Source organism: Adiantum capillus-veneris, chromosome 12, assembly GCF_014529385.1.
Source record: "Adiantum capillus-veneris isolate H3 chromosome 12, ASM1452938v2, whole genome shotgun sequence".
NCBI classification, from domain to species: domain Eukaryota; kingdom Viridiplantae; phylum Streptophyta; class Polypodiopsida; order Polypodiales; family Pteridaceae; genus Adiantum; species Adiantum capillus-veneris.
The window spans coordinates 21,469,672-21,541,760 of NC_140942.1; the positions used below are offsets into that span (position 1 = coordinate 21,469,672).

At 42.3% G+C, this 72,089-nt stretch overlaps 1 protein-coding gene across 3 annotated transcripts; it reads left to right on the forward strand.

Moving 5' to 3' along the window:
* The first annotated feature begins 10,378 nt into the window (after window positions 1–10,378).
* Window positions 10,379–44,181, forward strand: LOC147445439 (single myb histone 1-like). Of its 3 annotated transcripts, none has more exons than XR_015189774.1 (7): window positions 10,379–10,948; window positions 11,996–12,219; window positions 12,443–12,527; window positions 12,746–12,829; window positions 14,254–14,683; window positions 42,177–42,305; window positions 43,622–44,181. XR_015189774.1 is itself a non-coding variant. In XM_086524954.1 (6 exons), exons 1-6 carry the CDS (start codon window positions 10,799–10,801, stop codon window positions 42,221–42,223), a joined length of 1,020 nt encoding a protein of 339 aa, XP_086381080.1. In that variant the 5' UTR covers window positions 10,380–10,798; the 3' UTR covers window positions 42,224–42,461. The 3 variants fall into 3 exon arrangements, 1 of the variants encoding a protein (XP_086381080.1); XR_015189775.1 differs by lacking the exon at window positions 43,622–44,181 and adding an exon at window positions 42,609–42,947; XM_086524954.1 differs by lacking the exon at window positions 43,622–44,181 and having other exon boundaries at window positions 10,380–10,948; window positions 42,177–42,461.
* Window positions 44,182–72,089: the final 27,908 nt, after the last annotated feature.

Below are 72,089 nucleotides of genomic sequence, written 5' to 3' on the forward strand. Positions count from 1 at the left end.
TTGTCTCATATGAAGGCATGCCATGAAATTATCATGTGGCATGCACTTGTGTGTAGAGCTAGTGAAAGCATGATTTCATTAAAATTGGAATATATGAGAGCAACAACCACTATCATCCATTATTACCAAGGCTCTTTGTAGCAAGTAGATTGTTTACAGATATAGTGTACCTTTGAAAGGTCAATAAAATTAAAAAAGTCAATGATGAGAGGACCAAAACCCCCCCCCCCCCCCCAAAACCAAAAAAAAAATCACAATGTTGAGTAGATTATATTAGCAAAATCATAAAATTACAAACTCTTGCCATGCTTGTCACGAGCCACGGCATCTTCAAATGATCATAGATACATCGGTTGAGAGGGGATCCACCCCACAAAAATGGATGGGTCGTCAACGATACCCGTTCAAGTTAATCATTACGACACCCATGGTCATGTTCCACTCATCAAAGTCCAGATGTTTCGCGATGGCGATGATAGTCTCTTTAATTTCTTGGATTATATCCATAAACATAGCACCTTCCATGGTGTTCTCAAAGATCCGGCAATTCCTTGCCTTCCAAACATGTTTAAAGTAGCAAAATCTTACAATTTGAGTTGCGATGAGCAAAGCATGGCTCTTGAACACCTTCCCTCCCAAGAAGAGATTGTTCTTGAAAAATCCTATTTTCTAGGTCTTTTGGACCCATTTGCAAATCTTTCGTGCAAGGCCAGATATTGTCGGGCATTCCTTGAAAAGGTGGGGGAGGTCTTCACAAGCCGTTCTGCATTGCGAGCATCTATCCAAACCAATCCCCTTGATGCAAATCTTCACCCTAGTTGGCAAGGCTTCCCATAACACCTTCCATAAGAAAACCTTCATTCCATGCAACCATTTTGGGCGCCAGATGTTCCACACGACTGTCTCCCACCTTGACTTCGACCAATGCTTGCCCCACTGCTTTTTCAGTGGGGAGAGTTAATCCTTTGAAGAAATAAGGGAGCCATACACTTCCTTAGTTTGCGATTTCAGGAAGTGTCTGTTCTTGGGCTACATTTGTTCAAAGCCTTTGTCGAGTAGTAATCTTTTAGTCTCACTGAGGTTAAAATGGAGGGCCAACTGGTTCATTCCTTTCTACTAGCCATTACTATTGTAATCCCAAAGGTGGCCTAAATGTCTAAAGCCTTGTTATTAATCTTTATATCCATTTCCCTCCAAAAAGGAGTCAGAATGATGCTTCCTGCCTTAGAGAGCCAAGGGGACCACTCCGTTATGGAAATACAAAAATACCTTGACAACTCTCTCCATTCCAAGGATTCAATTGCTCTGTTGCATTTGCGAGCGAGCGAGCCTGTCACACCCCCAAGTTTCAGGATGGCCCATCGAGGAGCAAGCAGCTTGGCATGTACCTCAAGCCCTTTCCACTGGCCACCTTGCGAGCACAGTTTGGACTTGTCCATCGTAGCCTTAGCCATAATAGCCCAAGCCTAATCTTGCTTTGCTAGTGCCACCACAAACTTGGCATATCGTACCTTCGCATGGGTGCTAGGGTTAAGATTGATCCTCTCTGGAATGAGAGGACCAATCTTAACATTGGACTTTGACACTTTTGTTCATTTTTATATTTTTGTGAGGCATGTCAAAAGGTAGGATATGAGATGATCGAGGGAAAAAAATATGCCTCAGTGCGAACAAAAAGAGTGTCCATTACATCGAAAAATTGGAGCCCCATAGTGGGCCCCATATGGGTGGTTTATACACGTTGACTTCAATCCGTGAGAAGCCTTAGGAAAAACAAGTTAGTCAAAATAAATTTCAAGATACTATCAAACATTTCATTGACAATGTGGTGCCCCTTAGTCACGATCGAGTACTTCCAAAAGTTGATAGCGAGGATCCAATGGAGATGGAGAAATCTTTTCTTGAACCACCTCTTGTTTATTGTATGGAGAATTGGATACATTTACTGGGTGTTATAGGCTCGATATATGATTTATTAATAGAAGAGTCCAACTTGCACATCCACCCCCTTACTTGAGTTCCACAAGTATGATTTCTATTTGAATTAGTTGGGAACATCACCTACACATCCCCAATAAAGAGGAGTATGGTTTAGCGTGTGAGGAACTTACCACATCTATATCTATACTTCTATATAAATTGAAATATAATGCAGCTTAAAACTTTCAAGAAAGGAGAGGACATCCATGTGTCATGCATTGGTTGATCTAAAAGAAAACCTTTCATCTAAAATGAAGAAGTGAAGGCTAAGAAAATCTAAAATGCAAAAGTGAGTGGAAACATGGGAGGAAATGAAAAGACTTCTCAATGGAAAAATATTTTCTACTTTACACTTCACATAAAGTGAACGTACCACCTTAAGTGCACATAACAAAAAACGGTCAAATTTTGATGGATATTTTATCTTTTAATGAAAATATGATGTTTGAAGATATATTTGCCTTTGTCTTTTCAAGCAGCTTTTTTAAAGACCAATATTGTTTTTTTTTTAAATTGTGCAAGTTAATATTTTAAAATTTGAAGAAAAACTCTGAAGAGACGCTTCTATACCCTTTCTTAAAGTGCTTGAAAATTTGTTGAACATTAAGCACCTATGTTGCTATCCCCCCCTCTCCCATATTCGTCGATTACTTCATTGAGTGTGTGTATGTACGTACATGCACATGACATACACTAAAGAAAATTCAAACATTGAGTATGTTTTTATGAAGAGATAGGCCTTGCCTGCTTGCGACAAAGTTGGGTCATCTATGGGCTAGCTCTAGATGTAGCTCAAGTATGTCATGAGGGGAGAGAGAGAGAGAGAGAGAGAGAGCAAAGAGAGGAGATTCATGGATAGTCCATCGTCAGATTTGGAAAGAGCACATCCACTCGGATGGATTATCTTTTGGGATGGTAGATAGGCCACTATCACCATAAGAGTGTGTGTGTGTGTGTGTGTGTGTGTGTGAGAGAGAGAGAGAGAGAGAGAGAGAGAGATTAGAGGGGCACCGATCAAGAAGAAGGAGAGAGTAGAAAGAGATTGTGTGTGTGTGTGAGAGAGAGAGAGCTGATCAAAGAGGTACTGATCAATGAAAGGAAGAAAGGGGGAGAGACAAAATGAGACACAAAGATCAGAGAGACATTGATTTTCAACAATTGCTCGTGTCAAAGTATCCTCAGTTTTTGGAAAAAGTGATAAACAAGATTTTCCTTGCGATGAAAAAGTGGGTCGATTGCACGCACATGTGGATATATAGATAGATAGAGGGAAAGAGAGAACAAAAAAGCAAGTTCTACCTTCATAAATCTTAGTCGTTGGACCTTTCCCTTAGAAGGGAATTTTAATCACCATTCTACTACATTTGGACAATAAAGGGATTTTAAATTGCGTGTGTGTGTCCGTTATACCCACACACACACACACACACACACACCCAAAAGGAGAAATTTTGGGGTATATGTGTGTGTGTGTGTATACACACAAATACACATAAACATGCTTGTGTGTGTATTTATATATATTTATATACATACATGTTTATATATGTGTGTGTGTACATATGCATACACACACATATGTGTGTGCATATATAAATTTTCCTCATGGATGTGTGTATGTATGTGTATATGTGTGAGAGAGAGAGATACAGAGAGGCATATACACACACATCCATAAGGAGAACTTTTGATGTTGTAGAAACCCCCCCCCCCCCCCCCCCCCCTTGATCTTAGAGGTCTATTTGACAAAGGGAACTCAACATTTGTCACTCAAAAAGGGGGGGGGGCATGCTCCTATATAGCCAACCAAAGCAAATTATATATCAAAGTATAAGGTTCCCCCCCCCCCCCCCCCCCCCCCCCAACACACACACACACATAATGACGGGTGGTGAGGGGATCCACGATTGTGTGTGTGTGTGTGTGTGTGTGTTACATATACATACATATTTGTAAGTGGGTTTACACTAAAGCTAGGTTTTCTTCGAGCACTAGAGGAGACTTCACAGAGTTAAGCCTCGCAACAACACACGGGTCACACGCTAGTATGGTACAAAAGAAATAACTTTTTTCACAAGTGCGGATGAAGGGACTTGATCAAAAGCCTTGCCTGGAAGTGCTACTTGAGACTAAAAACATAGGAAACATGTGCAATATAGAAAGAATAGAGTTGTAAAAAAGGAGAGAATATTGTCTCATTAAATGAAATATATTGGGGTTAAGGATGCTCTATAATATTTCCATGAGAATTGGGGAGAAGAGTTGTCATAGGTACTGACTCCAATGAAATCGATCATTATCTACAAATACCCAAAACTCCAAAACCCATTGAGGCCTTGAACCCAAGAAGCATAGATCAATTTGTAGGAAAGAAAATTGATTGAAATCCCAAAAAGAGAGACAAACCCTCAAACATTTACATGAGGAGGGGCGGTTTGAAATTGAGAGAAAAAACCAAACTTAGTTCTTTGTACATTATGGTTCATATTTTGTAAGAAATCACTACATTGTTAATCCAAGTGCCGAAAGAATGGCTAAAGACAAATGATTATCTTATGATGGACCGACTTTAACCAACAAAAAAGTAAATCTAGCTGGACTTGATAAAAAAACCTTGACTTATTGTCATAGTCGAAGATTTAACTAGAACATAGGAGGAAGCATTGTTGACCCTTATTCGGGAGCATCAAAATTGTTTTGCATGGATTTACAAAGACGTGAAGGGAGTGACCAATGAAGTAATCAAGCATATGATCCCTATGTTAGATGGAGCAAAAGTTGTTGTACAAAAACCATATCTTATGAACTCCAACTATGTAGCAACACTGAAGGAGGAGATCCAAAAACTTATCGAGATTGATTTCATTTATAAAATTGAAAATACTGATTGAGTCTCCCCCATAGTCATTGTGAAGAAAAACAATGGAAAGTTCAGGGTATGTGTGGATTTGAAAAAGGTCAATGCAGTCACAAAGCACGATCATTATCCCCTAGCATTGATGGAGCATTTCCTTGAAAAATTTCCAGGGAAGGAAGTTTATAGTTTTTTTGATGGATTTTCAGGATATAACCAAGTGGCCATAGACCCTGTAAATCAACATAAAACTGCTTTTGCTACCCCTTGGGACTATTTTTGCCTTCAAGGTGATGCCACCATGATTTACACTCGTCAAACAAAGGTTTTGTCGAAAGAACAACTCTCAAGAAGGTGCCTTCGTGACCATATTTTCTCGAAACCCGCATATGAGTTTTAGCACGATAGACCCCCTATGTATCATCACGATATAGCCATCAATATAGCCTAAATTCAACTTGATAATGCCACCTTGTATCGGCTTAATTACTATGATAGCAACAAAGTGATAGCCTCATCACGATATGACCTATTAACACGATATTTTTCTTATTATCTACTAACAAAGACGATAGAAACTAAGATGATAGAAGTTAAGACGATAGAAACTAAAACGATATTGTCTCTTGCATACTGGCTTAATTAGCAGGACTTTGGTCAAATCAACAAAGCTCTTCATATTCGCTTAATTAACACAATATCCTAATATGACTTTTGCTAATCGATATTGTTATTTAAAAGAAAACCCACAAAGTTTCAAACACTTAAGCCGATGTAGCCTCCTGCACATAACTTAATATTGCGTGAACCACAGACTTTATCAACATGCACTCCAAAATCTAACAATCAAACACTGAAGACCATACTCACACACAATTTCAACTTAACAATAGAGCCAACATTGAAACAAAACCTCATCCACAATCAAACACCACTGAAACAGGACTTCATCCACAATCAAACACCTAAGCCAATACAGACCACCCATATCACCTTACATAACATGATACATACTGTGCAGCCTAACCCATATTGCCTTAACTCCAAAAGATGCAATTTTGTGGCAAGAATGGAATTTGACCAAGGGCTAACATGATATTCATGTCTGAAAAGCCTGGTATTGCCTTAATAACAGAGCTGCATGGCACTCGATTGCATTGAACCAGTCATTGTTACATTTCAACTGTCCACACTAACTGATGCATTAGACAATGGAGTTAGTGGTGGCAGAGTGCGATCCAACACCAATTTAACAGTGTGACATTAAAACATTTAGGCAATTTAACAGTGATACATTAAAATATGGGGTTTTTATATCCAATTTTGGAAAAACTCTTAAAATAAAGGGTCATTTTATTCATTCAAACATGTTAAAAGAGGGTTTTTTTTAATCCTCCGCGAACGCACATTATATAGGGGGTACTAAACGGTGAACCCCCCAAGAACCTCGATATGCGTGAATTGCCAAACATGTAACAAAAACCATGTGGACACATGAGTATCATAAAAACTAGCCCAATTGGACTCTAAGAATTAAAAGCATGTAAATTTGACAGAGATCTAGCAACAATGCTCTCCCCTTGGGATGAACCAACCCAAGACCTATAGTGCCACTCAAGAAAGGTAAGATCCAATTGATAGCCTGCCAATGATTAAATCATGGGCTCTACAAAAATTGGCTCACTTGTTAAACTAAACACGAAACATTTAGCTCACTTGTTAAACTAAACACTAAACATTTGGCCTTGTATTGCATAATTAGAAAACCTACAACCGCTTGATAGAGAGAGACACTAAAGTAATCTCCAACAACATGATGACTAAGCTTCAAACTTCTCTCTACATCGGATCTATGCAACAATATCTCTATATACTTTGTTTTACACAAAGCAATATCTCCATCACATTGTTTTAATTGTGCACTCAAGTAATGATGCAAATGACCCAAGTCAGGGCCTCTTTAAAACACATTCAAATCAGTATTTATGATTCTATTGAGGTCTAGTGAATACCATGTCCTCCACATATAGAGAACACTTATCAAAAGTACGTCACCTAAGCACTCGATATAGTCTGTTGGACTATTTTGAAAACCGTGTGTAGCTAAATATTTCATCATGAATTTTTTCATACTAAGCATGAGGAACTTGTTTTAAACCATGCAAACCTTCTTTAGCTTGCGCGTTTGTGTTTTCCTACCTTTTTTAATAGAGCCACAAAGCTGCATTACAGACACTTCCTCGACAATCAACACTCAAGAATGTAGTCTTTATTTCCATCAAATGAGCATTCCAATTGATGTACCTTCTAACCATTTATAGATAACAATGGACAAATGATATGAATGGTAGCCATATAATAAGTGGGAGAAACTCTCTTTTGAGCATAACCTTCTACAACAAGTCTAGCATTTTAACACTCAATGCTACCATTCTAGCGTTTGTTTTAGCTTGTCTCAGCTTGTACACTCACTTAGTACTAAGGGGCTTTTTTCTAGGAGGCAAACCACGTAAGGATCAAGTGCCATTCTATCTAGTTTATGTAGCAAGCAATCAATTTTTTTGAAGTTTTGCCTCATTAAATTAGACAAGTTCCTCCTCATCATACAAAGTAAAAAAACCAATGCAAAGCAATTTGATGCATAAGTGTGCATGTTCATTGCGGTATAGTATGAAATCGTTGACGCATGCGTACTTCTAGCCTTCTCATTTAATAAAGTATATCATGTACCTCTACATCAACAATAGGCTAATTTTCAATGTCGTTTGAAAATGGCATAGGCTGAATTATTGCCTCGATAATGTTCTACAAGTGATAGAATTCACCGTCCTACAAAAAAGGAAATATATCATATAACACTCTTTTATACATGACAACAATGGCTCCATATCATCCTTTACAAAAAATTAAATCTCGATGAATCAAGTGATGCTTAGATTGTGGATGATACAACTGTAACAATTGCTCTCTAAATGATAACCAACAAATATACATTTCATAGATTATCATGTAATTATCTGCATACTAGTTAGCCACTAAAGCATAGGCTAAACAATGAAAGACATGCAAGTGAGTAATATATGGCTTCTTGGCTGATGAGATCGTTGAGTAGATACCAACAACGCTGAGTGCCATCATGAAATACTCTATGACAAAGAGGGGACAAAGATGCATCGTGGAGACTAGGTATGTTTTCTAGTTCGGAGATAGAGAAATTCAAACAAAGGATCAAACTCATTTTGGGTGTGAGGTGTCTCCCAGACTAGTTTATATGTAAGGAGAAAAGTGCAAAAGAGAAACAATCAAATTGTACTGGAATGTTGCATGGATAATAAGTTAACTTTGAGCCAACATAAATTTATTGAGTGAATACGTCAACACAATCATTAACAATCAACTCGATATTCAATGACACCAACGCACTACAATTACTTGAATGTGTTTATAATAGAAGCCAATTATTTGGAATATAACGATTGGGCTTTAACAAGCCTCCGTGCATCTTGGCTCAATTGTCCACCTAAAGAAACACGTGAACCCTCATTCAAGAGATCATCCACGTTACTCTCCTTTGTAGTGGCAGTCACAACTACATCCATCATGTTATGGACATGTTCCACTTTTACCACCATATTCTAGTCATCATCCACAATGATTTTCAATCTCAAGGAAGTACCACCATCATAGCCTTGATGGCTATGGATAGAAAAATATTGACAAATATAGCTTTTATTAGTTTCCAACATTAATTCCAGTCAATTAGATGTACCTGAAGTAGGAATCATACTTGTTTGCAATGCTTAAGAACGAAAAAATTCTCTCAAACATTGTTTAATTTATTTTCCAAACCTACTTTAAGAGAGCCTCACTCTCCATCTACACACTTCTACGCAACAACCCTCTATGTTTACAAAAAGAGAAAGACTTGGACATAAAACCGCCATGCATGCATGCAACTAGAGAGAGAGAGAGAGAGAGAGAGAGAGAGAGAGAGAGAGAGAGAGAGAGAGAGAGAGAGAGAGAGAGAGAGAGAGACGCCATGCATGCAGCCAGACAGATGTCAAGATGTTTTACTGAAAGAGATCTTGACTTTTACATTTAAGAGAAATAAGAATCTGTGGAGATACTCATTGATTACTCATTTTCTGAAATCGTAGGTACATACTAGTGCAATCACATATTGTTGTGTCTAACCCTTTGTAATCCACTTTGATTACTTCTTGTTGTGTTGCAAGCTACACAATTCAACTATGACTAGCTTCCCATTTGATGAGCGTTGTTGACTAGCCTATTGGAATGTAGCCATGACTCCACAATCAAATGTGCAACCATTTGTGTTGAACCTATCACTCAAATGTCTTTGTATTGGGCTCTCACTAGAGCATCATGCCACCATCTCATGAATGAGGGCAGGATGTCTCACTCCCTAGGGTGCTGCACCAGTGGTCATTTGTCCCCTCTAAATGTAAGTTGCACAAATTCTATCTATTGCTTTGCATCCCTGTATTAAACAAGCTATTTCTCCAAGTCTTTCTGTTGTGAAGTATACTACGAGCTCCTTACTCTTTTTTTTCCCCCCATGCCAAGGCCCACCATTACCTCTTCAATGAAGCCTTCATCTTCTATTGTTGATTAGTCACTCTGTAATGTACTCAAGCGACTCTGAAACCAGCTAGCCCTATGTTATGCCTATCCTTTAGACATGCCCTTGCACAAAGCCCTTAATGTCTCTATAAAGCACTCTAGGAAGAACATCCATGTGGAATGCACCAACTATGTGCACCAGATGATGCCCTTGAATGGTAAGCATGGTGGAGGGGAAATGCTTTTCAAACATTACAACCCACTTCTACAACATTCTGCTTGGTGACCATTATGGAGATTGTTTCAATATCCTTTTGCAAAATCAATTTGACCAACCTCACAAGCTTGTAAATGGTGGAGCAAATGCTCACAAACAAAGATCCCTCGATAGCCATGCACAAAGCTGATTGTGACAAAGAAAGTCCAAATTCAGGCAAGTAATGAAGTCAAAAAACAAAAACCTTTAATTACTTGAACCAGGTTTTGATGAGAAAATCACACACACACCTCACACATCTTAGGTTAACTTTTTGTCCTATGTGAAAGCCATTCTGAGAGAGTGCATTATTATTATTATTTTTTTTTTCATTCACAAGTATCTATAGAGTTTTCATGAATATAACACACCCTTTTTTAGTTCAATATGTGTATGTCGCCTTTGATTCTACACTACGCATAATACAGTGCAACAAGTGCTTGATTTGCTCTTTTAAGCTACAAACTCACGAGTGTATCTACGGTGGAGATTTCTCACATGACTCTAGAGAACACACATACTAGCAAATTATCAAAGCATCCAACTGCAGATATCACCGGCCCTTACCCAGGCTAAAAGAGAACACACATACTAGCAAATTATCAAAGCATCCAACTGCAGATATCACCGGCCCTTACCCAGGCTAAAAGTTCATTGCCTCCTCTTCCGTGTGATCCGCAACTAGCGTTTACACTTCCTAAGAAATTAAATGATTTTGTAATAAGCCACAACAGATTTCCGCAGTGATTCATTCACACCCGCGGGCGATCACTTTCATTGGTGAATTAGGGTTAGGGTTAGGGTTAGGTTTCAAAACAGACGCCCTGTTTTAAGCGTCTCCTAAAATCAGGAGACTGACGAGGTGTCTCTTGTTGACTGCTGACCTGTGGGAAATTCAAGGGCATTCAGGGTTGCAGGGCTCTGCGGACCTCCCTTACAAAAATTCGCGTGTTTGGCAGCCACACAGAGGAGGTTAGAGTGATTTTCTGCAAGGATACACGAGGTTTTCTTGATTATTTTTGGTTGATTCCCAAGAGAGAATCGCTTGTGCGTTGTGTGGATGTGGGTGCTCTTTTCCAAGTTTGCTGTATCGAGTCTCGGGATGCAGCAGAAGTAAGAGGGTGATGGGGGCTCCGAAGCAAAAGTGGACATCAGCGGAAGAGGCTGCATTGAGGGCAGGAGTGAAGAAGCATGGACTTGGTAAATGGCGTGCAATCCAGAAAGACCCGGAGTTTACTTTTCTGCTTGCCACTCGCTCTAATGTGGACCTGAAGGTACTAGGACTCAGTGACATTGACCATCCTGATCACCATCATCATGCTTTATCAACTCAATCCAGTCACCATTTTTAGCATCTAGTTAATATTAGCTTAGCTGCAATTCCTGATCTGGCACCATGGTGTAGAATGGATACCTGCAACATTGTCAAAAGCTACATGAAAATGGGTACCTGCCTTTCATGCGAAATGAAGCTTTGACGTCACCATTAAGATCAGCTTTCCTTCCTGAAATTACTTAGTGAATTTCTTGTCCTAATACATGTCACATTGTCTTCATTGTGAGATGCTGAGAAGGGGCTTCCACATTGTATACGATGGGAGCTGTGACTCATTATAAGATGAGCTTCAGTGGATTTTTGAGGAGTCATGCAGATGGTACTAGCTTAACCTTAAGTATTGTGTTACATTGAAGCAGTCGGCCTGGTGATGGTGGTAAGTATGTATGTTGTATTCCACACCACTGATACCATTGTTCAGTGAAGACCAATACTAGTGTCAATGGTGGCTGCCTGCCACCTTCACATGACATATCACTGAGCCATTTTTGCATCACGGGTTTTAATGATTATCACCGCTCGTTATTACTTTTTGGTATTCTACTCTGTTGCGTATTGCACCTACATGCAAGCCTCAGTCACTTCCACAGTCAATGTGAAACCTTGTATGCAAGCTCATTTTGGCAAGCAACATTTTAACAAATCTACTGCTGTTTGTGGATTCTTGCTTGCCATAGTCGCTTTCTTTATGATCTTTGTCATTATCAATAGGAGCTTTGTATGTTCGGAAGAGGGATCTTGAAAAGTGCACTGCTCTCTCTCCTAGTGGTGCATTAAGTGCTATAGCCAAGCTGCCTTAGCTTATTGCATACAGCGAGGCAGAATATTCAATTAGTACTTTTCTGCTATCATGAGAACCCATTCTTTGTTTTTATTGTTTCTCTTTTTGTTTTGGGGGAGGGGATTGAGTAGATTAAGTTCATCGGTTTCTTTCAGAGATGTGAATTTTAGCTGGACGCTTACCTCAACTTGTGCCCATGGGCAGGACAAATGGAGGAACATGAACATTGGAGTTGGGGGATATATATCCAGGGAAAAGCCGTCCAAGTCATCCAAACTTAAAGCCTTGAAAAGTTCTGATGAACCCATCTCACCTCGTCCATTAGCTATTCTTCCAGGTGAATATGTCTCTGCGGATGATAGTTATGGCGCAGCTGATGCATTGGTGTCCTCTGATAGCCCTAAGGAGTCGAAGTCGTTGGGTCCAAGGTAATGTTTTTCCCATGCTCTATTCTTCTTGCACTCTTTGTTGAGTGCGTACATTTTTCATGTTTTGCTTTATTATGGCAACAAGTTTATGCCTGTCATGTGCCTTTGATATCAAGTCTGTTTTTTCTCAAGGGAAGAGGATTGCTTCATTGTTTGTGACTAAAGTTTAAAGAGCTTCACTTGCAGTCCTCCGAAGTTATGTTTTCAATCCTCTATTTTGCAGATACACGGACATGGTGATCGATGCAATCTTGGATCTAAATAGTCCTAATGGTGCAAGCAGTAGTGATATTGCTGCCAGTATTGAAGTAACATTCTAACCATACTTGGAAGTGTGCACATAGATTGAGCTGCATGGAGTTTTTTTGTATGCTTTGTGTTTGTGTGCATGGGTGGCATATTTCGTTTAGATCATCACCTGAAAAGTGGATAGAAAGAGAGAATTTGTTTTAGCTCAGGCAGGTACTAATAAGCAGCTTTCTTGTTGGGCCTCACTTGATTTGACCTGTTTTGTGTGGGATTGTAGGCAAATAATTTGGTACCAGCCAATTTTAGAAGGCTTTTAAGATTGAAACTGAAGGATATGGTAAAAGATGGCAGCTTATTGAAGGTTGGTTTCTAGTTTAGGTTTTCCTTTGTGTGTAGATTTATTTGCATTTTTTTGTAGAGCAGTATCAAAAGCTAAGAAAGTTTTCAAGATTTTGATTGAAGAAGCAGTTCAAGGTTACAAAACATGCTATTTATAATACTTGAAAGTTATGTATTTTATAGTAAAGTACACAAAAGTCTTTTACAGCTTTATTCTCCTATCAGTCTTTGTGTATGATACACAGAAGATTAATATTGCGACTTGCCCTAGCTGGTTGCGCTTTCTCAGTAGTCATGATTGTTGTTTGCATCATTATAAGGTTGAGTGGAATTTGAAACTTTTGTTCATTCTAAGGTTGAGTGGAATTTGAAACTTTTGTTCATTCTTATTTGATCCACAAGGGGGTGAATCAAGCAGTATTTATACATTGTACTAGAAAAGGTTATGAAAGATGACTTACTCAATCACATCATAGCGATCTTTCGCTTTTCCCTGAATAAATTTTGTTTGCAATGTCCTGTTCAGTTATTAAGTTCATGAGAAGCAGTTCTCAAAAGAAAGGATATTACCGTTTTGTTAGCACCACAAAAAAGAGTCATGTTGAACACTGGGTTTGCCCCACTGATCTGGCATATACTGGATTCTGGATCCGCAGAACATAGTTGTGCTTTTGCAGAAGCCTTTATACATGTCTGTGCTTCTTTTGTGGTGAGCTCTTTGATGTAATCTCAAGACAATCGCCAGGCACCATAAGTATTCATTAAGGTTCTTTTGACTCACCTGTTAGTCTTCAACTGGGGCTGAACATTTTATGAAAGCCAATGGCCCTTGTTTGTTAATTACTGTCATGGCCCTTGTTTGTTGGAATTAACATAGTGTCTAGTGCTTCTTTGCCCTACATTTTTGCAAGGCAATAATGTATATATCCTTTCCTAGTGGAGGTGGCCTTTGAGCTGCTTTATTGTAAGCTCAGTGTGGTTGTCTGGGTCAGTGTGTCCATGTTTTGAACAAGTCTACCATACCCTAGATAGCTTGTTTTGTACATGCTATTGCCCTTGCACACAGCACATCTTTCGCATAGAATCTGCTTTGTTGCTTTCCACCGAGTTTACCAGTGCAGATCCATCATATGATACTCGTCTCTGAGTTGAGTGTGCGAAGCCTGTTTATGACCAGTTGAAATGATCCAATGGCAAGTTTTGAAAGTAATTCGTGAAGAATATTACTGAGTTCCAAAAGTGTAATTTGCACAAATTCTGTGCGCTTGGGTAATAGTTTAGTTAACTACTTACTTTCTGCCGTGTTAGTCAAGGACATGCAAATTGGTGTAGAAAAATGCAAAATTTTTTGCACCAGTTTTGTTGAAATTCAGTTTTGTCAGAGTAACTTTTTGTCAACAATGTAGTGATTCTTTAGATTTAACAAGAATCCCACGCTTTCTCTAGGTCAAGGAAAACTATAAAGTAAATACAGGGGATGATTTTGACGATGGAAATCAGAGCAGTGACATTGTTGCAAAGAAAAAAATGAGGGGGATTGTCAAAAGCAGGGGCTTTGATAATCTGGATGACAAACGCTTTCGGGATGATGGTGTTTCAGATCTGACGATAAGGCCTCCTTCCAAGCAGTGTATCAAGGGTTCAAGAGGAGACCGAAGTATGGAGAAAGCCATGTTAGATGTTGATTACGCAAGGTTGAAACTGAAGACAGCAGAGGAGGCAGCACGAGCTGCTGCTCTGGCTATGGCAGAAGCAGAGGCAGCTGCTGCAGCTGCAGAGAAAGCAGCCAAGAAGGCAAGAGCTGCAGAAGCAGAAGCTGAAGCTGCAGAGATTGCTGCAGAAGTAGCAGCGCTTGCTGCACGGCCGCCCAAAAAAGGTTTGGTTGCTGTGATTTGTTTTTGTTCTCTGTAACTACATCAATAGCTATCCTTGCTTGTGTGTGTGTTGAGCCGGAGAAAAAAGGGGCGGGGGGTGGGAAGAAGAGAGAGGGGAGGGATTATCATGTTCTGGATGACCAATAGCATCAAATAATATAGTCATGAAACTACATGGTGAGTGGTGACGGACCAGCTTGATGTGCTATATCTGATGGGTTGATACAATAATGTATGCAAGACTAGATCACCCATTGAAACCGGCGGGTCACTTGACAAGGTGGTAAAAATGCTGCGACAGTAGTGAACCGAATTGAGAACAACATTGAACAAACTGAACTTGAATAACATTTTAGAAAACTTACAAGAGACATAGCGGTAGAGCTTCACCTTAGAAGCACTCGCCCCTCAACTAGGTGGTCCTGGCGGCATTTCCTTATTTCATTGATGAACTCTTGTGGTTACAACTGTTTCAAGTGATCATTGTCACAAATTGTGATGATGTGGCAACTCCAGACACTTAAAAGCATTAGAATCTAACAAGTTGGACAAAAATTGCCCAAAACAGGACTGAAATTGGGAAAACTGATGATGTGGCATCACTTCCCCAACCTCACGCTGCAAATTGCACCACAATTCACAGGTTTTCATGCGGCGGGATGGCAGGTTTTGGAGGTTTCTGGCGAGCTTTTTACGGGGATCTGTTTTTAGCTTTTGGTGGCGCCTAGTTTTAGGGCCCCTCTATAACCTATTTAAGTGTGCCTAGGGGGTGGGCTCCGTAGATCAACTTGGAAGCAGACATAGAGCACACCTCTCCGCAATTGTACTTTGTGACCATCAATCAAGAAAGAAATACCGAAAGGGGCGCTAAGCTTTGGGGCCAGTGCATGTGGAAGCGGAACTCCGCCGCTTCATGTCTACTCTTTTCTGTTCAGTTTGTTGCAATTTGTGTTCTTGTGTTGCTGTTGATTTCTTGCTTGGGTGTCCAAGCCTGTGACAATCACACTAACAAGATCTGTGTCACAAAACGGGAGCGTACACGAGCACTTGAAAATCTGAAAATTAAAATACTTTGCAAATGTGAGAGAAGGGAGAAGATCGACACAGTATTGGGAACCAGAAGATGGGCTGGCCCCCCCCCCGTTAAGAGTATTCTATTCGTATACAAGCACGAGAACCCGAGGAAACCCCTCCGTTCTGTAATCTTAGACCCGAAGGTAGTGCTTTCCTGGAACAGACTTGGACACTCCAAGTCAAGAATCAACCGCGACAGCACCAAATAACCACTTCAAAACAATTCACAGATCACAATAGATTTGCACTGGCCCGTCGGAGTTCCGTGCCTAGAGATATTGGCCCCAAAGACTGGCGCCCCTTTCGGTATTTCTTTTTGTATTAATCAATCATCAAAGTACAAGAGAGCGGTTGGGGTTTCACTCTCACACTCTGCGTCCAGATGCTCTCAGAAGTGAGACCCTCACCACTTATTTAAAGGTTACAAGGGATGCCCAAAAGCAGAGCCCCAAAAGCTTTTAAAATCAGAAGCAGTAGTCCTCTCTCTCTCTTTAGAGAGTCTTTTCTTTTTTTATATAAAAAAAAGAAAAATTCGCCTCACTCATCATTTCCTTTTTTTTTTTTTTGAGACTCCGCGATTTTCGAAAATTAGGGTTTTTGGCAGAAATTAGGGTTTGCAGGAATTTTAGGGTTTATGGCAGAAATTAGGGTTTTTGGTGTCCGCCACGTCATCACTTTGTGACATACCCCCCTCTTGAAAGCATTGTAATCGATCGTGATTACGCCTGCAAAACCGACAAAAGCCATAAACCGTCTTAGCAGACACTGACTGTTAGTACCTACGTACTAGGAACACACATCTAGCACATGTACAAAATCGACAGTCACATCACACGACATCACAGGACATCACCAGACATCACAGGACATCACATGACATTCAACATTCATTTGGATCTTAGACCATGATTTATCGGCAATGTAGCTAGCAATCACATCTAGGTCCAATCGGGACCTCATCGATGTCCGATTGACTAACCCCTATTGCAACCATGTCTATTCGAGATCAATCAGACCAAAATGCTGCAGTCATTTCGGCTATCAGTTCCTGCACTCACAAGAAGTCAAGAACAAATCAGTCATTATCAGGAATTCCATTTCATAAAGTCATCCACCAGAATACTGTCAGCTCTTAGTATCCCTGAAGCTCAAAGAGACATTAGTGACTTTAGTATCAAAATCGAGGCATCTGTTGACAAAGGAGCGGAGTAGCTCCCCTCTTGTGCATCCCACTGCACGAAATCTTCGGCCAAGCTGAGTTTCTGGGTTCTGTTTGGAGTAGACTATGCTAAACCAAAACATCGAGGTAAAGTTTCACAATCCGAGGAGTATCTGCTAGGTCCTCCTCCTCCATCCACTTCGCATCAAATGCAGGAAAGTTCTTGAACTAAACCAAGAACCGCCTTCGGACTTCACCTTTCTTCGTATCGTTATGTGCCAAAATCTGTTCAGGAACAAGGATCTCCTCGTTTTCTTCCACTTTGGGTTGCTCATTAGGCTCCCCATTATCAGGCACATCACCCTGAACAGGATTCAAGAGACTCACATGCAATGCATTATGAATCCTCCAAGTATCTGGCAGGTTCAATCGGAAGGAGACATCATTTATCTTTTCAGTTATCTGGAAAGGTCCGTAGTATCGCATACTAAGCTTTGGAAAAAACCTCTCCTTTCCCTTTTTCTTTCTTAGGCGTGCCTTCTCAAAAGTAAGAGCACCCAATCATCCTCCTTCAATTTTAAGTCGCGACGATGGCGATCCGCTGCCTTTTTCTGTCGTTCTTGAGACTCCTGCAAAGTCTCGCGAACCTTGGCAAAAGCCGTATCCAAATCTCGCGAATATTCATCCGCTTCCAATATCTAATCTTTCGTGCTCAGGAAGGATGGAACCTTCGCAGCACTTTCAACAATCTCACATGGCGTCTTCCCCGTCGAAGAGTGTATCGTGTTATTGTAGGCAAATTCCACCAAAGGTAAGTTCTTTTCCCATTGAGTCTTCTGATCCGAGATACAAGACTTCAATAAATCTAAAATCACTGAATTGGCAATCTCAAATTGCCCGTCAGTCTACAAGTGGAACGATGACGAGAACTCCAACCGCATGCCAATGTCTTCCCAAATTGCCTTTCAAAACAAACTCATAAATCTGGGGTCTCTGTCTGAGACAATCGTCTCAGACGTGCCATGTAATCGGAAAATCATTGTGATCATTCTGTTTTCTTGGGAGATCAAAAATGAAATCCATTGCAATACTTTCCCAGGGGTGGGTGGGTATGGGTAAAGGCTGTAACAATCCCTGTGCCTTATGCCTGTCAAACTTGACCTTCTAGCATACCAAGCAACTGCGCACAAACTCTTCCACATCCTTCTTGAGTCACGGCCAAAAGAAGTATCTCTCTACCCCTTTCATGGTGGTAGCAATGCCGCGGTGACCCGTAAAAGGTGGACAGTGGCATTCAGTCATAACCTTATCCCTCAACGGCTGTGTAACGCACAACATAGTCTTTCTCATCAAGTAGCCTTCTCGAAGGGAGTATCACGCTACTATCTCCCCATCTCGTATCCGTGTGAAAATATCTGCAAAATCTGTATCTGTGGCATACTGATCGACCATATCCTCGAAGCTTCTATGATGTATCGCGGAAATAGCCAGAACCAACGGTTTCCGAGACAAAGCATCTGCCACCACATTCTTCTGTCCCTGCACATGGACAATCTGGAAGTGGAACTATGACAAGATGTTCGCCCACCGCATCTGTTTTTCCAAAAGCTGCTTCTGTGACAAGAAGTAGCGCAAACTCTGATGGTCTGTAAAGACAGTAAAATCCGCTCCGAGTAGGTAATGCCGCCACTGAGTAAGAGCATGGATAACCGCCAAAAGCTCTTTCTCATAGATTTGTGCTGTCATCTCCGGCCTAGAGAACAAACGGCTCTCGTAAGCTATGACATGGCCTTCTTGCATCAAGACCGCACCCAGACTACGACCACAAGCATCACAAAATACTTCAAATGACTTCTGCAAGTCCGGCAAAGTCAAATATGGTCCTGTAGTCAATTTCTCTTTCAATGTCCGAAAGGCAGTCACCTCTGTGGGTCCCCACGAAAAAGGTACTCCTTTCTGTGTCAAGGTATGCAAGGGGAAGCAACCTCTGCAAACTTTCGTATGAACCGCCTGTAATACGAACACAGTCCCAAGAAGCTTCTAACTTCATGGACATTCCTCATATCGGGCCAATCACGGATAGTCTCTATCTTGGCCGGGTCCATTTGCACTCCTGTTGCTGACACAATGTGTCCCAAAAAATGTATCTCTGGTAGGAAAAATTCACTTTTCTGTGCATTAATCACTAACGTGTGATCTCGTAATGCTTGAAAGATTTGAAGCAGATGATCTCTGTGTTCTGCCTCATTCTTGGAGAAAACAATGATGTCGTCAAAGAAAGTGCCAACAAATAGCCTATACTCTCGAAAAATCCTGTCCATCATCCGGTTAAATGTCGCAGGAGCATTGGTTAAGCCAAAAGGCTTACCAAAAACTCAAATAACCCAAAAGTCGTCCGAAAAGCTGTCTTGTAGACGTCTCCGGGCACTATCCTGATCTGATGATATCCACTCTTCAAGTCAATCCTGCTAAAGCACGAGGATCCCTGTAACCTGTCGAGTATATCATCGATCCTAGGAATCGGAAATCTGTTCTTGATGGTGATTTCGTTGAGAGTGCTATAATCGATGCACATTCTCCAAGATCCGTCTTTCTTCAAAACTAACAACACTGGAGAGCAATACAGTGAAGTACTAGGCTGGACAAGACCCTTTTCCAAGAGGTCTTTCACTGGGTTCATAATCTTTTCATTCTGTACTCGGCTCACACAGTAAGGTGGCCGATTCGGTGGCGTGCTTCCAAGTATCAGATCAATGGTTTGATCTTCAGGCCCTCTGAAAAGCAACCGGCATGAGTGTGGAGAAAAATCTTGGCGTTCTTTTGATCAGGTCAAAACATATTCAACCTTTATCCAGCGTTCAGTTCTCTTCCAAAAGAATGAGTAAGAAACTGAAGTTCATCAAGTACAATCTCTAAGCCCTTCATTTATCAAAGTTGCTTTCTCGGCCCGGTAGTCAACCACGGCGTAGTTCTTGTGGTACCAAGGGATCCCGAGTAGAACGTCACTCGCGTGCCCTGAACACCCTTGTCATTGCAAACAAAGTTTGCCAATGCTCGGTGTAATGCAACATCCCATCCGGGTGCCAGTCGAACTACCTCCGCCTGTGGCGTTAGTCTGTTGGGCGTAATTTCCAAATCAAGCCGCCAATTCCAAGTGAAAAGAAGTTGGCCTTGGCTCCTTCAAAAGAGCTTCCTGATCCTTCACTTTGCCCCAAAAGCGGCAAAGTCTGTACTTTCATTCATTAAATTCGGTGCAGGTTCCACGACATGTGGTACCAGTTCTGTTTATCTATCTGCCTTTTCTGCCACGTTCCTCAGCTGCTCTCAAACTCTCAGGCCTGTCATCGTCTTTATCATTCTGTTCTTTCTGTGCCTTTTTAGGGCACTTCGCGGAGATATGTCCATGTTCCCCGCATCCAAAGCACTTCCCCTCTCTGATGAAGCGAGCTCTCTCCTCAGGTGTAAGCTTGGGTCGTGCATCTTTTTTTCTCTGGGTTGCTCTTTTTCTTTCTACTTTCATTCCCAGAAGTCTGTTCGGCTCGTTGTGTCATGGCCTTATCTGTGGGGTAGGTCAAACTGCCAGAGTGAATGGCAAAGCCCTGCTTCGCATGACTCATCAACTCCTAAATAGAAGCTGACTTCTATTCCAAGCAGTGATCTTGGATCTCTGTAGGTAGACCCAAGGTAAACCATTCAACGTGTTCTTTGAACAAGATCTTCTTGAATGAAGAGGCGGGTAGAAAAAAGCTCCAGAATCTTTCACAATAAGCATTGATTGTATCTTTCTTGGTCATCCGAAGATGGTTCCAAGCAGCTCGTATATCTCGCTCAAACTCTTGAGTCAACCAAGAAGAAATAAAAAGCCTCTTAAATTTCAGCCATTTAACTGGCGCAGTCTTGTTTAAAAGAAGCGTGGACCACCAAGTACGAGCATTCCCCTTAAAGTAAGAGGTAGCTCTCCGAATCTTGGAGTGCTCTGAATAGCGTCCTCCCGCGAAAGCGATGTCAAACTGCTGTATAAAAGACAAAGCCTTCGAAGCATCTGAGTATCCTGAAAAAGTATCAAACTTGATCGAGTGGCCACCTTCCTTAAACTCTCGGACTTTCTTGCTTTTATCTTCAAGAAAGTCATACTGGTTGGCTTTGTAAAAATTCTTCTTGTTCGCATAAAACTTTCCGTCATCGGAATCTGAGTTGTCTGTAGACGAGTCCTCAGTAGAACTGTCAGTCTCTGGGCGAGATGTAGCCTTCTTTGCCTTTTTCTTGCCCTTTCCGAAGCTTTGTGTCTTGCTTCGCTTTTCGCTTTTTCTGTCTTCTTCGCTCTAATCCGAGGAGCTAGAAGAACTGTCAGAAGAAGAAGAAGAAGAACTGGGTACTCCTTCAAATCGAACAGGCTTCTTCCGTTTCTTTGCCTTGTCAAATGTCAACCGACGACCCAAATATCCCGGGAAGTCAATGCCTTTCTTCTGCTTTTTGCGGTGCTTTTTGCCTTTCTTTTGCACGTCGAAAAGCTGAGCAATCCGTGCATCAACCACGGTCTCTAGTTCCTTCTCCGTATATTTCTTGGAGGCAGAAGGTTTCTTGAGAGCGGGTTTCGGGAGTGGTGTTGTGGTTCTCTGCCACTCCATCTGTACTATAACCGGCCCGTACAACGTAGAGGGCGGTACTATTTCAATTACCTGTTAACTTTACATAGAGCACTGAGAAGGGAAGAGAACACAGTTGCGTCCAGCGACTAGAATGTCATTGCGCACACGAGACCGACACCCTGTAGGCCCCAAAGACTGGCGCCCCTTTCGGTATTTCTTTATTCTAATTAAGGTAGACGATCCGACCACTTAGCACAAGCTTTCACAAAGCTGTCCAAACCTGGCGAAGGCTGAAAACGCAGGTTTTCGACCGGATTTCGACAGCATAACGGCGCAAAAACCCCTGTAGGTCAAAAACTCCTGTCTAGGACGGATTCCCTCGATATCTGGAAGCTTTCTGGTGAGCTGTCACAGAAATTCAGCGGGCTGTAATTCTCTGTTTTTCACTGCCGGGAGCCCAAAAGCCTATACACGCATCCCAAGGCTCTCACGAGGCTCCCCCGATGTTCCCTTGCAGTTTAGGTGCGAAACCCTAAACCTGCAGAAAAACACAGCAGGCTGTAATTCCTTGTTTCGGATCGTTTTTAGCGGAGCGAACACGCCTACGCGTGTCCCAAGGGCTCCCGCACGCAATGGGACAGTTCCCCTGTGAATTGGACGAGTTTTCACGCGAGAAAACTCTCCGAGCTCGCAATCTTTCGTGATGGAACTGTGCGTACCTGTGGGGGATTAGCAATTAGCTAATCCGGTTCTTGTTCAGAAGGCTCTTGCCTTGGCAAATGCGCATAAACCCCCAGAACTGTACATAGGTCAAATGAGAAGCCCACTAGTGGGGCATAACATACTGTACGTAGGGGAGAAAGAGAGCAGTATGTAGCGTGCGGGGCATCACTCCTGTCACCATACTGTGCATAGAGGGCAAGGTAAGCATTCCATAGCTTCTGTACCTGCTACAATCCACCTGAGGCTGAAAATGGCGCCCCCTTTGTTGATATGCAGCTCGTTTTTGCCTCCCAGAGTGGCAGAATCGCTCACAGGCTGACACGTCGCCCAGTTTCCGAGTTTGGGCTTTCCCTGCTAAAAATATCTCAACTGGTGCGTCAGTTGACTTGGCAGCAGAGCAATAAAATGTTCTCCTTGTCATTCCAGAGCTAATGACGCGAACACATTTTCCGGTCAAAAATAGTAGTTCCCTAAATTTTAGGAGATGCTTCCATGGCGTCCCTATCGGTCTCCTGACCATCATTGAAGACTACCATTTGACCAACATCTACAATGTGGGTTAATTTACTGGCCCCTTTCAACTTATAAAGTTGCAGTGACTTGACGAGTGGCCCAAATTCCAGTTTGGCGCACACGAGCTTCTATACTCATCAGAATTCAGTGCTAACTGGCCTGGGCAGTCCTTGTCTGACCGACCTAGATCCCCGATGTGAGAAACCCATTTGGCTGCAGCCGTTTCACACTGGCCATTCAATGTCCACTTGCACCTTTTCAAGGGTTTTGGGACAAACAAGTAAAAATAAAATAAATATATCTAATACTTATTTACGGAAGGCAACAGGAAAAATACACCTCCTGGTGACATGTACCTCTTCCAAAGAGGTTTGGTTCATATATTTTGCCAACTTCGGATCCTTGGCAAAATTGAGCATCATCTTTGTTGCATCGCCAATCAATTGACTACGCTCCATCTCTCTTTGCTCCGCCTGAGTAGGCCGAGGCGGGCCATACTCTCTATTTGAATCTTCATTGTGATCCCAGCCAGCATCTCCAGATGCAGAGGGAGTCGACTTATCATTGCCTGAAGCCATAGGTGCCGCGGATTTTTTTTTTTTTCGGGGATCCGATTTCTCGTAGAAGAGAAATCAGCCGTGCTCTGATACCATTGTAACAGACTTGGACACTCCAAGTCAAGAATCAACCGCGACAACACCAAATAACCACTTCAAAACAATTCACAGATCACAATAGATTTGCACTGGCCCGTCGGAGTTCCGTGCCTAGAGATATTGGCCCCAAAGACTGGCGCCCCTTTCGGTATTTCTTTTTGTATTAATCAATCATCAAAGTACAAGAGAGCGGTTGGGGTTTCACTCTCACACTCTGCGTCCAGATGCTCTCAGAAGTGAGACCCTCACCACTTATTTAAAGGTTACAAGGGATGCCCAAAAGCAGAGCCCCAAAAGCTTTTAAAATCAGAAGTAGTAGTCCTCTCTCTCTCTTTAGAGAGTCTTTTCTTTTTTTATATAAAAAAAAGCAAAATTCGCGTCGCTCATCATTTCAAAAAAATAAAAAAAAAAATAAAAAAATATTTTGTAGCCTCCACGATTTCCGGAAATTAGGGTTTTTGGCAGAAATTAGGGTTTGCAAGAATTTCAGGGCTTCTGGCAGAAATTAGGGTTTCTGTTGTCCGCCACGTCATCACTTTGTGACATTTCCCGTAAAGGGCTTGGGCACAAGGCCGTTCCTTCCCGTAAGAGACTTAGGCGCGAAACTGTACTTTCCCGTAAGGGACTTAGGCGTGAAGCCTACCTTCCCGTAAAGGGACGTAGGCACGAAGTGGTACTTTCCCGTAAAGGGACTTAGGCGTGAAGCCGTACTTCCTGTGAAGGGCCTTCCTGTAAGACGGGGAGATTCGTGCAAAACAAACCACACAAACACGTGACAACAATTCGTATGGCGAATCCACAATAGATACCTGTCGCTCTTGCGCGGGAAAAGCGACTTCCGTGCTTCGTAATCTCGCGATCTCTTGCGCCAGATTCTTCTCTTGCTGCGTTGGTACCCTTTTGAGTGAGGGCATGTGGTGCTTTTATAGCTCCCTGGCCACGGCACGAATAGCTGCTCGCGTAGAGATCGCGGCCGTTTTTTTTTTTTAATGTGCGTTGTTCTACCCGAAATAGGGAGAGAGAATTCACTGGCTGGTTTTGCTGCTTTATCTACTAAGTGGCTGCCCACTTATTAAGTGGGCGGCCGGCATATTTTAAAATTGGTCTCAACGTGCCCAAAAACTCAATAAAACCTTTTAAGTTAAAACCAATGCATTTCATAACACTTCCCAGGCGTCCCTGGATGCAACCACATGCACGAATGCAATGCAAACATAGATTCCTCGCGGGAAAGCGTCTACCTTCCCGCGATTGTTCCTGCTTTTCGTAAAAAGCTTCATTGAACCCATCTTTGTTCTTGTGCTTGCGTTCTTACGTGTATTTTCTTACTCAATTCGGATTTCCTCCTTGGCCTACGGGATGCCCCCTTACTGATGCACCCGTCATCCATCATGTGACGCATCAGGGGCACTCGTAACCCGGCCCTTTCCACCGAACGTACGGAAACTCCTTCGCGATGTTTACCGTCACCCATCAAATGACACATCATAGTTGTCCGTTCCTGATGGCAGTTCCTGTAGCTACAATCTTTTAACAGTTCTTAGTGCACATAATAAAATATCCTAAAAAAGAAATTAATCATTAAAAATAAGAAAATAGTCCAATTAGCAACATCCCTCTGGCTTCTAAACAGTTGACCTCAACTGTAGTGCTTGGACATATACCCAGTATCTCGGGATAAGCTGCTATTTCCTCTTGCGTCATCCACTGAGCATATAGATTTGAGTAGTTCTTAAACTTAACCAAATACTTCTGTGTTATCTTTCCGGATTTGAGAGGTCTTGATGACTTACTATCTGCTCCGATTGGAGTATTTCTTTTGTTTCCTCAACCTCAGGAGGTTCCTCAGCACTAGGCTTGCTTGGAGGCGGTCCCACATACGGTCGGAGTAAACTGACATGGAAAGCATTATGGATCTTCGAATTAGGCGGTAGCTCTAATCGGAAAGCGACATCATTCACTCGCTCAGTGATCTTAAACGGCCCATAATAACGGGTAGAAAGTTTTACCACTTTCCCCTTATGAGACGCTTGTTTCTTAAGTCTCGTCTTCTCAAACTTGAGTAAGACTAACTGTCCGACTGTTAAGTCTAGATTCCTTCTGTGCTTGTCTGCAGCTTTCTTATGCTTTTCTTGAGAGCGTAGAATAGCTCTTCTAACTTGCCCGTAGGCTGCGTCCAAATCTCGGACAAATTCATCTGCTGCAAAGATCTTATCCTTAATTAAAAGGATGGGTGGAAGCAAAGGCTTACCATAGAGAATCTCAAAAGGTACTGTCCCCGTCGATGAGTGTATGGTATTGTTATACGCATACTCGACAAGAGGCAAATATTTCTCCTAGTCAGATTGCCGGTCTGACACATAAGCTTTTAACATATCCAATACTGTGGAATTGGCTATCTCACTTTGCCCGTCCGTTTGAGGATGGTAGGCAGATGAAAAATTCAGCTTTGTACCAAGATTATCCATCAAGGCACGCCAAAAATTTCCTGTCATGCGAGGATCTCGATCACTCACAATAGACTTAGGCATTCCATGATGCTTAAAGATCTGTGCTAGAAAGACCCTAGCCATATGATCTGCTTTGATCGTTTTCTTGACTGGTATAAAGTGTGCTTGCTTGCTAAACCGGTCCACAATGGTCTAGATCGCATCATTTCCAGTCTGAGTTCTAGGGAGGTCCATGATGAAGTCCATGGCAATACTTTCCCAGGGTTCATTAGGCATAGGCAATGGTTGTAGCAACCCAGGCGTCTTATGCCGATCATACTTCACTTTTTGGCAGACCAAGCATTCCCCGACATACTTATCAATGTCTGCTTTAAGGCTAGGCCAAAAGAAATATCTTTCCATTGCTAAGGTCGTAGGGAGAATACCCCGATGACCCGCATAAGGTGAAGCGTGTGCTTCATCCATGATCTTCTTTCTTAATGGTTCCGCCACACATATGGCCTGATGGTGGTAGAGATAACCGTCCCGAATGGAATAGGGAAACTCATTCTCTCCACGATGTAGCTTTCCCCAAATGGTGGAGAAGTCTGGATCATTCCGATACAGATCCGGTAGTGCTTCTAATTCTTGGTGATACACCGAAGTGATAGCGTTCACCCTTGGCCGCCTAGACAATGCGTCTGCGACTACATTCTTACTCCCAACTGTGTGAAGGATCTGGAAGTGAAACGTAGACAAAAAGTTTGCCCACCTCATCTGCTTCTCAGATAGTTTCCTTTGCGTAAGAAAATACCGCAAACTCTGGTGATCAATCTTGATCACAAAATCCGCTCCTAGAAGATAGTGCTTCCAGTTGGATAAGGCGTGAATCACAGCCGAGAGTTCCTTTTCGTAGATTGATGCATGCAACTCTGCATCCTTAAGCCGTCTGCTTTCGTATGCCACTGCATGGCCTTCTTGGTTTAACACTGCTCCGATGCAATCGCCCGAAGCATCGCAGTGAACCTCAAATGGTTTCCTTAAGTCAGGCACTATCAAAATAGGTCCATGGCTTAGCAAGTACTTGAGCCGATCAAAAGCTCCTTGTTGTCTCGATCCCCATCTGAAAGGAATCTTCTTCTTTGTCAAATCATGAAGTGGTCCCGCTACATGAGCAAATCCTCGGACAAACCTTCGATAATATGAACATAATCCCAGAAAGCTACGTACATCATGTACTGTAGTGGGAATAGGCCAATCTTCTACCACTCGGATCTTGGCAGGATCCATACTCACTTGATTGTGAGAGACTATATGGCCGAGATATTGTATCTCTGAGAGAAAGAACTCGCTCTTCTTTGCATTCACATGCAACTCATGCTTTCGCAATTCTTGAAACACTAAGTCTAAGTGCTTCCGATGTTCCTCTTCTGACTTAAAGAAGATGAGTATGTCGTCAAAGAATACTCCCGTAAAAGCTCGATACGGGCTGAAAATGCGGTCCATCATGCGATTGAATGTCGCAGGAGCATTGGTTAAGCCGAAAGGCATTACCAAAAATTCATATGGTCCAAAGGTTGTGCGGAAAGCAGTCTTGTGGACATCCTCAGGGGCGATCCGTATCTGGTGATACCCACTCTTTAAGTCTATGCGACTAAAGACACTTACACCCTGCAACTTATCAAGTATATCATCAATCCGAGGGATCGGAAAGCGATTCTTGATTGTGATCTTGTTTATAGACCGATAGTCTATGCACATTCGAAACGTGCCATCTTTCTTCTGCACTAGTAGAACTGGAGAGCGTAGGGTGAAGCACTTGGTCGTACTAACCCTTTCTCTAGAAGCTCGTTGACATGCTTCAAAATTTCCTCTTGCTGAGCAAGACTCACCCGATAAGGGGGTTGATTGGGAGGCGAGCTACCCGGTATGAGATCTATGCGGTGATCTTCTGGCCGCACCAGAGGGAGTTCATCAGGAAGTGTTTCCGTGAAACAATCCTTGTACGTTTCAATAAATTGAAGACGCTTAATTTCCAGACTAGAGAGAGAGTCCCTACTAGTTTTATCCTTTGCAAAAATCAAGTAAGCAGAAACACACTTCTTCATTTCTTTCTTAATGGAGATATGGCTTACAATTGGGAACTGCCAATCTCCTGCATCAACTTGAATCTTTATTTTCTTACCCCCATGATCAAAAGTGAGGGTCTTTTCCACATAATCGGGAATAGGTGTCATGTGAAAGTGCCATGGCATACCCAAGATGATATCACATCCCTCGATGGGTGCCATCAAAAATGATTCGCGGTCCTTGTACTCGCCAATCCGAAGATTGAGCTGTCCTTGTACGGGAGTTGCATTGGTTGTCAACCCCTTGAATGCCGATCCGGATGTAACCGGTGTGCCAAGCTGAGACGGTGTGAGGCACAAACGTTCCGCAGTATCGAGGGAGATGAAGTTATCCGTGGATCCTTGATCATAAAGAATCAGTACTCGTTGGTTGTTCAAGACCCCCAGCCCTTCAGAAGTTGACGCTTTCCTTTCTCCATTTCTGTGTTTCCTTGAACATCTGCAATGGAGTTCGAGCTTGGTGGTGTGGGTTCCTTCCTTGCTTTCTCTTGCCTCGTAGAGGCTTGCTCTTGCCGTTGCTGCTTCAACGGGCAGTCCGGTTTCATATGTCCTTTCTTGCCACAGTAGAAGCATCTTCCTTCCTCTCTGAAAGTTTGAAGTTGAGTAGGAGAAAGGTACTTAGTTCGCTTGCCAGTGCCCTCTGGCTTCCTAGAATGATCATCGTCTCTAGATGGAGGACGTTTTCTTCCTTGGCCCCCTTGGTCATCGTAGACCCCTCTTTGTCTTTCACGGTAAGTGCTATGCTCCATCTTTCTGGGCGTCCCAGTTGAGTGCAAATCCTCAGCAATGATTGCTGACTCCATCATCCTTTGAAGAGTATCATGCGGATACACCTTCATACTCTTTTGAAGCTGCGGTTAGAGACCCGCTTCGAACTTTCTTTTCTTTTCCTCGTCAGCAATCTTCATGAAGGGAGTGACCTTCAAAAGAATCGACCAATACTTGTCCACATAGGTTGTTACTTTTTCATGTTCCTTCTGGGCAAGCCAGTCCCATTCCTTCCGTATGTCCTGCTCGAAGTCAGGTGGAAGAAATTGTTCATAAAATTCAGATTTGAAGCTCTCCCAAGTTCTGGCTTGAGAACCTTCCAAAATCTTGGCTAGCCTCCAATTACTCACCGTTTCCTTGAGGTGCATCCCCACATGGCGTAATTTGGATCTTTCTGTGAAGTGCCCATTGGTAAAGGCGACTTCAAACTGTCTGATGAAGGACAGCGCTTCGGAGATGTCTTTGCGTCCGTTGTAGGTTTCGAACTTGATGTCCTTGTCGCCCGATTTGAAGACTCTCATGCGATGTTGAGACTTGCGACCATGCTTCTTGAATCGAGGTTTATCTTTAGGTTGATGTAGGGTAGTGGCAGTAGTAGCGGCTTCCTTCTTCTGACGAGATGATCGAGAAGTAGAAGTATAATTAGGAGAGTAAGATGGAGATGAGATAGAGATGTCCTTGCTCTCGTCTAGCAAAGAGAGCGCTTTTTCCTGGCCTTTCCTTGAAGTAGGCCGTTCATTCCGATCCGTATATCCTTTGTGCACCTCGGCACGTTCTTCTTCTCTTGCCTCCTGTGGTCTCACGCCAACAGTGTTGTCTGGATGCTTGGCTGCATCAGTTCCATTCGTTTTCTTCATTCCGCCCAAAAGCTTTTGGACGTCTGGCAACAGTAAAATTTGTTGCAACTCCGCAAGCTGAGCTTGCACTTGTTGAAGCTGCTCGTCAACGCTTCTCCCTTGGCTCGACATGGTTCTTCCCGTTCTTCCCGGAATCGTCGTTCTTTGCAGAGAAAGAAGGGAGTCCGAGCTCTGATACCACTGTCACAAAACGGGAGCGTACATGAGCACTTGAAAATCTGAAAATTAAAATACTTTGCAAATGTGAGAGAAGGGAGAAGATCGACACAGTATTGGGGACCAGAAGATGGGCTTGTCCCCCCCCCCCCCCCCCGTTAAGAGTATTCTTTTATTCAGGGAGAATTCGTATACAAGCACGAGAACCCGAGGAAACCCCTCCGTTCTGTAATCTTAGACCCGAAGGTCGTGCTTTCCCGTAAAGGGCTTGGGCACAAGGCCGTTCCTTCCCGTAAGGGACTTAGGCGCGAAGCCGTACTTTCCCGTAAGGGACTTAGGCGTGAAGCCGTACTTTCCTGTAAAGGGACTTAGGCACGAAGCCGTACTTTCCCGTAAAGGGACTTAGGCGTGAAGCCGTACTTCCCGTGAAGGGCCTTCCCGTAAGACGGGAGATTCCTGCAAAACAAACCACACAAACACGTGACAACAATTCGCATGGCGAATCCACTATAGATACCTGTCGCTCTTGCGCGGGAAAAGCGACTTCCGTGCTTCGTAATCTCGCGATCTCTTGCGGCAGAGTCTTCTCTTGCTGACGTTGGTACCCCCTTTGAGTGAGGGCATGTGGTGCTTTTATAGCTCCCTGGCCATGGCACGAATAGCTGCTCGCGTAGAGATCGCGGCCGTTTTTTTTTTTTTTAATGTGCGTTGTTCTACCTGAAATAGGGAGAGAGAATTTGCTGGCTGGTTTTGTTGCTTTATCTACTAAGTGGCTGCCCACTTATTAAGTGGGCGGCTGGCATATTTTAAAATTGGTATGAACCTGCCCAAAAACTCAATAAAACCTTATAAGTTAAAACCAATGCATTTCACAACTCTTCCCAGGCGTCCCTGGATGCAACCACATGCACGAATGCAATGCAAACATAGATTCCTCGCGGGAAAGCGTCTGCCTTCCCGCGATTGTTCCTGCTTTTCGTAAAAAGCTTCATTGAACCCATCTTTATTCTTGTGCTTGCGTTCTTACGCGTATTTTCTTACTCAGTTCGGATTTCCTCCTTAGCCTACGGGATGCCCCCTTACTGATGCACCCGTCACCCATCATGTGACGCATCAGGGGCACTCGTAACCCGGCCCTTTCCACCGAACGTACGGAAACTCCTTCGCGATGTTTACCGTCACCCATCAAATGACACATTAGAGTTGTCCGTTCCTGATGGCAGTTCCTGTAGCTACAATCTTTTAACAGTTCTTAGTGCACATAATAAAATATCCTAAAAAAGAAATTAATCATTAAAAATAAGAAAATAGTCCAATTAGCAACAATCTGAACAAATCCTATTGCAATCCGAGTGCTAGTGGTACCTTGGCCTTTCTTTTAGAGACATTCGGTTCTACAGGCTCTAGAAGTAACTAAAAATCATTTGTGTAACTGATCCTTCTACTAGTCTTTGAGTGTATCAAGTGTAGATACATGCAAATGGAATAAGCGCGCGAAAGCCCGCAACATGAATGACATTAGCTACCTCACGGGAATTCAATTACACTGAAACACCAGCCGACTCAGACTTGTGTGAGCGATTCTTCGGAATATGTCTGCGACCACCTCACTCTGACAAATCACCTGCTTTGTGTAACTTCCACCAGGTCTAGAAGTATCATTCTTTTGTTGCTTTTGCTTCTGCGTTGTTGTCCTAGATGGCTCTTGTGTCATGGTACTATAGCTCCTTCTAGATCCAAAGCTTTATACCATGAGAACAAGCTCTTCCAAGTCAAATTAGTTGTCCTCTGTGTCCGTGGACAAGCTACTTCAATAACAAGGGTTCTGTCAGTCCAGTCAGTCTAGATTAGAAGTGTTCTGGCACTTTTGTGAGTCTGTTCGCAAACTGTGCATGCCTAATCACTTAGTGTAGATGTGGTTGCACACAACATGATCATAAGCATTCCCATCAGAATCCATGAGAATCCTTCAGGGGAATTTTCCAGTGCATTTAGCGTATTTCACCTATTTTTGACATTTTTCACTTATTTATTTAAGTGACTTTTGTTGGAAAGTAGGTAGGGCAAATTGGGTAAGATAATATATAAGCAAACCAAGGTTAGCACTATTTGGCAGATGAGCAAGGAGAACACAGGCCTTCGGCAACAAGTTTCCCTCTCTCTTAGCAAGACTCCCACTTGGGCGGTTTCCCTCGAGCAACTCCCTAGCGTTTTCCATCAGCCAAGCCCTGCAGTCCCTCTGCTTGGCGTTTTCATCAGGTCATCACCGCCGGGCAATCACAAGCCTTAGCGTTTTCAGCAGAACCTCTACTGCCTAGTACCGCACGCCTAGCGTTTTCTTTCAAGGATTGGGCGCCACTGTTAGGTGCAGCGGAATGAATGTTGTATTTTCTCAAGATTAGTGATCTTTATTGCTCAAGGTTCCTTTTAGTCCTTAGGGAAAGAGAGAGCTTTCCGTCTATAGAGTGCTGTGGTCACGAACAAAGTGAGTGGATATTGTGCGTGCAAGTGAATGAGACTGAGAAAAGGAGAGAGAAGAGATACGACACCCGAGAGGTTGTAAAACGCTCCTCCGAAGGCCCCACTCTCGTCGGCGAGAGTGGTGTATTCTTTGATTGCACAAAGGTGTACAATGCGTATGCAATGGACTATGCAACTTGGTCTATGCCAATGACGACGACGGTGACGACGACGACGATGGCTGAAATCTGAGATCTTCCAATCGCTGAATTTCGGGACTGTTTCGGTGGCTGAAAATGACTGTTTTGGCTGCGTTTTCTTGGCTGAAAAATGAGGTTTCTTAGGGTTGAAAACTGATGGTCTTTACAGGCTGAATCTGCTACACTTTAGGTGAATAATGCCGGTCTTAATTTGCTGCTGAAATCCAAAAACGCCAGGGGCTGAAATTGGTCCTTCTGTCGCCGGGGTTCTGCAAATGCAAAAACACTAGGCTGATCTGCTGTGTCGTGATGACGTTGGGGCTGATCTGCTGTGCACAAATCGCCAAGGTTGATCTGATGCAAAAACGCTAGGTCTTATGTGGAGAAAACGCTAGAGTAGTCGCGGGGGTTGGTCTTGCTGAGAAGTTGCTTGTTGAGCAAGGTGCTCCTGCTGCCTCTTCTGCCAAAAAGTGCTAACTTGGGTTTGCTTATATATTAACTTAGCAAAATTGCCCTACCTACTTTTGTTGGAAAGTCACTTAAAAATAATAAGTGAAAATACCAATAAATAGGAAAATAGGCTAAATGCACTGGAAAATTCTCCTAATTGATGCTAATGGATTCTGATGGGAATTCCGATGATCATGCTGTGTGCAAGCGGAGGATATGCATCTATGCTAAGTGACTGGGCATGCACGGTCTACGAATAGACTCACAAAAGTGCCAGATCACTGCTAATCTAAAGTGATCGGACTTACTGAACCCTGCTGTGGTGTAGCTTGTCCACGGACACATAGGGTTGGGATGTGTCACGTGACAGCCACAGATCTCAGCCCTTGCGCGATTTTCAGTAGGTTATTTTTAGCCTTTTTCCATAGCCATTTCAGCCCCAACACAGTAGCAGATTTTCAGCGACAAAAACCAGCAAATTCAGCGTTTTTCCTAGCGTTTTCAGCAGTAGCAGAATTCAGCCAGCAGCGTTTTTGGACAGCAGTAAAAGAACGGCCAAATTCAGCCCTTAGATCGGTCTTGCCATCTCCGTCGTCATCATTGATCTAGCCTAGACTTGCATCAGTCACATGCATCAAATTTGTACCAATTTGTGCAATCAATCGTAGACCACTCTCGTTAACTCTCGTTAACGAGAGTGGGGCCTTCGGAGGAGGTTTTACAACATCTTGGTGTCGTATTTCTCTCCTCTCTCTATCTCTCAGTCTCATACACTTGCACGCACAATGTCCATTCACTTTGTTTGTGATCATAGCACTCCCTCATTAAGAACAAAAGGCTCTCCCTTCCATATGAACAAAAAGGAACCTTGAGCATATTATGGAGCACGCATCTTGAGAAAGAACAACATTCATTCCGCTGCACCTTACATTGGTATCAGAGCTTTGGCAGTGTTCTGTATCACTCAAGGAAAGAACCACAAGAATCACAAGAATTTTTTTTGCTTGTTACGGTCGCACGAACCCAAGTTCGCTTGGGCGTGTCGATTCCTAATCGTGTTTTTGAAGAGTGACAGGAATCCCAAGAAAGAAGGGCTTGTCCAGCCTCCCCTTGTGCCTCTTTTCACTCATTGAGAGCAGACCGTGCACTTGGCGGCCGGCCAATCGACGTGAGGTGGGAAAAAGCAACTTTGGTGTGAGCGCAAGGCCGCCAAGGTGTGCGCTCGTGGAAAAGAGCGAAACTTGGGTGAAGAGAAGATCCTTCTCGAACTCAGATTGCAAGCAAAAGAAGACCCTCGAGAACCTCAAGACCTCAAGACCCACAAGAATCCAAGTTTCTCGTGAACTTAAGAACCCAAGATCACAGTGCATGGTCATCACCTGAAGCGGAATGGATACTTCGCATACAGGTGATGAGCATGGGAGTGACGAAGAAGAGTTTTTCCCACCAGGAGTTTTTCCCGACCCTCCCCCTTCCCCGTCTACGCTACGAGTTGTACCAAATCCTATGGAGGCGATGGTCAAGTCGATGATTGACATGATGACACAACAATAAGAAGCGAATTGAGAAGCGACTCGCGTTGCGTTGGCTCAATAAGAAGCGACTCGCGTTGCGCTGGCACAACAAGAAGCGACTCGCATTGCTTTGGAACGTGAACGCGACGAACGAAAAGAAAGAAAAGCACAAAGAAAGAAGGAAGCCGAAGCAAGACTAGCGGCCTTGGAGGTGGATCGTCAGGTTCAAAGAGCGGCCTTGGAGGCAGAGCGTTAGGCTCAAAGAGACCTTCGTACTCAAGAATTGGTTCGACAAGTACTTGCTTGGAAGTCCGAACCAGCCAAAGATCGTGGGAGTTCCTCAAGTGGTGCAAACCACGGTGCGGATTCCAACAACCAAGCCCTTATCGATTTAGAGCAAGAATCGCTCTCTCTAGGTTCTCTCTGCTGTTGCCGATTCACGATGAGGCATGTTGATGGCACAACATTGGAGGGATAGTACATGTGACAAGACGAATGGTGACGTGATAGTGATTTGGCAACGTGTGGATTTCAACATCGACTCCCTATGTGGTGTAAGCTTTCAGAGTAGTTCGTTTTTTTGTGAAACTACTTGCTTTAGATTTATTTGCTTTTGGTAATCGGGCACCATAAAATTGTAGTGATAGTGCGACTTGTAGCATTTTAATTTGTGCACAAAAAAATAGTTTTGCGAGTTCTTTGGGTGTAAAGAACTATAGTAAGTAATTATTTACAATAAACAAAGGAATACCTTCACTGTTCTGGGTGCCTACCTTTGGGGCCATTTTTTCTTAGAGAGGAACTTTGTCTTTCGTTTTTCTATGTGCACATAACCTTGTTCTTGTTTGAAAGTTTTTTTTTTAATAAATTTATTCATGTCTTTCAAGAGTTGCTAGCCAGCTTCATCCTCTTTGTAGAAGAGTGTTGTTTATCTCTTTAAGTCTGCCCCCCTCTCTCTCTCTCTCTCTCTCTCTCTCTCTCTCTCTCACTCTCTCTCTGACTCTCTTGTTAAAATCACAAATGCTGGGACATTGCATGGCCAGTGTGAAACGGCCGTTGGCCGAGAGTTTCACCTGCAGTCTGGAAGGGCAAGTCGCCACGATATGGTTGGGCCAGTCGACACTGAAATCGGAGCAGTAAAAGGTTGGCTAGGCTCAGTTCAAAGTCATTTAGGCCCCTCGTAAGGACTTTTAAGTTGAACCAAAGGGAGTCACATGGACACTAAGCACTTGGCAGTAGGGGAGCTACATGCAGGCCAACACACACTTTCCAGAAGACTCATCCAAGAGGGGGCGCCCATTTTTTAGTGGGGGCTGATTTTTGGACTTCAGAAGTGTGCTACACAAAGTGTGTGAGTAGTGGGTGCAGGTGCTCACAACTTTAATGGAAAGGTTGCCTTCTCCCTTGTCTCATGTAGCGCGATGATTTGCTCTCGTGCATCTCTCTCTCCCCTTTGCACATATGGTAATGCCCCTCTAGTTGGGCTTCTCAGATGACCATGTATAGTTATGGGGGTTTTATGTGTGTATGTCAAGGCAAGAACCTTTTGTACAGGAACCGGATTAGCTAATTGCTAATCCCCTTCAGGTATGCACAGTTCCATCGCAAAGGAATGCGAAAATGGAGAGTTTTCTCGCGTAAAAACTTGTTTGATTTACAGGGGAACTGTCCTATTGCGTGCGGAGCACATGAGACACACGTAGACGTGTTTGCTCTGCTCAAAATGATGCAAAACAGAAAATTACAGCCTGCTGTGTTTTTCTGTAGGTTAAGGGTTTCGCACCTAAAGTGCAAGGTAATGTGAGGGGAGCCTTGGAAAAGCCTTGGGTGCTTGTATAAGACAGATTTCGTGTGAGGAATCTCGTCTACTCTAAAGGGCAAGTGACCCTACCATAGTTATCGGGGAACGCCACCCCATGGGCAGGGAACGCCAAAACGGCATTCCCGGGGGGGGGGGGGGGAAACATGGCCCGGATCGGCCAGACGTTCTGCAGAGGCATTTGATACCGGAACGGCCAGCTCGGAACGGCTGGGAATGGGCAGATTTTCAGATTTGGATGATTTATCTTGTGAGCCTTCCCCTTATTAAATGTCCCTTCCCCCACCCCTTTATTCAGAATGTACACAAGCTTTTAAGGGCCAAAGCTCAAGCTCAAGCTCTCGAGTCTCGACTCTCAAGCTCTAGCCTCTTTCAAGCTTTCAAGTCTAGACTCTACAAGGCTGCTCTCTCCCTCTCTCTCTCAACTTTCAAGCTCTCTCTCTCTCTCTCTCTCTCTCTCTCTCTCTCTCTCTCTCTCTCTCTCTCTCAAGCTCTCAAGTCTACACGACACACGTTTGCCATAGTAAGGCTGAATTGTCACAAATTGTCAACGTGTCAAGCCATTGAAGAACGGAGCCAAGCTTCAAATTCCGGCCAAGGGGCCAAAACCCTAAGAAGAAGTAGCAGCATAAGAAGAAGAAGTTTTATAGACTTACAAAGTCTTGACGAGTGGCCTATTTTTAAGGAAGAGTTCCCACCAACTTACGGGACCCCCTGTGATGGGGCCCAAGTGACATAAAGGCATTAAAAATAAAGCAAAACACACTAAGAAGACTTTGCACAACAAAATATGATGACGTGGGACCTGCATGGATGTTCCGCAATTTGCGGTGGATTTTTAGGAAAATCCCAAAATTTCAGGAAAGTGTTTTTTTGTGTCAGCTTTTCATATTTGACGCTTTTAGGCTTTGGGCCTTTAAACATGAGCCTTGGGGGCCCTCTCTGGCACTCTTTAGCGCGCACTCCCCGCGTGTCGTACTTTGCGAATCAGCAATTATAAAGAAATACCGAAAGGCGCCAACATTTGGGGCCAGTGATCTTTTGGGGTGGAACTTTGCCACTCCCCGTCTCGTGTCGTGCATCTTTTTCAGTCCAGTTGTTATTTGAAGTGCTTAAAGTTGTTCAGTTTGTTCTTTTCTATTGGCATGTGGTGGCCGTCTTGTGACATTGGTATCAGAGCATCAAGCGTGTGCTTTTCTGAAAGCATACCTGTCCTACAAAAGAGCAGACAGAGCAAGCTGGCGCTTCCAAAGTTTATTGGAATCTTATTAGAAGTATCTTCGTGTCCCGACCCCAGACTTATAGTTATTAGCCACTTCCACCCTTACTTCATCGTGCATCGGGCGCGCTTCCGTCTTACAGGGCATGAGCCAAAAAGATCACTTGCAAGAGAAGGATCCAAGATTTGTTTCAAGTTGTGGTTTTTCTCAGAGGCAGTGTCATGCAGTGGTTAAAGTTTTTAGCTACCAAGCCGTACACTCCAAGGACTTGGCAAGCTTTCAAGATAATTTTTGCCCGAAGTTAAATGCCTTCAGACATCTTCCTTCGGATTGCAGCTTGTGGCAGAGTGGGGTGTCCTGAAATGCTTGCCATGGAAACCCTAGTAGATTATATCTTGAAATTTCTCGATATCTCTTAGTTGATCTTGCAAGAGAAGGATCCAAGATTTGTTTCAAGCTGCGGTTTTTCTCAGAGGCAGTGCCATGCAGTGGTTAAAGCTAGTAAGTACCCTACGAGCCTGTTTCAGACAAAGGTGACTTGTCACGTGCACATCTAACCCTATGTGCATGTGGACAAGCTGTTCCTATTGCAAGGGTTAGGTAGCCTAGGAAGTGTTCTTTTGAGCCTGTACGCAGGCCGTGCATGTCCAAGCACTTAGGAGCCTGCATATCATCTGATTGCACAACCCATAGCATTAGCATCATGATGTAGTATCTAGCACGAGCACATAGATCCAATTTCCGACCATGCGTGGGAACCACCTGTTTTTGGCACTTATTTTAGAAGTGACTTTATCCCATTATTATTTTCCAGAATTGTGGGCTGAATTGAAGGCTGCTCGACCCAGCAATATGCATCTTTATAAGTGAAGAAGCAGAGGGAACACAAGGAGGTCAACAACCCTCGGCACCACAAGGTTTCTAGCGTTTCTCCTCAGCAAGGACCAATGATTTGCATCAGCAACACGTGCGTTTTCAGCCATTAGACCAGCGTTTTCAGATCACCCCTTCATCTAGCCGTATCGCACTCTTGACAGTGGCAGATCTGTAACAGACTTGGACACTCCAAGTCAAGAATCAATCGCGACAGCACCAAATAACCACTTCAAAACAGTTCACAGTTCACAATAGATTTGCAATGGCCCGACGGAAGTCCATGCCTAGAGATATTGGCCCCAAAGACTTGCGCCCCTTTCGGTATTTTTTTTTGTATTAATCAGTGTTCAAAGTACAAGAGTGGTTGGGTCTCACTCTCAAACTCTGCGTCCAAATGCTCTGCAGAGTGGGAGCCCAATCCACTTATTTATTTTACAAGGGATGCCAAAAGCAGTGCCCCAAAAGCTTCAAATCAAAAGCCTAAAAATAAAAGCAAAGGAATTCTCTCTCTCTCTCTCTCTCTCTCTCTCATAATTGCGTAGAGAAAAGCAACTCAAAGGCTGCTGTCAATCAGCCTGTAATTCACGCCGCAATTTTCTTACGCCGTACGGTGCCACGTCATCATGTCTCCGCACTTTTCGAGTTCAACCCTGTTGCCATTAGGGTTAGGGTTAGGGTTAGGGTTTTTGCAGTTTTAGGGTTTTTGGCAGGTTTTAGGGTTAGGGTTTCCAGAATTAGGGTTTTCAGCATAGGGTTTCCAGAATGCTCGAGCAACCCTAACCCTAATGGCAGCAGGGCAGTTCCCGGAAAAAAGCGCAGACATGATGACATGTGGCACTGTACGGAAGAATCTCGCTTTTTTGCGGCGCAATGTACGACAGCTTTTCGGAAATTGCGGAGATGCTTTTTTGCGGCATAATTTGCTTTTCTTCATGCAAATTAAGAGAGAGAGAGAGAGAGAGAGGAGAGAGAGAGAGAGAGAGAGAGAGAGAGAGAGAGAGAGAGAGAGAGAGAGAGAGAGAGAGAGAGAGAGAGAGAGAGAGAATCTTTTGCTTGTGAGAGAAAGAGCCTTTCCTTTATTTTTAGGCTTTTGGGGCACTGCTTTTGGCAACCCTTGTAAACTAAATAAGTGGATTGGGCTTCCACTCTGCCTGGCTTTGATACCACTGTAACAGACTTGGCCACTCCAAGTCAAGAATCAATCGGGACAGCACCAAATAACCACTTCAAAACAGTTCACAGTACACAATAGATTTGCACTGGCCCGGCGGAGTTCCGTGCCTAGAGATATTGGCCCCAAAGACTGGCGTCCCTTTCGCTATTTCTTTTTGTATTAATCAGTGTTCAAAGTACAAGAGTGGTTGGGTCTCACTCTCAGACTCTGCGGCCAGATGCTCTGCAGAGTGGGAGCCCAATCCACTTACTTATTTTACAAGGGATGCCAAAAGCAGTGCCCCAAAAGCTGCAAATCAAAAGCCTATAAATAAAAGCAAAGGAATTCTCTCTCTCTCTCTCTCTCTCTCTCTCTCTCTCTCTCTCTCTCTCTCTCTCTCTCTCTCTCTCTCTCTCTCCCTCATAATTGCGTAGAGAAAAGCAACTCAAAGGCTGCCGTCAATCAGCCCATAATTCACGCCGCAATTTCCGGAATTATGCCATACTGTGCCACGTCATCATGCCTCCGCACTTTCCAGGTTCAACCTTGCTGCCATTAGGGTTAGGGTTAGGGTTGCTAGCAGGTTTTAGGGTTAGGGTTTCTAGAATTAGGGTTTACAGCATAGGTTTCCAAAATGCTCTCGGGCAGCCACGTCATCACTTTGTGACAAGATCCTCGCTGGTTTTCCACTAGCACCCAAACCAGCCTGGCGTTTTCAGTTTCAGCACAAACCAGCCTAGTGTTTTGCAGATTCAGATTCAGCTAGCTAGCGTTTTTGCATTTCAAGCCTCGCATGCTTCGACGGTTGCAGATCAGCCCCGTAGAACTGTCACAGTAGCATATCCACAACAGAAGTACCTAACGGTTTCAGATTTTAGCCTTGACATCGTCATCATTGTCGACACCATCGTCATCGTCATCAAGTACCCCATCTGGTGTCGTCTCTTCTCTCTCTCTCTCTCTCTCTCTCTCTCTCTCTCTCTCTCTCTCTCTAGCACACTCTTGCACCCTCACTCACAGCTTACATTTCACTCTCTTGTTTTGGTCATTGCACATTCTCACACTAAAGCACGGAAGGCTCTCTCTTCCGCTAAGTTAAAGAAACCTTGAGCACCACTGAGCACTCATCTTGAGCCATACACCATCATTCACTTCGGCTGCACATTACATTGGTATCAGAGCTCTATGGCAGTGTTCGGTATCATCACTCAAGGAAAGAAGCACAAAGAATTACAATATTTTTTTTTGCTTCTTGTGGTTGCACGTAACCGAGGACCACTTGGGCGTGTCGATCCCTAATTTGTGTTTTTGAAGAGTGGCAAGTAATCCAAGAAATGTCACGTGACACATCCCAACCCTATGTGTCCGTGGACAAGCTACACCATAGCAGGGTTCCCGTCAGTTCAGTCAGTTTAGATTAGCAGTGATTTGGCACTTTGTGAGTCTATTCGTAGACCGTGCATGCCCAGTCACTTAGCATAGATGCATATCTTCCGGTTGCACACAGCATGATCATCAGAATTCCCATTAGAATCCATTAGCATCAGTTAGGGGAATTTTCCAGTGCATTTAGCCTATTTTCCTATTTATTGGTATTTTCACTTATTATTTTTAAGTGACTTTCCAACAAAAGTAGGCAGGGCAAGTTTGCTAAGTTAATATATAGGCAAACCCAAGTAAGCATTTTCTGGTAGAAGAGGTAGCAGGAGCTTTCCGCTCAACAGGCAACTTCTTAGCAGTACCCCCCCGCAGCAGTAGACCATCGCCACCCACTCCATTTCCCTGGCGTTTTATCCTCCACAGCAAGTCCTCGCCAGCAGTGTCTTTCTCTGGCGTTTTTCCCACGATTCCCAACCTCAGCCTATTAGCGTTTGGAGAGCCAACACTGTGGCTGGGAGAGGAAAGTGTGTAGGTCTAAGTCATGGCTAAAAATGTGAGGGAAGCAAGTTGGGATGTGACCATAAGCTGAGCACTTTAGTAGTGTGTGGTACTTAGTCTCTCGAACTTGCAGTGAGCATAATGTGCACAATCGATTTGACTCTCCCAATGCCTTGCCTCTCATCGAAGGGAGTGTAAGCTAAGCCGAATGGGTGCGATAGTGCGTATTGCTGACAAGGGGATAGGCTCAAGCATATAAGGGTGATTACAATTTCCTCTTTCAACAAAGAACATGGTTTTGTAGTTGGGGGCAATATGGGTGGTGTAATGAGAGAGAGAGAGAGAGAGAGAGAGAGAGAGAGAGAGAGAGAGTGCTCCTGATGCTATGGCTGAGTCTGGCCTTATATCTTGGCCATGAGAGAAACTCAGCACGACTTTGGTTAGATGAATACCACACAACACACACACATGCGCACACACACACACACACACACACACACACACACACACACACACACAAACACACAAACATTGGAAGCATATAATGATACCTGTTCTGTACCCCTATTGGGCACCAACAGCGTCAGTAGGGATGTCATAGTATTCAGTCAGTACTAAGTTGTAGATGACGACCATGAGTTTTGGCCTTTTCCTCGGTTAATAAAGGTAAAATCCAATGACAAAATTCTGTCATGTAAATTGGTTTTTTCCCCCTTACGTATTGAAGATCTATATGTATAAAAAGTTTTCTTGTATGTTTTCCTCCTCCTGTAGATTCATTATATGGATCAAGATGATTGAGATACTAGTTTTGTTATGATAAATGTAGATTCAGCAGTTTTTCTTACTTGTGTAATGTGCTTGTGAAGCAGCTCGTCGAACAACTCTTCCTGTTGAAGAAGTAGCAGTTGCGGTGTGATGTATAAATTTGTGGTAGCTTCTGCGGTCATCAGCTTCCTCAACATGGGAGGAGTCCACTCCTTCGCTTGTAAAATTAACAGGTCAAATGTTACACTACGGGACATAGATGTGAGGAAAATTGGCTTTCTCTGTCTGCTGAGTGTGCTTTTGTTGCCTAGATCTTAAGCTATTCGACTTTTTAGATCACAAAGCATGTTTCCGGAGTTTCCATGTGAAAGTGAGCATCTGTTGAAGTATGCAGCAAACAGGACCCCCCCCCCCCCCCCCCCCCCCCCCCCCCCAAAAAAAAAAAAAAAAACAATTTAAAACTTCATAGTAGATGTTTAGAAACTTTTTGCCACACATAGGAGTCATATCTACTTCTGTTTCACTCTTGAAAACAGTGACGGTTGGAAATTGCAAAATGTTAAAGGCTGGTTTGCGGGCTCTCGAGATTCAGGGTCATTGTATCTCTAGAAAGTAAGAGCTGGCCGGCCCCTTCTTTTGGCCTTACCTTCCTCACTCTCTTGTTTCTGATCTTTCCCTCTCACTTGTGATACGACAATGTGGAACGTTCTAAGGAAGCTTTACAGCTATCCTCATTACTGGCCTTCATGCTATTGTATGTGTATCAATGCTGTAGAGTTATCTATGGCTCTTCCGTTGTCCTAACCTGTAACAGCAAATGACCGCAAGCTTTGTTGACAATTATGCTCCATGTGTGCAAATGGATTGTTTGTTTTTGTGTGTTGTATGGGTAGAGAGTTTTGTCAATCCCGTCAAGGTACATGTCCCTCGGACTTCTAAATGGTTGTGCACTGTATGAATTGGTGAATACAAGGTTTAGATTGTATTTGCTAGATTTCGTGGGACTGAACATTGAACTTGAAATCATGCAGTAAAAGGAAAAAGTAGCTTTAATGTAGTTCTTGACCTCAAAGATCAATCTGATGAGTCTTGTTACAGCATATGTCCATGTATATGATGCTTCAGAGCTACATGCAATTATTGTAGAATGCAGTGGCACTCAGAGGTGTACAACTTTCATATATAAAATTTCAGCACTCCTTTGGAGAGACTTTCTACTTTTAGTAATCCAAATTTGGGCGGCAATGCTTGCACAGTAGCTGGGCTTGCGTAGGGTTTAATTGCCTTCTTACGTTGTCCCTACTGTGCCGGAAGCTTGTAAATTGTATCACAATAAAGAGCTGAGAAGGTATGACAAGCCCCAGCAAATGCAGAGGTAATGTGTTTCGAACGGCTTCCCGAGAATCTCTAGTTGGGTGTTGTATTTTATGTAATTGGTGATAGCTCTGGTTGTATTGAGGTGGTCGTCATGAGTGAAAGGTGTACTCTTAAAGAATGTGTCATTGCCAGCAACACTTACTGCCATCTTGACGGGATTTGTTTAAAGCAGGGGATTTGGAAGGAAGATGTAGTTTCACAAAGTGGTGCTCATCAAGTCCTCCACATCGGGAATAAAGCATCAAAGCCTGTAAAGTTTCGGTAATGGCAACATTCTCATTGGTGCCATCACCGTTTCCGATCAAGTTTCTTGCAAGGTTAATAGGTGGCTACCATTCGAAACACAAGCAAGTTGTTTCTTTGCATTGGATACCAAAAGTGAGCCTTGTAGTTGAAACAAAGTACATTGTTTTACATTAGTAGCAGAAGAACAAGACAGGGGAGGGGATTTATTTTGTCAATGAGTATTGCACCACCTCATTCAAATCAACACTCAAATGAACAGCTTCAATGTGCAAACCATGCACGTTCCCTCTGTTATATTATTTCCAATGCAGAATGCCACAAATCTTTGCCATACAATGAGGGACAAACAGCACATAAGAAGTGTCAAATAATTTCTGATGGCTTGCCTTTAACAAATGAGCAACAAAGTTCTTAATAATGATTATGTTGTGTGTGTGTGTGAGAGAGAGAGAGAGAGAGAGAGAGAGAGAGAGAGAGAGAGAAAAGCCTTGAAGGGTGTCGAAAAAATGATCGTGGACAATGTTTCAAGAAATTGCCATGTAAAATTATCATTGCCTTATCTTCAAAGCCTAAAGACCCACAACCAACCAGAAAAGCCTTAAAAAGATTAAAAAACGTAGTAGGGGGAATTCTGTAGGAGCTTGTGTATTTACAAATGGACTTTCTATACACATCACACCCACAAGGTGCCATGCAATTGGGAACAACTCCCTCTTTGGAGAAGTTGGTAGCGCCCATCAAATGTAACCCGAGATCTTCAAACCCTCAACGTTGGGGTTACATCATGAAGGTTCAACTAGGCACACATGCCTTTGCCGCATCCACATGCAAGTTAAAAGGTTGAGTTATTTCAAATGAATAACAAAGTACTTGTGTACGAGTGTGTGTGTGTGTGTGTATGTAGAGAGAGAGAGAGAGAGAGAGAGAGAGAGGGTGCTAGTGGAAGATTTCCTTTGCGCGCGTCTGTCCCCTTTACCTACGCGTGCTCGCCCTAACCCTCTACGTAAGGCCGCCCTTAGCCCCTGGGCGTTCGGCTCCTCCTCCTGTGGGCGTTCCTCTGTTGGTCAACTCACTTCATACCTGTCTACCTCGGCTCAAGTCAGGTCTGCCTCGCTCGTCCCTTGCGACTGCTTGTTGGGCTTCTTGGTATTCGACAGGGTTGATTTGTTTGGGCGTTGCCTGCTTTTGTTGTGCGACAATTTTTGTCGATCTGGCGTCTAGCTCCTGTCTTTGGCTGATTGTGAAGTGGTTTTTTCAATAACTCTTTTTCTCAAAGGGTGTTCTTAGCATACTTAGTGTACGTTTCTGTACGTAGTCTGGTGGAGCAATGACAGGCTTTTGTACAGTTATTGCTGGTTTTGTACAGAGGAACTTGATAAAACAAAAAAGTGATAAAAATCTGTTGGTTTCTTTTGGGTGCTTGCTACTACAGTAAGATGTTCCTGCTTTATGTTCTCTTTTTGTGTGTTTAAACATTGGAAAGCCATGGGAAGTTTGTCGGAGGCCTCGTTTGAGATCAAAGCCTGTTTGTATGAGGACTTTGAGGAGGCTCGAAAAGCTTGGAATGCACAACCCCCTCTTCTCAAAGTCTGTGTTCTTGTGCAGGAACTCATGGACTCGAGTTGCACAATATGCAATGAATGCAGTTATTTTGTTTTTTCGGGGAAAATGCCTACTGCGCAGGATGTTGGGCAATGGGTTGATTTTTTGCTCAAACGTCAGGTTATTTGGGGTGTCTACTTTGATGCACATGGCTTTTCCGAAGTCCTTTTGGCGGATATTGAAGCCATAAACTTGTTGTTGGAAATGTCTCCATTGGTTTTTGGCACGCAGATGACTCGTGTCTTGCCATGAGCATTGACAAAGGACTATCAAAGTCTTATTCGTCACAAATGTCATGTGGTGGAAATAGTAGATTTCCCCTGAACATGGAGACACTTTTTGCCACTATTGGCTTCCCAACTTGGGATGGTGATATGTCCTCCAAAACTGGATGCGAATACCAAACAGGTTTTGTATTTTATGGGATATTGACAAACTTACACCAGCGCATCATGGTTGATTTAGGGGATCCGTGGGTGGGCAAGCACCCGTTCAAACTTAAATGGGGCAAGTTTGCAAATTCATGTTTCTGTTGTGGTAAGTTTGGGCACATGCAATTTGAATGTCTTGAACTTGTTCTCCAACCACCCCTTCGGCAGTTCCGTCTCCTTCTCTTGTTTTTACAAACAAAACTCTTAGTGAGTTTAAGCAAAATGGAAGTTCTATTGTTAATGTAGCTCCTAATGTGGAAAAAGAAAAAGCCAAGTCTTTACAATTTGCAGCTTTGGAGAATGTTAATGTTGTGAAGGGAAAAATGTGGGGTCTAGCGATTCTGGTGCTTGGATGACGCCCTAAAAGACGATGAAGATTTACACTCCTCTCTCCTCTCGTAATTATGTTCCATCTGCAAATGCGAATAAGAATGCATCGTTTAAGCAACTCCCATGTAATGATAATCGTATGTTGATTGATGCATGAGAAAAAGCAATGCTTTCTTATAAAGATGTACTCATTGGTGAGGCCTCTACCCCGTTTTTGAGCCCCGCGGAAACCTATTCCGCATTGAATCAACATGTTGTCTCTTGTGCAAATGTGGTGGAAGAAGACGTGTACATGGGCATGTCTACGTACTTCCTTCTCTTCTCTTGCCTTTGTACATATGATCTCTTATGCATAATCGCATTAGATGCATCTCGTATAATGTGCGTTGGTTATGTAACCTTGATAAACAACGTCTAATTTGGCACTATGTAAATACATGTAGAGCTGATATCGTTGTATTGCAAAAACATAATCAACACGAGTTTATTGGCCAATGCTTTTATTTTGCGGGTCATTGGATTGCGTATGTTGGTTTGCATGATTACTTTGGAGTAATGATATTGGTTAGGTATGAGCTTCGGTCAATTCTGGTGAGGAATGATCCGAGGGGTCGTTGGATGCTTGTGCAATGCTTGTTGAATGGTCAAATTTATGAAATAGGAGGTTTGTATGCATATATAGCTTCTGGGCAAAGGGTTGCCCTATGGCGAGAAACTCTTCTTATCCATGGACCTCCAATGCACTCCTTTGTGGTGATTTTAATAGAACTTTCGATGTGGGTGATAGCACCACATGAAATTCTCATATGTTGCTTGTGGAGAGACAAGCAATGGGATCATCTTCTGGTTTCTGCGCAAATGTTTGACTTGTGGCGTTCTTTTTATCCGAACGGCACGGGTTTCACCTTTCAGCATGTTGCTCATCACTCGTATCGTACACGTGTGGATAGATGGTATGTTCTCCACAGGTAGCAGTACGATGACTTTACATGTGATATGAAAATGGATTCTTCTTTGCAGATGTCCGATCATCACCCTGTGGTAATGAATTTTGTACTTTGGGCAATCACTTCGTGATAGACCTCTTTCTCGAAAGCGTCTCCTGCATATTAATAATGCTTACCTTACCAATGAGGCCTTTCGAGATATGATTGCTCGACTTGTTCCCCCTTGCTGGCTCACATGCATCTTGATCTTGATGTTGCGTGGTTTCAATTTATTATGCACGTGCAATGTGCTATTCAGGATTATGGCAAACAATATTTGCATTGGACTTGCGACAAAGTTATGGATGCTAAGCAGGCTTGTCAACATTTGTAGGAATTGGCTAATTGGAGGCCTTTATATGAATATGAATTATTGGAGTTGTGTGAAGCCCGTGTATGCATACAACTTGATGATAAACGGAAGCTTGAAAAATGACAAACGTGGGCTTGTCAACGGGCTTTTGTGGATAAAGGATGTGCTTCAAAGCAAATTTTCTCAAGCATTTGCATCACACAAGGCTTTCTCAGAGCATTAAACGTGTAAAGATTTCTTCAAGTGGTTGGACATTCTCTAAATAGGAACTTGCTGATGCCATGGTCTTGCATTATACACAGGTTTTTGCTCCTGCCTCTCAAGAATCGTCAGCGGTGCATCAAGCTCGACGGTTGCTGCTCTCTCATGTACGTCCGATCATTTCTTATCAATATGCACTTTCCCTTGAGGAACCTTTCAGTGATTGTGAATTGCACAGTGCATTGCTTTCATTGGGCCGCTGGCGATCTCTTGGTTGGGATGGGCTTACTGTGAAGTTTTTTATCTCTTTTTGGGAAACTTTGAAAGAGCCCTTGCTTTTCATGATGAATGCAGCATGGGAAAAACAAGAGTTGCCGGTTTCTTGGAAAGAGGGCGTGCTTAAATTGTCGCCCAAGCATGCACTTTGTGAGCATTTCTCGCACTGGAGATCAATCACGTTGATGCCTGTCATGTATAAGATATTGGCTAAGTTGGTGAGCAGAATTAAGGATCACCTTTTTGTAGGAATACATCAAGCTCAATATCATACCATGCCGGAAAATTAATGACAACTTGGCTTATGTGCTAATTGGCATGGAATACGCAAAGTATATGCAGCAGGATGTGCTTGTCATGCAAGTTGATATTGAAAAGGATTTCAATACTGCTATGCTTGCAGTTCGACTTCGGGAATCCTTGATGGTGAGCTGATAGACTCTTGGCCCCTTGGGTTGCTCAATTAGACAAGGATGTCCCCTTCGTGCACTGTTGTATGCTATTGCCACACACTCTTTGTTGATGCATTTGGACCATTTGACTTCTACTGGTTCTCTTCAAGGCCTGCAGTTACCGTTGGGTCGCAACTTCGTCGGGCAGGCTTATACCAATGACTTGTTGTTCATGCCACATAACTATAAGGCTGATGTTTGGGTGATCATGGAAGCTTGGGAGATGTATGGGCTTGTAGCGGGTCTTCGAGTCAATTTTCGCAAATCGAAGCTTTTACCAATGACTTCTTGCGATTGGCATGATTTGTTGTGGCAGAGAGAGATTGTTCCTCCGAATGTGATTGCAAGGCACTTGGGGTATCCTATTGGTTGGAATGTTACCCATATTCAAAAAGTGGATTGGGTCATGCAGTGTTTGACTGTCAAATTGCATTGCTCGAAACTGTCCACTTGGCCATTGCATGTTCAGCTGCGAACTGTTCAAAGTATCATGGTGGCTTATGTTCAATTTCATTTGCCGTTGTTGTACCGGCCTCGACATTGTCTCACGTCTATTATGTCATTGATTTTATCTCATCTGTGGCGCACCCATGCTTATAAAAAAGGCTTGCAATTGATATCAATGGAGAAACTTTGCACTCCAAAGCGGTATGGTGGTCTCAATATCTTGGATTTGCATCGGCACGTTCTTGCTTGGAAAGCTATGTTGTTACCGACTCTTGTTCAAGTAACTTAGCCGTGGGCCCTTATGCTTGCCTGCTTGTGTCAGCATCTTGTTACTTCCTCCTGTGGTCATTGGAAGCCATCTTTTTGGAAGGTTATGTTTGGTAGGATGAAAGGGCACCTTCTCGGATGCCCTATCACCTCCATTTTGATTTCTGATTGGAAGGAGGTTAGAGTGCATTTATCATGGTCAGATCGACAGCATCAGAACAGGAATTCACTTCGATTAGAGAGTCTCCATTGGAGTCGGGTATTCTCTCCTGCTTTGGTTGACCGCTCGCCTCGTCAGCCTACTTTCTCTCTTGGCGTGGTCTACGAGTTGTTGGTGATGTCGTTGATGACGCAAGGTACACTTTTCAGTTTTCCTTTGTTGCTAGTCGTTTTGGGTTGGGCATGCATTATCGGTAGTTCTGGAGACAGCTTCAGCTCATGTTGGTTGACTTTTTGCCTGTTCCGGCTTTGTTTGATAGAGATCGCATGTTTGATTGGTGTCTCTGAGAAATGCCTTTTGAAGCCATGTCTGCTAGTAAGGTTCATGCTCTTCTTCTGCCTCAACCTGGATTACCGATCATTGTAATGCATTATGGTCAGTCTGATACTTGGTGGAAGAAAGCGCTTGCTGCCCTTTGGAAGAGCCATTTGCCTTTAAAGGAGCGATTGTTTCTCTGGTGATGCTTGGTTGGAGTTATTCTAGTGGGTGCTTTTCTCAATGTACGTCAAATCTGCTCCTCCCGTTGTGTTCGTTGCTCGGTTGCAAAGGAGATTGTCAGTCATCTCCTTTGGGATTGCAGCGTCACTAGAGAGTTTCTTCGTGGCATAGAAGTTGGCATGCGGCTTCGATTCCCCTCCATGGTTTTTCACAAAAGGTTTTGGGCTTTCGGCATTCTCCCGCCTTCTTCACAACAATTTGCAATTTTCTTTATGTGGGTCAGATTTTGGGCCTATTGGACCCTGTGGCGTCAATGCAATAGTTGCATGTTCTCTCGTGCTGATGCAGACCCTTTTCAATTTTTCAAGCTTTCCCTTAGGCAATCCTTATGTTTTGCCTTGGAAGAGGGTGATGTTACTTCAGATATGCATCGGCTTTCCTATGAATGCTTTTAGCCCGTTTTGGCAGATGAACAATTCTGTGTTCACACTTTTGTATCTGTTCGTTTTTGTGGGTTTTCCTCGCCTTGAGGTTTCCCACTAGTAAAGTAATCCGAAAAATTCACAAAAAAAAGTGTGTGTGTGTGTGTGTGTGTGTGTGTGTGAGAGAGAGAGAGAGAGAGAGAGAGAGCGAGCCTAGAAGGATGTTGATGAAATGATTGAACGTTTGATTATTAGTTGACAATGTTGAAAAGATCACCATTTAAAATCATCATTGCCTTATCCCCAAAGTTGAAAAAAGCACAACCAACCACTAAAGCCTTTGCCACAGCCACGCACACATGCCAAAAGATTAAGTGAATAATGGAAAGTAACCATTAAAGCCTTTGCCACTGTGTGTGTGTGTGTGTGTGAGAGAGAGAGAGAGAGAGAGAGAGAGAGAGAGAGAGAGAGAACTGTCAAAGAAATGAGTATGAAAGTAACCATGTGTGTGTGTGTGTGTGTGTGGAGAGAGAGAGAGAGAGAGAGAGAGAGAGAGAGAGATGTCAAAGAAATGAATATAAAAGTGAAAGAGTAGTTTTGGTTTTCTCAAGTTTCAGATTTGGCATTGAAGAGAGGAACAATGATTTGAAAAGAACACAAGACAACCAAACACTAGGACCTTTGCTTCTATTAGGCCAAGAAACCTTTGTGTCCTTCTCTTCAAACACTTTCATGTGATGACTTGTTTTCTAAGAGAAATTACACTCGGCATTTTCTTGATGCTTATTATCATCCCCATTTATTGGATAAAGGTAGATGGTTTTGTGCCTTTTTGATCAGTCATAGAAGCCTGATGTAGAATGCTCTTATCAAGTTTCTCTTCCTCAAACTTAAGGCATCTTCATGGGTTCTCAATATGAGTCGAAAAAGGTTTTAGAGTAATTTTGATTGAATTGCCATCAAGCCATCAATTTTAGATGACAAGTTTATATAAGGGAGTAAGATCCTTTGTCCTATTCCTTGGAGGTAAGAGTTCAGGTAGTCCTGCACTCCTCGTCAGCACTCAGATAGTCAAATACTTCTTCTTACATAATGTATGGCAGACAAGGAACTGCCGTGTGTTTGAAGGAGGTTTTGAGGTGGCAAGCTTCACAGAAATTATACAAGAAAGCAAAATGCTAATATGGACACTTGGGTGCAAGCAACACTCGGAGGATTGGTATAGGACTACTTGTGCCTTGTTGTCAACAGATGGAATGCCTAAGATGGGGGCAAATCTTGGCCATCGATAAATAAAAGATCTTAGAAGGACAAGATTATGGACCTTGTGTATCACGGATGAGGGGGCAGGTTGGTAGGGGTGGTTGCCCTGATAGCCGATGTAATTATGGTCCCTGGATGATGTCATGGCTTAACAAGAGCATGACAAGACCTTGTAATTTTTAGGTCAAGTTAATAGATATGTGTCCATTGAACTTTCCTACCTTTTAACTCATTTTTGGTCAAGTTAATAGATATCTATCCATTGAACTTTCCTACCTTTTAACTCATTTTGATGAAAGACATTTTATACTTTCATGTTCTGTATGTACCTCAAAAGTGGCACTGTACAAGCATTGTTGCCACTTTTCAAGGGCACGACCGATTGCAAATGACTCGCTCAGAGGAAAATTAGTTAAGTTAATCTCGATTGAGCTTCTTACTCTTAACTACAACAAGTTATCCCCTTTGGAATAAAACTGTCCACCCTCCTTCCAAACATCCGTTCTTCTCAAAACTAGCGTTGAAATACTCATGACTTTAAGTTTTTCAAGAAAAATTGTAACTCTCCTCAATTAGTGTTATTTGAAATTAAACCCAAATTGGTCAATTAGATAGAATGCAATCTTTGCATAGTCCATTAACATAATATCAATAGAAGACTAACATTCTGAGAAAATGTGCAAGTACTCGAGAATTATTTTGCTGTACCACTAAAGAATAGCCTCCATTTTTCGAGGTTTATCAGCATACCCTCAAAAAATATAGTATGGTTCAAACAACAAAATTATTTGGAAAAAACTCTTATTTACTTTTCTTAAAAAAGGTCGTGTCTACAAAAAAATTTAAAACATGCCATGATATAAATATCTCAAGCATTCTTGTCACAACCAATGAAAAGTTCTTAGAGAAACCTTGTACATACTTGGAGAATTTAGTATTGAATACTATCAAATTATGTTGTTGTACTGAAAAGAAGTAGCTAGGATGGGTAGAGTGACAATGACACACGACCTTGTGTATGAGAGGTATCCCCATTGTTCGGGAAAAATCATTTTTCTGAACATACAATATTCCTTTCCTTAAATTTTTCAAGAGGATATTTTTAAAAATCAGGTCTTTTTTTTGGATTTTCACACTATTTTCTCTATTTTGAGGTGGAATTTCTCATTTTCCCCTTGCCCTCAATCGGCATTTTTGAAATTGAAAACGGCACGATATTAAGCTGAGACACATTTTCCCTGAACATTGGGTATCCCAAACAATTCTCAACTTCACACTCTTATGGATAGTACAAGATGTTTAGTTATGCTTAGGATAAAATCTTAACAAAATAAATATAGGGGACCCATAGTGATATTGGGAAAACACACAAATCTTTGCATTATAAATTGAACGACAACAAGCATCCATAACATGTGGCATAAACATCATACCTTATGGTAGGTTCTTTCTATAATGTCCCCTTGTTACTCAAGAGGCATTATATCACATACATTAGCTAAAGTGGCCCCTTACAACAAAGCATTACATAATATAGATCCAACAAGACAATACAAGTTTCCATGCCTCACATGCCTTGAGCATACATATGCAAGAACAAGCATATAGATGGTAGTGCAATAAAAAAGATGCCATAAAACTCAGCAATCAAAAAGATGGTTAAGTAGCCCCTCACAACAGTTACATCATGATTAAACCTCCCAAGACTCCATGCCAAAAGGCATAGTTCTTATCACCAAGCAAGAGTCTACAAAGCTTTAACAAAGATGTAATTGCAAAGCCATGCACCAAAACCATCTTGACATCACTAGGACTCTACAACCATTTGCCAATGTAAATAAACAAATGAACAATTCCCCGAACCCCTTGACTATTTTAGAAGCCTCTGAAAAGCCCATAAAGCTAGCAAAGATGTCAATGCAAAATGTAACTAAAAAAAGATGATTCATTCCGCTTGCCCTTGCATAGGCCATGTAGAAATTTTGGCAAGGAACAACATACAAGTATTACATGATCTTTGACATTGCATGTAGTCATCTAAAAGTGGAACACACTTCAACCATGTCTATACAAGTTCAAGGTGTCAGATACAACTCTTTAGTTTCCCATAGAGTCATCCATGGAGCACCATGTACAACCATTAATGCATAAAAGTCAAACATAGCATATATATTCGAGAAGGGATACGTATGTAGGGATCATTATCCACAAGCATGCTAAAGCATACTCTCAATCTCCAAACTTGCCTTTGTCTATCTTCATCAAGATTCCAAAAAGGACACTAACATAACAATGTTTTGCAACCGCATCCTATGTGTGAACAACAACCTCACGTCATGAATAGTTGTTCTTCACACCAAAACCTATTGGACCATGAGTACAACCCTGTTTTGAATATCTTTAATTGGCCCGCTTCCATGTATCACATGAAGTGAGCCAAAAAACAAAAAGAAAATGTACAATCCAATTTTAAAGGATGTTTGGAATTTATAGCATGCCTTGCATGTATGAGCAAAATATTCTTCTTTTAAGAACATCTTCACCTTGAGAGAAAAATTGAGTGCATGGGGTTGTACAATTGAAAAATTCTTGCAACCCCTTTGACTTTCATAGAAGCTTCTCAAAAGCCTGATGGGATAAAGGGATTACTAAGTAGCAATTAGGGTGATGTACTTTCCCAGAGAGAGATATAACTTACATAAGACACAGGATAGAGAAGAGCGAGAGAGCAATCATGACATATATGTGGTTCACTAAAGTGTGGGCTACGTCTTGAGGAAAGCAGCCACTCACTGGCTTTATACTTCAAACTTGAAGTTATCTACAAAGATCTTAGAAGCCCTTAATGGTCATCTCATCTAATTCTCTCTCTAGCTTGCACTTCCACCTTCTACATCATGCGTAGAAGAGGTTATAGATGCCAAGGAGATTCTATGGGCTGCTCTCTCACATGAGAAGCATCCACCCATGTGTAGATGCATCCATCAGCCAATGGATATACATGGTTTACCCAAGTCTAGGATATGTGCATGGGAAAGCAGTCACTCATCGGATTTATACTTCAAACTTGAGGTAATTCACAAAGAGCCCTCAATGGTTGTTTCGCTTGATTCTCTCTCTAGCTTGCACTTCCAACTTCAACAACATGTGTAGAAGAGATCTCTTTTTATAGATGCCAAAGACCTCTATATGTGAGAGGGAAGCCACCATGTGTAGGCATGTCTATCGACTACCGGCCCCTACCCATTGACCACTAGCCACTAGCCAAGCATCTATCGATCACTTTCTAGTTAAGATATTCCCGCAAAAAGAGAATATTTCAACAAGCCCCAATGGCTTGATTTTTGGTTTTTCAACAAGTAATTTTTTCTCGTGCACGATCCACATAACAGGGGCCTTACAAATGTTATTTTCTAAAATAAGATTTATAGGGGAAAATCAGGCTCCATACTTAACAATTTTCCACTTGGAGACTGATCTCTAGCAAACTTGTGACCGCTTTTCGTTCTCGACTCTTATTATTGAATATCAATTGGAGTTGAGTAAAATCTTAACTTTCCTTGTTAACCACTTTTGTCAACAAGTTTGCAAGATTCTGGCTTGTGTGCACTTTTCCAAGCTTTATTTTTTCCTCTTCATACCTCACTTGTATATGCTTTATCTTTGAGAGAAAAGTTGAATGCTTCCCAAGGTGAATGGCACACTGATTGTCATTGTACAAAACACAATTGTCTTGCTTATATTCAAACTCCATAAAAAAACAGCGAAGCCACAAAATTTCTTTGCTAGCTTGAATTCTTCTCACGACAGGGGCCTTACAAATGTGCTTTTTAAATATAAGAATTACAAGGGTAGATTAGGTTACATTCTTAACAAAGCCCACAAAGCTAGCAAAGATGCCAATGCAAAATGTAACTAAATAAAGATGATCCATTGGACTTGCCTTTACATAGGCCTTGATAGAAATTTTGGCAATGAATGACATAAAGGTATCACATTATCTTTGGCATTGCATACATTGATCCAAAAGCTAAATGTGCTTAAATCATGTGTGTAATTTCAAGGTGTCAAATACTTATAAAACTCTTTGGTTGCCATAGAATAATCCATGGAGCACCATGTACTGTGCAACAACCATTACTGCATAAAAGTCAAACGTAGCATATAAGCACAAGAAGATGAGAGGGGATACTATGCATGCAGGGGTCATTATCCACAAGCAAGTTGAAGCATACTCTCAATCCTTAAACTTTCCTTTGTTTATCGTTCTCAAGAGTCCAAACAGAAACTAACATAACAATATTTTGCAAGCACATCCTATGTGAAAAAAAACCTCACATCATGAATAGTTGTTGTTTGCACCAACACTTATTGGAGCATGAGCACAACGCTTTTTTGAATAGCTTTAATTGACCCCTTTCCATGTCTCACATGAAGTGATCCAAAGTTAAAAAAGAAAGCAAACAATGAATGTTTGGTCTCAAAGAATGTTTGGCTTGAAGAGCATGCTCGCATGCATGAGCAAAAGATTCTTCTTATGAGAGCATCTCCACCTTGAGAGAAAAGTTGTGTGCATAAAAGTAATTTCACAAAAGTACCTTCTCTAATTGCTGCTATACTCTAAGTTAATAGACCATTTTCATTACATTGGAATCAAAGAATTTGGTTTTTCTTTTCTTGCTTAAGAAGAGAGGTCCTTAAGTAGCCTATAAATGGTTGATTTTGTTAATTATATTTGGGTAACGATGGATTTGGGATCTATTATCGGTTTTGTTGAGTCCACTATGTTGGATATGGTGCACACCTCGGGAGCTTTTGACTTAATAATGGGGTCTTTTTAAACTTGTCCACGACTTTACCATTATTGAGCCATAAGAAGTCCAAAAGGAGCTAGCCCTTGGCAATTCTGCAATATTAGACCGACTCCACTACTCTCTATAATTAACCGTTTCGAGCCATGGGTGTAGATACTTAAGTGCCGATTTTCAAAGGCTAAGAGGAGTCGCAACTAAGGTTTTGAATTGTCAAAGCATACACTAAGTAAGTACACAACTTTTGTTAACATGGCTGACAATAACCAAGAGAGTAGAATGAACATTGATAAATTTGATTTTGCACACGAATGTGCTAATGATGATGCCCCCATGTTTGTCAATTATCTTGTTACTAGGTTGTAGCAAGCTATGGGCAACCCTACTTTGCAAGCCGAAGTTACTCAACAACTTCACGCTTATGGGATTACCCTTCCTCTCCAAGAGGAGAGAGAGCTTAGGAGGCCTCTTGAAGAGACCCCCAAAAGAAGACTCTCTCTCATACGAGAGGAGGAAACCAAAGAGCAAGAAAGTAATGAAAATTTAAGTTCTTTTGAAGATGAGGCTCCACAAAGACGGTGGTCTAGACAATTGCTAAGTCCTCCCAAGAGGAAAAGATCAACACACAGTCCTTCTCCTCGTCACTCCAAAATGGAAGAGAAGAAAGAAAGGAAGAAAAGGGCAAGAAAGAGGTTACCCTCTTCTCTTTCTTCTTCACCTTCCTCCTCTTTCGATGATACTCTCCTAGAGAATACAAGAGGGGAGGACATTGCAAATCATATCTTGCATGGCGAAGGTCACAAAAGCTCAAGAAGTTCAAAGAGGGAGGAAAGAGTATCTCTTTTCTCACCTATGATGGTACCTTTGGTTCCATCGACAAAGTATTGGCCTTCATCTAGCAATTTGATGCAACCTTTGGAGACGAGGGCTTCACGGAGTCCTCCAAGCTATGCCATGTAGCTATGCACTTCCAGAAATCGGCTTGTGAATGGTAGGCTAGCCTTCGTGGCCAAGGATGAAGCCCCAAAGACATGGAAAACTCTACGAGTTTCCATCACGAAGCAATTCCTTGCAAGCGATGCAAAGGACAAGGTGCTCACCGAATGGCGCAGTTTGAAGCTTCTCTCCCATGAGTCTATTCACAAATATGTGGACAAGTTTTGGGACTTACATCTCAAGACTACTGTCTTCCAAAAGATAGACTTTGCCGAGCAAAAGCAACAGTTTTGTGCGGGATTACCTAAAGAGATGGCCGAGAATGTCAACTCCCAACGGCCTGGTTCTATTACCGAAGTAATCCACCACACCATGGTTGCTCGCGCATCAATTTCCAACAAGGGGCTAGAAAAAATGCCCCATGGAATATAAAGAAAAAAATGATGCAATGGGGAAAACCAATACCCAAAATTATTTCCAAGAAAATTCCAACAACAACAACAACAATCGGTCCAAGGAGAAGGGATTTTACGAAGGCAAAAAAAGAAATCTCTCCTGAAGAGCTTGAAGCTTTTTACAAGGACCATAAGTGTTTTAAGTGTGGGGAGCAAGGACATGGCTATCATTCTTGTTCCAATAAGAATGCTTGCAATGAGACTCCTAGGGCTTCCACCATTGAAGCTCCGAAAGAGGATGCTCATTGCAAAGGTCCACCTCTCTCCTATGCTTGGGAAAAGGTAAGGGAGCATGATGCCTTCATTTTGTTTGAACCTGGCTCTACTCACAACTTCATATCAATGGAGTTCGCCACCAAGTTGGGTATTCAAGCTTTCAAGATGGGAGATGCTATAACGGCCGACATTGCTTTCAAGGGACAACGAGCCTTCGTTACTCCCTTGATTGGGAAGTTGAAGCTCCATGTCCAAAGCTATGTTGACAAAGAAGAATTTTTCATCTCTCCTCTCCAACATGAGGATGCTATCCTAGGGGCACCATGGTTCAATCGCATGGCTGCCAACATGAAGTTCCCTGAAAGGAGAATCTACTTCACGTAAAGGGGAAAGAACATGTATATAGATGCTAGTGAGTGTGGTTGTACTATAGCACTTGTAAATCCTCCTTCTTTTGATTAATCAATGAAGAACTCAGTTTTTGCATACATGATTTTTGTCAAAGAGTCCCTAAAAGATCCTAATGCTTTATAAAATGTAAATGGTAGGAATCAAGAAGAGTTATTCTTGTTTGATTTTCTAAAAGGATTCCAAGATGTGTTCATCAATGTTATCCCTATGGACTTACCTCCAATATGAGGGGATGATGACCATTGCATTGAGATCCTTCCAAGAAGCTCACCACCTAACAAGCCTCCTTATCAAGTTTCTCAAGCTCAACAAGAGAAAATCATGAGGCAAGTACAAGAAGTGGTTGACAAAGGGATGGTGAGGCCTAGCTCCTCTCCCTTTTGTTCTCCAGTCCTTTTAGTGAAAAAGAAAGATGGTACATACGATATGTGTATGGACTATCAAGCACTAAACCATATCACTATCAAAAACAAATTTCCCATGCTTCGCGTAGAAGATCTGTTTGATAAGCTACAAGGATCTACCTACTTCAGTAGGATTGACCTTAAAAGTAGGATTGACCTTAAAAGTGGCTATCATTAAAAAAAAAAGTAAATGAAGATATCCTAAAGACTGTGTTTTGCACAACGTTTGGTCTTTATGAATATCTAGTCATGCCTTTTGGCTTGACCGATGCACCGACCACGTTCAATAGATTAATGGAGAAAATATTTAGACCCTACCACAAATTCACTGGAGTGTTCTTTGATGATATAATCATCTACTCCAAGTCCTTGGAGGAACACAAGTAACATCTCCAAAGTGATTTTTCAAACAGTGAGGGAGAACAAGCTTTTTCTCAACCAAAAGAAAAGTGGATTTTTCCTCCAAGAGATTCAATACTTAGGTCATATTATCTCTCAAGATGGTATCTAGATGGATCCATCAAAGTTAGAGGTAATAAAAACATGGCCTAATCCAAGGAATCTACATGAGCTAAGAAGCTTTATTGGTATGTGTGCATACTATAGACGCTTCATAGTAAAATTCTCTCAAATAGCAGGACCATTACATGACTTAACAAAGAAGAATGTTAAGTATTCATAGACTGCTAAGGAGAAAAGCTTTTTACATGCTCAAAGAGAAGCCTACCTCCCAACCAGTCCTCATGCTTCCGGATCTCTCAAAACCATTTGAGGTCCAATATGATGCTTGTGGTGATTGCCTTGGAGCAGTCTTGCTTCAAGAAGGGTATGCCATAACATATGAGAGCCGAAGACTCAATAGAGATGAACGTGTCTTAGGCATTTGTGAGAAAGAGATTTTAGCTATTCTACATGCCCTAGACACATGGAAGCACTATTTATTGGGGACTCCATTTATTTTACGAATTGACCACCAAAGTCTCAAGTACTTCATGACACAAACCAAGCTTTCTATACAAACAAATGAGGTGGGCAAATTTTCTTTCTCAATTTAATTTTCATATTGCTCACATTGTTGGTAAGCCCAATCAAGTGGCCGATGTACTTTCAGGATGACCAAAAGTAAATGTGGTGTAATAGCAACTCACAATGATCTATCTTCCATGATAGATGAGTATGCTGCTGACCATGACTTTAAAGATGTAATGTTAGTCCTTACTTTGGGGAAGAAGAGGAACCATTCACCTTGTAGGATGGTTATCTTCTCCACTGCAATAGTTTATGTGTTACCCACTCCCTTCGTGAATGAGAAAGTCATGTATGCATCCCATGCTCCTCCGTATGCGGGGCATAGAGGCATTCAACCTACTCTTCGAGGAGTAGAAACGTACTTCTATTGGCCTACTATGAAAGTGGAAATAGAAGAGTATGTTTCAAAATGTGTAGTATGCCAAAAGACCAAGTATGATAGAGGGAAGCAACTTGGATTACTCAAGCCATTGCCTATCCCAAATTCACCATGGGAGAGTATATCCATGGATTTCATCTTTGGATTGCACAAGTCTATCCATGGGAATACGGGAATATGGACAATAGTTGACAAGTTTAGTAAGCAAGCGCACTTTATTCCTGTCAAAAAGACTAATAAGGTACACCAAATGGCAACTCTCTTCATATCATAGATTTTCAAACATCATGGATTACCAACATTCATCGTGTCAGATATAGATCCTAGAATGACCATCAATTTTTGGAAAGGTCTCTTTGAAAATCTAGGTACCAGATTGAATTTCTCTTCGGCCTATCGCCCACAAACGGATGGCCAAAGTGAGATAGCCAGTCTTACAATACTTGATCTACTAAAGACTTATGTTACCAAAGTAGATCAACGCTCCACAATGGGAAAAGTACTTACCTCATTATGCCTACAATAATACTGTACATACTTCTACTGGAAAACCACATTTTGAAATAATTGAGGGAAGACCTAAAAGTCCCTTGCTACTTAAAGCATATGGGAAGATCTTCGCTACCGATGAGTATAGCCGTGACCTACAAGAATCTTTTCAAAAGATTAAGGAGGCTATATCCATCTCTCAACAAAGGCAAAAAGCTGCTACTGAGAAGCACAGAAGGGCATAACGTTCAAAGAAAATGTTTGGGTCTTACTTAAATTTCCCAAGGCTTGATTGAGGCAAACGACGGGCAAAAATCCTACGGGCCATCAAAAGTATTATGCTAAGCTAGCAAAAAGATACTATGGTCCTTTCCAAATTTTGAAGCCCAACAACAATGAGATGCCTTATCAACTCAAGTTGCCCAACCATTGGCTCATACACAATGCCTTTCATGTGAGCCTACTTCAGCCCTACAAAGGAGAGCCACGAATTACAAGTGAACAAATTATTGAAGACCCTCCCAAAATTGAAGACCAAGAAGAGGTGCTACAACCTGAAGCTATCCTTCGGAATGAAGACAAGGTACTATGACATGGTAAGATTATTCGACAGTATCTTATTAAGTTCAAAAATTATCCTTTTGAAGATGCTAGATGGATGCAAGGAATACAACATAAGGATAGTATGAACCTTGTCAATGCTTACAAATCCACATTAGAGTAAGCAAATGCACAAATTTATTTTAAATGACCAATGGTTTTGTCTTATAAGACTAGTTCTCTTATCATTGTACAAAAATTTAATAGTATGCATGCTTAGAATCATGTTTGTGATGACGACGTCTCTCAAACACTAAGTAGAATTTGTCACTCTACTTGGGAGAATGAAATGGACTAATGAGCAGACATGCTTGCGGCAGCTATGTCTCCCAAACACCAAATGGATTAGTCATCCATCTTGGAAAGATGTCGTAGGGTAAAAAGGGATCCTCTACCCGCTAAGCAAAATTAATTAATGACTAAGTCTTTATATTTTCTACCTTATAGTCGAGGACAACTATGATTGCAAGAGAGGTAATGTCATAAAATCTAATATCTAACCAACCCAAATTATTTTCTCACATTAAACTGATCATTTAATGTGGGAGAATAAATGGGAACAAGGGTTAGAATATAGACATGTGCTTATGATCTATCTCAATACGGGGCCAATGGTAAAGGGTCCTAAATGAGAGATGGTATGTCAAAGAGCAAGGCTAACCAATGGAGCTTAAAGAGCTTAGGGTTAGCTTCATTGAATACCTCCAATAGTTAGTGCTAAAAGTCCTTTGACCTTAGGTAAGCTAGGGCTGTGCTTGAGGTGGGAACCCGGCCCAAGCTTGAGGTGCTTGTCATGCTTGATGACTGAGATGCTTGAGATTCTTGAAGTGCTTGATGATTGAGATGCTTGAGGTGCTTGTCATGCTTGAGATGCTAGGGTTGTACTTGAGGTGGGATCTAGCCCAAGCTTGAGGGGCTTAAGGGCCGAGCTTGTGGTGAGAACTAGATTCAAGGTTGAGGGGCTTGAGGTGTCACAAAATTTAAATCTTATCCCTACAAAGAGGGGGTGAGCCATGCAAGTAGGGGGGGTGGTTGCTTGACCACACTCTCTCCCAAAGGGCACCCCTTGGTCAAGAGGCAAGTGGGACACATGTTAAGCCCCTAGCTAGATTATCCTCAAGGAGTGTCCAAAGCCTATTGGTTGGCCTCCCAAGGGCTCCAATGATAATTAAGTAGATCTAATTAATTATTTTATCATTTATCAAGTCCTCTCTCTCAAAGGGGAAAGGGGGACACTTGTCCCAAGGCTACCCTTGCTGCTTGATATGCCCTTGCATATGATTGGCTAGGCCTGAAGAGGTCCAATGATATTCAAGCATGAGCTACAAGGGGGGTCGACCAAAGAAAGCTAGGGGGTTGCTTGAGGGGTATACTCTCCCACACACACTCACACACACACACTCTCCAAGCAAGTAGAGAAGTTGAGAGCCTACACCAACACTCTTGGCTATGGAATGCAAATCCAACCAAGAGCCATGCTTCAATGCTTAAGCTTGCCATCTTCTCCATCTTCATTACTATGTTATTATGTATGCTAGCAAGAAGAGTGATAATAAGTGATGAACTAATTCTTTCTCCTATGAAATGTTTCTTCTTCCTCTTCCCTATCCTCATTCCCCGCTAGCTCTCTCCACCTTCGAAGGTGTTTAAGGCCTTAAGACTGAGGCTTGCGATAGTTAATGCTTTCCACAAAGTTTATGTTATACTCGTGATGCATGAAGCTTTTCATCTTCATTGCATCACCTAGGCCACAAGGAACACAAAGATTGTATTGTACCAAGGACAAGGGTTCAACATATCTACCAACTTACCTATATAGGGATTGTTATAACAATAACTTTGTTATGATGAATCATGAGGAGGTAGAACAAACCAAATACCAATGGTACTCTATAAGAGACTAGATATTGGGCCAAGGACCAAAAACTATTCCAAGAGAGGTACTCCGCGAGAGATCTTTTGGGAGCAATGTTAAAAAACCCGAACCTACCTCATCACAAGAAAACCGAGTGACACTAAAGACATTCCAGGGCTACATGAGTCACTGTTTCCATTAGATTGGTTTGAAGGACTCGAGACATGACCAACTGCTAGAACAACTGGAGTTGAACCAAACAGACGTGTCAGACCAACTGATTTTCAAAAATGGATCAAAAAATACAGTGGATCGAGGGATCCATATGACCACTTAGCAAGCTTAAATCAAGTGCTAAGAGCAGAACACATATTTGATTTCCATACTCAATTTGAGGAATTTGGAATGACATTAGAAAGGAAATATTTGACATGGTTCCAAAACATGCCACCAAGGTCAATCATGGACTTAAATACATTAGCTCAGGGATTTGTAGCTGCATGTTTCAAAACTGGGATCAAACATAATATGGTAGCTCAAATTTATGCTACAGCACCACTAACAACCATAGAAGATATGCTCAAAAGGACGAACAAAATGATGAATAACATGCAAAAAGCACCTTTGAGAAGACCAGGGCGAGGATACCTCAACAAGGACAACCGATTAGGCCACACAAACGGTGTGCTATCGAGGGTAAATGGACCAACCATGAGACCTATGAGTGCTATTACTAACCAAAGTACAATGGAAATGTTCAATATGTGTCCATGAGGTCACAAGCACAACACATGTACATATATCAATATAATATGGCCCCAACACAAAGACCACCAATGGGTATGAAAATACCACAACCAGTGTTGGGTCAACAACCTCCATATCTTGGACATAATGTAGTGCTTGTAGAGTACATGCATTCAGAAGGAGTCATAGATGAACAAGCACTAGTGCATGTTACACCTTATGTGGAGCCTAGTCCATCTATATTAATGGTAGAAGGAGAGTGGAATAATTCACATCCACCTTTAATGGAAGAACCTGTGACTTATGCTACACCAGAGCTTACACCAATGTACTATATAGCTAATCAAGGTGTTAGACCTCATATGGCAAGACCCATGATTAAGCCAAGGACTAAAAACTGCCATAATTGTGGTGCTGATGATCATTGGAAAAATGAATGCCCAGAACCTGACAAGAACATTAAGCCCGTTGAAGCTTTTTGTACACAATATTGCAAAAAGGGTGGACACTTCCCTGAAGACTATCCAAAAAATCCTTTAAACAAGGGAAAAATAGTAGTGAATGTAGTCCAAGTGATACCTAGTAGCTCATTGGAGAGTGAACCTATTGTTCCAATCAAGGTGATCACTAGAGCCTAGGCTAAGAAAAAGAAACATAACTCCTTTGATGAATCAGATAATACTAAAATTTTCCCTCAAAAGTCTAAGAAAAGAAGAGGTCAAAGGTATGAGATGAGAAAACAGAAACAAAGACATGAAATTGAAAAAAAATCCAGAAACTACTCCAAGAAAAAGGAAAGAAATTGGGAGTGAAATAAGAAACCACAATGAAATATGGAGGATCAATTTTGGTAGACAAAATTTTTAAGCCAATCAATGCAGCCTTGGAAGCTTTCCAAGCGGGACTTAAAGCAGGCCAAAACATGGAAAACAAATAAAAAAACTATCCCTCTCCAGATATGGAAGCATCTAAGCTTGAAGCTTATCAGAATTTGGTAAGAATTACTCAAGAAATGTTGGAAAAACAAAAACCCAAGCTTGAGATTATAGAAAAACCTGAGGAGCTTGTGGTGGAAACCAGCAAAGAAAAATCCCAAGTGGTGGTAGAACCCCACCTTAAAACTAAAGAGCCAAAACTCATAGTGCCTGACAATGAAGATGCTTTAGATGGAATTCCATTCGTGGAGGAAGACTGACCAGGACATTTATGGAAAAAAGTAAGAGAGATTAATGATGGGAGCTTAATTTTGAAGTCGGCTCCTATAGAGGAAGTTTGGTTAGACAAACCTATCTCCTAATATGGACAATGATATACAATCCTTGTATGGGGATTGCGGCTTTGGAGCATCAGGAATGTTTAAACCAATGACTCTAAAAACACTACCCTCTTACTTAGGAGACAATGAAGATGAATTCATAGTGTGTAAAACCACTCACGTAAAAAGAGCAGAACAGACCCTAGAGGTAGACAACATCCATTCATGTCTACACCCATTCAATGCACTCTTACCTTGGGAGAATTGTTAAAAATTAGACCATATTTATGGAATGATTTACAGAAAACTCTAGAGAAGGTGGATAACATGGCTAATTGCAAAAAATTGGGAGAAATTGAAACATGAATTGGATAACAAGGAGATTAGATCGGTCCCTATGAACAAAGTCGGAGAATACTACGAAGGGGAAGAAGGAAATACAACCCTTCCGGTGAGATATAATGATGTAGAAACAATGGCAATACTGGATAGTGGGGCAGGCATAGCCATAGCCACAAAAGTAGTATGGGAATCATGGTGAAAACCAACCCCATTAGAAAAACTTGAATGAAATTATAATTGGCAGATAGACACATCGACAAACCCTTAAGACTACTTGAAAAAGTGAAAGTTAGTTCCTGTGGAATTGATTATCAACATACTTTTGCAATAGTGGACTTTGAAAAGAAACTTAATTATGAAATCATCTTGAGAAGACCATTCATGCGGCAAGTACAACTCATCCACCATGACTGAGGAAACAATTACTTGTACTTGAAGCAATTGGGATCAATCACAAGGGTTAATTTGAAAGATCACACTTATAGAGATGTCATGAAAACACCCATACAGGAATTTGACTCAGTATCTTCAACTGAATCAAAGCTTCCATCTTGGTTAAACAAAGACACACCTATTTGGATGTGTGGAGCCTCAAAAAATGGGAGTTTAAAACGAGAAGAATGTATCTTAGAAAGGGATTGCATAGATGAATCATATATACATGAACCCTTTTCAAAGCATTTATTTGAGCCATTTGAATGGAATCAAATCTTGGCAACAATGGATGTATGTGTGAATACGTCTATGCCAACTCAATTTTGCAATGACGATGGCTATGGCATAATTCCCATATAAATGATTTCAACCATTCACATTGAAGATGAAGTTTAGGAACCCAAGGACTTATTGAAAGCTCAACAAATCTTCTCAGACCTCTATTATGATGCTAGTGATGAGGTTGAAGAACATTCAACTACATCTGATGATTCTGGGTCAGAAAAAGAACATGTGAGAGCCAAATTACTCATAAAAAGAGGAGAGGAAAAGTTTTTTGACTTTCCAAACCAAAAACCTCGGAAGCAGAAATGATATAGAAGAAAAAGAGACACAAGAAACTTGAAATCTAGACCTATGCCATCGGGTTCTAGCAGAACACAGTTTTTGATGCAGATAGATGCACATGATTGTATCAAAGACAAAATCACAGGTAGGTATCTTTCAGACAACAAATAAGGAACATAAAAAACATCAAGGAAAACAATAAAGGAAACTCAATCAAAACCTAAATGCCAGGATGTTGAATCATCCATGACACTGGTTGAATGAAAGAAAAAATATCAAGAGTTGAAGAAAACTCTCAAGGAGATGTATACCACTAAAATGGAAACAATTGAGAAAGAGAATGAAGATGTAATGAGTGTTCCATCCCATTACAAGAAATATACTCTATGTCCGCAAATAGGTTTCCCCACTCTTCCACAAATGTACAATACTCAAAACTCTTGTCGATCCACACAAAAAATTTCAAGCTACTCAAGCATGTGCCTAAAGCAGAACCATTTCAAGTCTATACACATTGAAACAAGTCAAACAAGTTCAGACAGATACCAACCAAATCCAAACAAGTTCACTCTAAGTTGTGTGTGTTTTTTTGCAACCCTAATTCCAACAATTGGTATCAGAGAAGGTTGCGTCCTCCTAGGCTTAGTCACCAGCAGCTCTAGCACATGCCTGTTGGGGTAAAGCCCTATGTGGCTGGTTATTATGTACATAATAGAATAAGGGGGCTCACATGTAGAGAGTGAGTTTCAGCCCCTGCAAACACAAGGTCTCCTCTTCTCCTCTCTTCTCCATCGCTGCACACACACTCACACACGCTCTCGTTCACGCACTTCAACTGGTATCAGAGCACAGAGCACAGGGATTGGGAGCACCATTGGAGCTCAGTGGGGAGGTAGACAGAGAAGCAGCAAAAACTGCAGCACATTTTTGAAGATCTGTTTTGGCCTACCAAAATGTTTTCATTCAAGCTGACTCTCGTGACTCGTGATCGGTTTTTTGTCTTCTTCAACTTTGTAGAAGAAAGTTTTCTCAAAATCTTTACCAATTTTGAGATACGTCACTCAGACTGCCTGCACGTCTAGGATACACAGGTGCAGATTTTTACAGATCTAATTTGACCTGTATAAACAGCACATTTCAGGTCCATTCTCAAGCATCCCAACCGTTTTCGCGTGGTCTACAACTTTGCAGAAGGAAGTTTCTGCAAATCCTGAGCTGTTTGGAAGATATGGGCTGACAGGCTGCAGGGTATTCGAAAAGTTGAAGATTATGTATGCATATTGTGGTGATTTGCTACATTCAGAGAGCTCTGATTGAGCTTTGTCATTCTCTTGTTTTGTGCATTGATGTTTTGCTCTCGGTGAAGAGAGTGGGGTTGATATTTTCAACACATTTATGTGCACACATTGAGAACAGTTCGTGGATGTATGCATTCTTGTGGACTCTCAGGGTCGAGAGTGGTTTCATCACAGGTTATGTGCATTGACTTATGCGATTGAGCAGATTTTGAAAAGTGTGGTGCATAGATTTACAGAGAGTTTTGCAAGCAATTTTGGCATGATTGTGAGCTGAATTTTCAGCTCATTTGGATGCTCTTTGATACACATTTGGTACATGCTTGATGCTCGTTTATAATGCCATGTGGATGCACATGATGTGCACTTTTTGGCGGATGGTATTCTTCGCCTTACAATGGCATATGTGGGCTGATTTTCAGCTATTTTGAGCATCAATTTGTGTCATATTTTGGTTGGTTTGCATTCAAGTTTATGCTAGTATATGCTTCGCTTGAAGAGTGCGGTTGATGCACTTTGTGTTTCGGATTACATGATTGTTTTCCAAGTTTACGGAGTTGAGACTTTGGGGTAGCTCATGTATACTTGAGTGCGGATTTTGCGCATGATTTTCTCATGGTTTTGAGCATGTTTATGGCATGTATGGTTATTATGGTTAGATAGCCAAATACTGCTGAAACTCTGGCGGATTTTTCTTGCGAGTTTATTTGTTTATGCGCATGGTTTGCAATCATGTTTTGATTGCATTTGGCACTCAATGGTTGCTTTGCCATAGTGTTTTGGCATCGCATTGTGAGAGTGTTTGCTCACCGGATTATGTCATTTGACATACATGTGATAATCTCTTCAGGAGGGAGATTGTTGATAATAGTAAATCATCGATTACCACATAGTGCTCTTGGATTAGAGTGGGTGTTTTGGCATCATTTGAGCGGTTTTGCTCACTTTGTTTCGTTACATTGATCACCATATTTGCTGATACTTCTCTTAGACAGCTTATGCCAGCTTATGTTGTATTTTGACAGTACTTGGTGTATGAGTTAGCCAGGCTTTGGCTATTGTCAGTTGATCGACTTGTGCTTGGTCTTGTCACAGGTTATCGCCATGGATTTGGTATGTACATCATTGTCAGGCTTTGTGCTTTTCCATACAAAGTTTGATGGTTCAAACTTTGAGCATTGGAAAGCAGGTATGCATGATGCATTGACTCAGTTGGGCCAAGTGTTTCCACTACAGGGCATGGATGCTAGGCCAGAGTCTATGACTGACAATGAGTGGGAGCACTTGGATGAGCTTGCACGTTTGACGATCATGTTATACCTTGGTGAGTCTGTCTATCGCATTGGTTTGGATGCATGTACAACTAGAGAGTTATGGAAAAGATTGTGCAATGCTTTTGGCACAAATGAGTCCAGAGAAATGACTATAGTCAAAGGACGATCTTGCAGACATAGAGATGTTGTGTGTTGGCATTGTGGTCATACAGGGCATGTACGTAGGCGTTGTTTTTGGCGGATGAGACAGCGCAGGAGACAACACAAGAGGGATGCTATCACTTTGGATGATGTGGGAGCAGATGTAGCGTATGTGGCTACACATGACGGAGATGTCGCATTTGCTTCCATGTTTACTCTTGACTTTCTTATGTCGGTTTTTGACGACACATTACCTTCGCATTGGATACTAGATGTGAGTGCTAGGTTTCACGTCACACCGAGTCGTGAGTGGTTTAGCACATATGCTAGTGGTATGCTTGGACATTTGTGTCTAGCTGATGGTTCAGTGCATGACATAGTTGGTGCAGGAGATGTTAGACTATCATTGGCGAGTGGTGCATCATACGTGTTGCGAGATGTATGCCCTATGTCAGGTTTGATGCAGAGCTTGATCACTGTGAGTCACTTACGAGACATCGGATGCTAGGTAGTGCTGGATGAGCACAGTTTCAGATTGCATCGTAGACAGCTAGTCATAGCTAGAGGTGCTAGTGTTGGCATGATTCATGCGATGCAAGCACGTCATGTGCAAGACGGCACAGTTTTCGTGAGTACGCAGCCATGCAAAGAGATGAGGCATGTCTCCTTTGTGGATAGGTTGCATGATGCTCCAGTTTGTGAGCATGTTGAGCCAGTTGTGCAGATAGTTGTGCAACAGGGCATGTCATTTGTGGATACGATGATGGATATGGATGGCTTGAGTGCTGAGGATTCAGCCGTGATTCAGTCATTCATGTCCATATGCTTAGGCCAGAGGCTGATGTATGTGAGTTAGAGCTAGGCATTGCTCTTACCACACAAGGTTCAGGATAGAAAGATTCTCTCCGTGCGCATGTGACATGCGATGGACACGAGGATGGATTCCAGGGATCGGAGTTTGGGTGGTAGGGTGATTTCCATGAGTGGAGTTCTGAGCTAGATTTGACTGAGATGGTCAGATTGGAAGATACTGCTAGGATTGCATCAGCATTCGGGAGTCTCATGTACGAGATACTCATATCAAGACCCGAGATTGCATTTGCAGTAGGTGCATTTGCAGTGGGAGCAGTTAGTCGTGCAGTGACTGACGTCTGCCTTGAACATAGGGGTACTTTGTAGCGTATGGTGAGACACTTGCAGGATGTGTGCGGCTTTGGTGAGGAGTATGGTATCAATTCCTGCAGGTATCGATCACTCTATACTTCAGAGATACCTGCTGGATGCACACACATTCAGTGAGCCAGTGGGCATTGGCTGAGGTCATACTTGTGATGGCCTTGTACAGGTTTTGTACGGTTTTCTTTTCTCTCTCACGGCCACATTAGCCTTTACGTGGGAGGTTGTTGGGGTAAAGCCCCATGTGGCCGGTTAGGCTAGGTGCCCGCCCACTATACTTATTCATTATGTACATGATTGAATAAGGGCTCACATGTAGAGAGTGAGTTTTAGCCCCTGCAAACACAAGGTCTCCTCTTCTCCTCTGTTCTCCATCGCTGCACACACACTCACACACGCTCTCGTTCGCGCACTTCAATGCCTACTCACTTTCTTCGATTTTTGTGAGCTTTGGCAAGCATTCACATGTTGATAAATATTCTGTGTGAATTCAAAGATCTTAGTCTACTCAGATTTCTGATTCGCGCTCATTTTTCCATATGTTTCCACTACTTGCAATATTGCACATGCTATTTTGTCATTTTGTGTAGAAATTTTATCAGTGCCATTTTTTGCAGAATAAGGCCCTTACTGTTGGGGTATAAAGCCCAATGTGGTCGCCCAGGTAAGTGGGCGGGCCGCCAGGTATGTACACATATTCTTTTGTAGAAACCTAATAAGAACTCACTATGCTCTACACGTTACAGTAGAGCGAGTTCACCATATCGTCGTGCTCTCCTTCTCGCACCCTCTCTCGCATCGCACTTCCGCTCGTACTCCTTCAACTGGTATCAGAGCTCAGATCGAGGCTCGGGGCAACACTGCAGGAGGGTAGAGTCACCAACTCAGATTGGAGTGAAATTTGACAGGCGAAGACACGGCCTCAAATCTCGTGGGTAAGCCCGAAGGGCTTGGCGTTGTCAGAATTTCATTCTGAGGTCATCTCGGCCACCGTTCGGCTTCGACAAAGGTCTGCGCAGGCCATTTTCGACTACGTGGTCTCGACGGGTGCAGATCCGACTCTACAAATTTGGGGTTTTTGGCCTACGACTGCAGGTGCTGAGGATATCGACACTCCTAGAGTGTTGATTTGTGGCTGTCTACACATCGAAGGACGGCTCGTAGTTCTTGGAGGCGTGTCACATACGACACATGCGCATCTACACACAGACTGTAGGCGACATCCACTAGTTCATCAGGTAGCTTGTGTTTGCTGCTTGATATTCTAGATTTCATCCTGACATTGCAGGTACTTCCACATGGGATGTATTGTCAGAGATGATGTATGTCTATTGAGGGTTTGTTGGCTGTGAGTCACACAGCAAACAACCGCCGCAGCGGTTACAACATACAGTGGGAAATTTGTGGATGTATGACTTTGTGGGAAGTCTATGTACTGTTAGATTTATAGTAGCCTTTGTTGAGGGTCGAGTGAGGTTTTATTGAGCTGGGGGATTCTCGAATGTTGAGATCCTTTCGGTGATACAGGTCTTGGAGCGATCCCTCGAGCACCCTTAGATAGGCAGCTAGGATGTATTGACTGTGAGTTAGACAGTTGGGATTGCATCTTTGCTTTACTGCCGTTGAGGCATTGTCGCAGTCTATGCTTATAGGACACTGACAAGACAGTGAGAGATAGTACAGGTGCAGGACAGGTTTACCCGCAGCTTACAGTGTTAGAGAGACAGTGTTTTTTGAGCTGTTTTTTGGTTTGTTTTTAGTATACCAGAGCCATTTTACAAAGGAGACTCTACCAAAATTTCTGCAAAATCTGAAGCTTTCTTGGTTCATTTGACAGGTTGATATTGGTTCAGAGGTCCGTTTACAGGGGAAACTCTGCCGAATTTTCCCCAGAAAAGTAAACTACTGTGAAGCGTAGCTATGGCTGGA

Excerpts from the sequence above, each read along its gene's own strand:
- LOC147445439 (XM_086524954.1), top strand. The coding sequence starts at position 10,799 with ATGGGGGCTCCGAAGCAAAAGTGGACATCAGCGGAAGAGGCTGCATTG. Across the intron at positions 10,949-11,995 it reads GCTCTAATGTGGACCTGAAG|GACAAATGGAGGAACATGAA; the intron begins GTACTAGGACTC and ends GCCCATGGGCAG. Across the intron at positions 12,528-12,745 it reads ATATTGCTGCCAGTATTGAA|GCAAATAATTTGGTACCAGC; the intron begins GTAACATTCTAA and ends GTGGGATTGTAG.